Below are 70,678 nucleotides of genomic sequence, written 5' to 3'. Positions count from 1 at the left end.
AGCCCTTAGCTTGGTGACTGAAGGAGGACCTGGGGAAGCTTTCCCAAGCCTTGGTCTCCATTTTCCACCTGTCACCCCCAAAATTGGACTAGGGACTTGCTGACTTTGAGTCTTAGTGTCCCAATGCTGACCCCCCCCCCCATTCTCTTCCTGTCCATAGAGACCTGAATCAAATGCTTCCCAACAGCCACAGGAAAGAGGGATGGTCCAACCAGAGCCAGAGGGGGTGGCTTGGTGGTCTCAGGGTATGATTCTCAGTTAGGGTCAAAGAGGTTTCAGGGTCAAATCCTAGATGAGCCCTCCTTTTGAGAGCGCTTGGCACTGTGGTGTTGCTTTCCCTAGGACACGTGGTCATGGCCACCCAGCTTGTCACCCTGCCCTGGGTGGTGTCCCCACACTGAGTGATGATAAGCCCTGGAATCCCAGGTACACCCTGATCCCCAAAGGGACAACTTAGTAAAAGTTCAGTCTTTCAAGACTGCACATGGCCTCCGTCAGCAGTGACCTTTAGCTGAATAATAGTACTGCTCCTTCCCTTGACTGAACCCAAGGGAAAACTGGGATGGGTGGCTTTTCTCTCATAGCCAGGTCCCAATCTCCGCCGGACCCCTTTCTAAGGTTACTTTGCTCAAAAAGGAAGTTGAGGAATAAAGTGGCTGGAGAACCCATTGTAAGGAGGGAACACCATTGGTCACCTCCGATGGCTTAGGCAAGGTGTTGGTGCACCACCGTGACAGTGACAGGCTGCCGCTCCCCACCTGCTGTGCTGTTGAGGTTGTACCTAAACCAAACATGCAGGAATTGGGCAGCAGTCCTAGAAGTGTGTGTGAATTCTCGGTTCAAAAAGACGCCCAACGTGGGGCTTGAACCCACGACCCTGAGATTAAGAGTCTCATGCTCTACCGACTGAGCTAGCCGGGCAGTTGCCACCAGGTCGTGGCGGTTGAGTTTCAGAATGTGATTGGCTGCGCACAATCCAAAATGGCCGGGCAGGTCTGGTCCTGGAGGGGCATGGCCACTTCTGGAGTCACCAGCGGGCGCCCTGTGTGTGGGCTGCGGGAATCCGCAGGGGAGCGGTCCCGAGCGGGTGGAGGCAGAGGCGCCGCCCCGACCCACAGACAGATGGGCTCCGCGGCCGCCAGGGGGCGCTGCAGCGCCGTCGGGGCTCCTCCGACCCGCGCCCGCTGACACCCCACCACCCTTGCAGCTGCGGCCCGGAGATGGGGAAATGCAACCGGACCCATCCTCCCTTATCTAATCAAGCAAACCCGTGTACTTAAAATAAGTTTTAGACCCACCAGATTCCACGTGTTTGCATGAAAACTCCAATTACACTTCCTTTGAATGATCGGAAATCAATGTATTTTTATGTAAAATTATAAAAATATATATTTCGCCCCATGCCTTCTTGATCTGCCCTTGGGGGATCCTGAGCTGCAGGAACCTGCCGCCTGGCAGGGGATGGCGGAAGGCTCTGGAGACTCGCGGGGAACCTGCCGTCACACCTGCCTGCTGCTCTCTGCCTCTGGATCCGGTCTCCAGGGACTCAGGGGTGAGGGCTAAGGCGTCCCTGGGAGGAGAGGATCGGTCTTTGTGGGTCTGCGGGTCTGAGCCCCAGGTGGGTCTGAGCTGGAGCAGTCCCCACCGTGCGCCCCCGTCCTGGCCTGGCTCTCCAGAGCAAGAAAGAACCTCAGCTAAACAGGCTGGGAGTGGGACCTAGCAGTTCTCTGCTCCTCCCTTACCCCAAGCTCTGGAGTTGGTTTGCCTCAGTGAATCTGCTGAGGATCCCCGGAGATTTCAGACTCCCCACGCTCCGCTCCTGCCGTGGGGGCCCCTGGGCTGCATCCTGAATCCAGCCAAGCAAGTGCAGAGAGGGGTAAGGAGGGGGCAGGGAACCGGTACACAGACCAGGGAAGAGAGAATACGAAGGTATCATCCTTAATGGTGCTGGATGTGTGCACAGTACTGAGGGTGTTCAAAAACTAAAGGACTTTATTTGTAGGGGTATCTGCCACCCCTCCGCCCTCGCAAAAGTGAAAAACATTTATGGGTGAGGCAGTGCCATATGTGCTTTAAAACAAAAAAAATGGAGGAAGGTGGGTTTTAAAATTACGCAAAAATGGGGGAGGCCGTGCATGCTCGGGGCAGAGTTTTGGAGAACTCTATATTTCTGCTCAATTTTGCTGTGACCTAAAATTGTCCTAAAAAACAAAGTGTGTTTTTAAAAAATACACAGACAGGGGCACCTGGCTGGCTCAGCTGGTAGAGCGTGTGACTCCTGATCTCAGGGTTGTAAGTTCACGCCCTGTGTTGGGCATGGAGTCTATCTATTTATTTATAAAGATTTTATTTATTTATTTGAGAGAGAGAGAGAGCATGAGCAGGTGGGAGGGGCAGAGGGAGAGAGAGAAACAGACTCTCTGCTGAGCAGGGAGCCCGACACAGGGCTCAATCCCTGGACCCTGGGATCATGACCTGAACCAAAGGCAGACACCTAACCAACTGAGCTACGCAGGCGCCCCATTACAGATAATTATAAAAAATACACAGATAGGGGTGCCTGGGTGGCTCAGTGGGTTAAAGCCTCTGCCTTCGGCTCAGGTCATAATCCCAGGGTCCTGGGATCGAGCCCCACATCGGGCTCTCTGCTCCATGGAGAGCCTGCTTCCTCCTCTCTCTGCCTGCCTCTCTGCCTACTTGTGATCTCTCTCTCTGTCAAATAAATAAATAAAATCTTAAAAAAAAATACACAGGTAGACTTCCATTACTATTTCTTCCAATACATTTAGCCCTTTCTTTTCTTTTTGGGTCTCTAGCATCTAGCATCTTTGGGTCTCTGGGTATTTTGTTAAAGTCCCACAAACCCTTGAGGTTCTGTCCTTCTGTCCTTCCTTTGTCTTCCTCTTCCTCCCATTCCTCCGAAGTCCGTTCTCTGTGTTCTTCCGATTAGGTCATTTCTGCCATTCTGTCTTCACGTTCACTTATTCTTTCTTCCATCTTGCCCGTGCGTTTAGCCATTAGGCTTTTCATTTCAGTTTCTGCATTCCTCATCTCTACGTTTTTCCATGTGGTTTTTCTTGATCTTTTCTATTTCTTTGAGCCTCCCAAATTTTAAATTTGTTTCAAGTGTGTTCTTTAAAGCTTCTTACACATTTTTAGGATGGCTGCTTTCCCACCTCTCTCCTCCCTTGCAGACAGTTCCAAAATCTGTGTCCGCATCTTTCACCTTTTCTCTTTCAAGTTGAGATTTTCGTGGCTCTTAGAATGACCAGTGATTTTCAGTTGCATCTTGAACATTTCCGGTATTATGCTTTGAAAGTTTAGATCTTATTTAGTCTTTGGACTTCTGACAATGGGCCCCTGTGGTGGGAGAAGAGGACTCCCCCTTTTTGTTTGGGGAGTGGGGAGCAGGTCACAAAGGTGGGGCCTCCTGATGGGTGAACAGGAATGAGAGTTCAGGCTCCCCACTAGGCTTCTGCAGTCACCACCTGGCTGGGGGGAGGTGGGGCACCCCACCAGACAAAGAGAAGGCTGGGGCAACGTTAGACGCTGTATTGAAGCAGGGCATCAGAGCCCGCTGCTGGGCACCTGGTCACAGGCAGAAGTGGCCCTGCGGTTTTGTGCAGGTCCCAGGAAGGGAAAGAGGGGGTGAGGAGAACGTGGAGCTGAAGTCAAAGTGTCCATTTCGTGAGCGGCACGCTTAGGACAGGCCCTATGCAGTCGCCTTATTCTCCCCTTCTGCAGTGGGACTGGGGGGAAGGGTGTGTGTGTTGGGGAGTGGAGTGGGGGCTTCGGGTCGCGGGAGGCTCCCTGAACCCGCACTGGTCATTAACACAAGAGGCAATGCGGGGCGTCAGCCAGACTCTGGCTCATCCGGAACATAGCTGGGGGGCTTCCCGGCCTGGTCTGGGTTCTCTGGCGGCTCCCGCGGGAGAAGGTGGCGAGCTTCCCAGCTCAGCTGTACTGGCTCAGCGCTCCCCCTGGCGGCCAGGCAGGGAAACTACCTGGGAGTGCAGGAGCTGCGGCCGGGTACGCGAAGCCTGCGGCGCCCCATGTCTGTGTGGTGCGGCTCCCAGGAGATCTCTGTCTCTGCAGGCCTCAGCTCCCTAAACTCAATGCGGAGCTTAAATTCAGGCCTCAGGGATTAAGGAACTCTGGCTCCTTCACTCGCGGAAGCGGGCTGAGGGGGTGGTGGACCATCAGGCCGATTTTGTGGCTGCAGGTGGCCCTGGGCTGGGTGCCCAGAGCTTCAGTGAGGTTGCGGGGGAGTTTGTGAGAGGAAAAGTGTTCGGGCTCGTCCGGGATTTGAACCCGGGACCTCTCGCACCCTAAGCGAGAATCATACCCCTAGACCAACGAGCCCTGCCTAGTTTTGCTTTACTTCTGCTTATTTCTAGTTATCTTCACGCCCTGGTTAAGCGCCTCCCACTCCCGTGGGTGGCAGTGACTCCCGTGGGTGGCAGTGACGTGCGCATCACCTCTCCCTGGCGAGGATGCACCTTTGTCTCCTTTCACAGCACGTGCCTTTAGTACTTAGAGTAGCTGGGAGGTAGAGGCGGACTTTGTCCTTACCTGGCTAGCTCAGTGGGTAGAGCACGAGACTCTTAATCTCAGAGTTGTGGGTTTGAGCCCCACGTTGGGTGTATGGCTTTTTGACTGCTCAACAGGCCTTTTAAGATGACACCGGGCAAGGAAGTATTTCCTGTCGTTTACACGAGGCTGTTTAGCAATCTAGGCCGGTGGCGGATGCTTCCCGTGAGATCTCTGCCGCGGGCTGTGGCTCTTGGAAGCCTCACACCTTGCTGGTGCGGGAGGGAAGCAATGCAGATCTTAGGGGCTGCCAGCCAGCTTTTGAAAATGTGGCGGGAGAAGACACAGAGCTTAGATTATAACCGCAGGATGCCCTGCCCCGCCGCGCTTGACTCGGGAACAGGATTCAAACCCAGAGGTCAGAGTCTGTGTGTGAGTGGGGGGTGTCGCGAGGGAGCAGACTCTCTAGGTCCTGAGTGGGGCTCCCAGGAGGAGGCTCCCAAGCAGGGCCACCCCAGTGCCGGGGGAGGCACTGGTCAGAATTTCCCTCCCCCTCTCCGACCTGGAGGTCAGTGGCCTCTCACTTGGAGGGCTTCTCAGCTTTGCTCCACTGTCCCCAGTGAAAGGGAAATGGAAGCGTGGGATTTTGTTTTCCATTTGGGGGGAGGGAAAAGGAGGGCTTAGGGTTCCCATCAGCCGATTTTCTTCCGTTCTCTTGCAATGGCTTATGCTGTTAAAAAGGCCCCTCTCCATGTTTGCTAGGACCTTCTTTTTTGGTGGGAGTGGAGGCTGCTTTGGGGGAGACACCACGGAAGCCGACTGACCCTCTCCTGGACCCCTCCCTGGAGCTCCAGATCCCAGGCCTGTGGCTGGGACTCCTACCAGAAGTGTCCACATCTCTCCCTTCAGGGCACTCTTGGTGTTGGGAATCTTTCCTGGCATTTTTTGGGTAAAAGAAAGTTCAGTTTACCAGGTACTTAGGTCCATACACCTTAGTCGCTTTTTGGAAAAAATGTCTAACCACCCCAGTAGCTCTGTTCGTTTCCCGTGGCTGCCGTAATAAGTTATCACAATCTGAGCGATTTAAAGCAACAGAAACAGATATTCTCACACTTCTGGAGACCAAAGTCTAAAGCCAAGGTGCCCACTGGCCACCTTTGGTGGCTCTAACCTCCTCTCTCCCTCCCTTGTCTGACATACTAACTCGCTATCCCTTCATGGGTGAGGCAGGGCTTGGCCAGGGAGGCATGTGCCCTCATCTCTGGAGTCTGGGATGCCCACTCTGGATCTGGTTTTAAGACCAGTCCCCTGGAGATGCTCCCAGTGGCGCCCAGCAGCTTCCTTTTACCCAGAACACTGGGATCTGCTCTCAAGTTAAACATCATCTGTCTTTCCTCCCCCCTCCCCCGTGCTCCATGCCAAATGGTGGGGATGAGGGTAGGGGTGGGGAGGGGAGGACACAGGGACAGTCTAAGCAGAGGGCGGCAAGAGCAGGTCCAAGCCTGCTCTGCAGACCTGAACGTCTTTTAGTCCCCATCATGTGTAATGGTGGGTCTCTGGGTCCCCCGTTCCTTCCCGGCCTTGGGTGGACTTTGGCTCCCTTAGGTGGTAACAACCTGACCATCTGGAGAAGAAAAAGAACCAGAGACGGGGCTCATCTGGGATTTGAACCCAGGACCTCTCGCACCCAGAGTGAGACTCACACCCCTAGACCAATGAACCACACCGGCTCTAGGCTCTGTTCTTGATTCTGTCCACTTGCTTTCCCTGGGCTCAGGGGCAGCAGGGTCCCAGAAGCCCACCGCAAGGTAGGAGTATTTGCCTCATCTTCCAGAAAAGAGTGAGGTTCCATAATGCCAGGCCCAGAGTCCCAAGGGTCAGTTTCCCACAGAGGCTCTGTCACCAGGACCTCCCTCCAGGGCCAAGGCTTAGGAACTTGGGCTGCCTTGGAGCTGGGCAGGGCTCCAGGACCGTGAGGGGGTTCTGGGGGGACTCAAACCTGAGACCAGGGAGTTCCCACCCTCCCAATGGGGAAGCCCCAGCTGTGGGCCTTGGGCCAAAGCTGTCTCCTCTGCTAACAGAAAGGGGACCTAGGGTTAGGGGCAGACTCAGAGGCTCCTGTGCTCATCCAAGCCCGTCCTCTTCTGGGCTCAGCCCCCAAAGCCCCCTCACGGCTCTGGGTCCCCGAAATCCCTTTTTTTGTCCTGGTGCTAGACACAGTCCAGCAACCCTCCTTCCGCGGTGGCATCCCCGGGTACAGATATGTGGGGCCTCAAGGGACCATGCTTATTCTCCCCCGTGGATAGGTGGTCATTCTAGAAACCTACTGGAAAGGAAGGCAGTGGTCCCGACGTGACCTTGCACAGTATCCTGGGCCACAGCGGTCCGGCCCTGCAGCTGGTCCTCTAGGTCTTCCTGGTCTATGCCCCTCTGCCTGCCCCAAAGCCAGGCATGGGGTAGGGAGGAAGGTATGGGGGGTGGGGACAGGGGGTGAAGATGTTGAGAATTTGAAAGTGAGACTCCTCTGGGATTTGGACCCCGAGCTCTTGCAGGTGGTGGGGATGGAGAGATCGACTTACGTTCTAGGGACCACTATAGAGAAGGGCCCTTGTTCCCATTATGTCTAGTGACCTTGACCTCCATGACCCTGTCCTCCCAGTCTGCAGGAGGGTGCCAAGCTTCCCGTGTCTCACCGGAGGGCTGGTCTGTTGGGGGGAAGCCTGGGTTCCCACCCCAGAGCTGGGAAGGAAGAAGGCTCTCTTCTTCCTTCCTCGCCTGTGTGTTGGACCCCGGGCAGAGGGACCGTGAATTTCAGGGACTCGATGCCACCCAGGAACCGGCTTCCCAGGGTTGCCGGGCCCCTGGGCCTCTTTCTCTCTGTCCCTCTGGGTCAGCATGCCCCCTTTTCCTGCCCCTATCTCTGAACTTCAGGCCAAGTGGTCCCACCTCCTTGCGGCTTTCAATCTTGAGGTTCTTGGTTTCAGGCAGGGGAATCATATCGGAAACTGCACTGATCAGGCGGGTGTTCAGGGAGGGAGAGGTCCGCTTGCCCCCGCGTTGCCCCACTCTCCCTTTGAAGGCGGGAAAGCTGGTATGCCCAGCTAGCTCAGTGGGTAGAGCATGAGACTCTTAATCTCAGTGTCGTGGGTTCAAGCCCCATGTTGGGCGTGTGGCTTTTTACAAGCCTGGGTGCATAGAATTCATGGTTTCAGGTGATTAGGTCTAAACCTTAAGGCAAGCAATTAGCACAACTCAAGATTTCAGGAACTAACTCTCGGGGGACCCAAACACCAAGTCCCCAGGCTGGACTCGCAGCTGCGGGGGACCACAGGAGAACGTGAAGCGTTGGGGTTGCTCAGGAAGGGTCTGAATCTAGTCCCTTCCACACAGAAGGTGGACCCGAGTTGCTTTTGCATTATGAGATTTTAGTGCGTTTCTAGTCCGTGGAGGCGGGACAGGAAGAGCATAGCTCTGGAGGGTCATTCCTGCCATTCGGGGCTCTCCCACGGCACACGCATATGCCCTCCTGCCCGCCCCCCTCGCCGCTGTGGGTGAGTGTGTTTCCTACTCTTGAGAAGACTAGCACTGCCCAGTTGCCTGGTCCTCTGGGGTACCCGGATGTGGTCCTGGATCGGACTCCCTGGACTTCCCCAGAGTGGGTGTAGATATGAGTTGAATATAAAGGCGTGAAGTCCCTCGCCTCCTGATCCTGGACTTCTGAGTTCATTAGAGATGTACAGGCTGCATTTCTCTCCTCTCCCATTTCCCTCACAAGTGCAAGGAAGTCGATCCTGTGACAGTTACCTTAAGTTTCAATCACAGACTGAGGGCAGCTTACCAGTTCCCAATGCAGTCTTTCCCAGTTGGGACCCAGGATAGGGCTCGGATTTTTCCCCGGTGGCAGGATGGGATGGAGAGATGGGGAGGGGCTAGAGCTATGGAAGGATGGGGGACATACCGGTCCTCATGTGCAGGGTCATAGAACAGAATCCACGGGCATTGGCAATGGGAGTTTCTGCACCCATGAGGGTCTGTCTTCTCATCCCTAGACCGGGAGAGGAAACCTGGAGCCTTTTCTTTGGCACCAGTTTCAAAACTTCCTCCCCCATCCCAGGAGACCCAGTCCTAGGGTGGCAGGTGTCCAAGGTGGTTGGGCAGCTGGGAAGTTCAGAGGAGGGAGATGAGCTCTGATCACCCGAAGCTGGATCAACATGGAGAGGACACCTTCAGTCTGCTCCACTGTCCCTGGCTCACTCGGGGTGCAGAGCCCTGAACTCTTGATCCACTAACTTGGACAGAAAGATCAGGGCTTTAGAAGCCAAAGGGGAACTTCATGACCACCTCCTTGCTGTTGGGTGATAGCCCTTGCCATGGTACATGGGCCATGGAGAGCCAGATGTGTCCATGTGCACAAGTGCAGCCGATGCTGGTTGGACCCCCAGGGGGTCCCACAGGACCAGCCAAGAGGGTCTTGGATTTGTGCAGCACAGAAATCAAATGTGAGCAGAGAGGAAGTGAGAGCAGAAGTTGTTGAAGACATAGAGTAGGTGCGGACAGAATGGTAGACTTAGAAAGGACAGGCCCCAAGCAAAGGACAGCCCTTGCTTGGGGCCTGGAGTTTTGATGAAGATGGCCGTTCCGTGATCGTGCCTTCTCAGCCATCCAGGAACACGGAGGAGTGTTTAGGGGTTCCCCATAAGGCGCTTATGCCCTGGAGCCAGTGGTCTTGATGACATTCAGGATGACTCCCCCTGGGGCACAGTTGCATTCCTTAGATCTTATCTGTTGGGCTTGAAGACTCCTAAGAAATCATTAATTCCTTGACCTTTACGAGGTGAACATATGTTATCTGTCCTATAAGGTGTGTGTAAGGTGGGCATGTAGGTCATAGGGGAATGGAAACAGGAAAAGGAGTGAAAAAAGGAGTTTTTCATGGGGTCCCTTTGGTTTCTCTGACTCCCAGCCATCCAGGTGGCATCCCCAGTCTTCTGAAATACTAGCTGGGGCCCACCAGCCGCGGTATGACCTTGGAGCAGGATTCAAACCTGGATCTCAGGGGCTTTAGAGTGGCTCTGGGCCCATCTCCCAGGAAGGCAGGGGTGGAGGTGCAGAGCAGAGGAGGGTGGGCTGGAGGCTGGGACAGCAGGCTCTATGTCTGCACCAGCCCAACGTCCTGACGGAAAGCCTCGGGTCAGTTTGTGAAACTGCCCCATAGGGTTGATAACCTTAAAACTATCACCAGCAGGACTCCCAGTGACAGGCTAGAGCTCCAGCCAGCCTAGACCAGTTTGAGCTCTGCCGCTGCCTCACACCTGTGCACATGGACCATGGAGAGCACACCGGTGTGGGGTCCACGTGTAACTCCCCAAGGGGCAAACCCACATGACCCTGTGTCACGGGAGCACATGGGGAATGGAACTGGGGACCACTTGTGTCCTTGGCCTCTGACAGTTGCCGAGCCAGGATTGAGCTGGGGGCCAATGCATCCTTTTCTGTCTCAAATTAGCCAGCCTGGGCGTTTCCCAGGGAGAAAGGGCCATCACTCCCCCAGCCTGCATGTCCTCACTTCTTTTATTGAAGCAGTAAAATAAGGTCTGAACTGGATTTACTCCAGGAATGCAAGGTTGGTTTTATGTTCAAGAAACTCTATCAGAGTAGTCAGTTATATTGATGGACTGAAAAAGTCACATGATCTTCATAAATGTAAACACCTTTGATGCAATTCACACCTGTATTATCACACCTGGATTTTATTTTCTGTGTTCTGTGATGGCTTGACATCGGGGCGGGGGGGGGGGCTTGCTAGCTGAGGACAGCTGCCCCCTCTTCCTAGCTAGCCAATTCCTAGGGACCACTAAACCACTTGCCTGCTAATAGGCCTTTCAAATGCAAACCAACCAATTCTGGGTCTATATGCCTGCCCACCTGCTCCTTATCTGACACACCAACCCCCTATTTCTCCTGCCCTAATCATCCAAGGTCAGAATCAGACAACTAGGGACAGCCCCTATGTCCCACATCCCACTGAATTATTCAATCCAGCCAGTCCTAAACTGTTTACCCTGCCTTGACTTGCCTTTCCTATGGAAACAATTTGTTTAGAACTGTGGGAGGCTCCCAAGGGGGTCGTCTCCCACCCGGTGAGGCTTGGGGATCAACAGGGAGAACCAGAACCTGCTACGGGCACTTCCTTCCCCTGGCAGACCTGGAGATGGGTGAGTAAAGTGGAACCACCATCTCTTCCTTCCCCTTTCCTCCTCCTGAAGAGATTTGAGGGCATAGGCCTACTTGATGCCAGTCCCCTTTCTCTGGTCTGCTCCCCAGCCGCCATCCACTGTCCCCACAATCCGCACAGTCTGAATGAAGCCTCGAGATCCCCTGCAGAGTGAGTGCTTTTTCAGCTGGGGGAGTGGGAGCTGCGGCTCATCCAAGCCCCTCGTCTTCCCCTCCCCCACAATATGCTCCCCACTCCCCTGGTGGCAGGAATCGATCTTGGTCCGGCTCTGCGGATCCATCATCCTGGGACTGGGCCACTCTGCCTCTGGCCACCTAGGCCCACAAGGTCTCCCCATGGCCACCCCACCGCTCAGCCCCATTCCTGGCTTCCAGAAACAGCTCAGCCTATCCAGGAATGAACTGGAGGTCATGCGTGATACAAACAGTTGTGGGGGAAATGTTAGTAAGTGCTGTTGGGTGTGAGGCTCGTTGGTCTAGGGGTATGATTCTCGCTTCGGGTGCGAGAGGTCCCGGGTTCAAATCCCGGACGAGCCCAAGCCATGCATCCTTGCTCTCTACTATTTTATGTGGGAATATGGAGTTTAGGGAGCGGACCCTGGGTTTTCATCCATCCAGCCTGGCTGTTGTGCTCTGCTTCGTTCCCATTCCGGGGACCAGATGGGTCCAGACAGCTGGGTGCGTGCGGGCTCTGGGGGACAGCAGTGGGGCTTCTGGGTACAGGCTGGCTCCTTTGGGTAGGGAGGAGTGACTGTCACCTTCACGGTCAGCCCCCCTGCATGACACAGGAGCATCCAGTCCCACCTCCTCTCCACTCCGTGGCCCTGACGCCCCCTTCGCTAGACACCTGTTTCCTCCCACCCTCCCAACTGAGATGTGCTGCTCTAAGTGTAAAATGCAAGTCAGGTTTTGAAGACGTGTTACCAGAAAAGTAAGGTGTCTTACTACGTGTTGAAATGATATTTTGGATATACTGGGTTACGTAAAATATATTACCATTAATTTTACCTGTTTCTTTTGACTTATTGTTATTATTTTTAACGTGCTACTAGATAATTTTAAGTGGCAGATGTGGCTCGTATTTGTGGCCTCTAATAATGGACTGAGCTGGGCCAGTGGCATGACTCTCACTGTGCGGATAGAGTTCCTGGGTCCAAATGTTGACTGAGCTCATGACTGTTCCTTCCGGTTTAGGGACCACAGGACAGGGGTAGGGGGGTGCGGGAGGGTGCTCTGGACAAGAAGCTTAGCCATGCAGGCCTTTCTTTCACCAACTGTTAAATGGGGACTGTTCTGATACAGAACGATTTATTTGAAAGATTGTCCTTTCTGCCACTTGATGTGTAGTACAAACTTCTTCACAAATCAAGAGTCTGTGTTGTTCTAATACTTTTTCCATGGTCCGTTTAGCCTTGCGCCCAAACCGGTTTAGCTTTGTGGGTAAGTCTTGATACCCAGGAGTGTTAGTCTCTCAAATTTGTTTTGGTTCTTATTGGCCCTTCGCACATTCATGTAAGTGGGAGAATCAACTTGTCAGTTTACACAAAAATAGTGATCGGGATTTCGGTTGGTATAGCATTGCTTCTGTAGGTCAGTTCTGGGTGGTTTGACATCATTACAATACTGAGTCTTTCAGGTCATAAACATGATGTATCTCTTCTTTATTAAGGTCTTCTTTAACTTATAATAGTGTTTTATAGTTTTCTGAGATAGGGTTTGTACATCTTTCCCTAGAATTTTTGGTAGGTGTTTGATGTTGTTGATACCATTGTAAATTATATCACTTTGGATATACTTTTCTATTTTTTTGCAGATATATGAAATTATAATCAATTTTGATGTATTAATCTGGGATTCAGTGATACTGTGAAACTCACATGTTATTTCTAATCTGTAGAATTTTCTATATATTCAGGCATGTCATCTGTGAATCAAGGCAGTATTACTTACCTCCCATCCTTATCTATGCATTTTAATTACTTTTCTTGTCTTATTGCACTAACTAGAACCTCCAATAAAATAGAAATGTGATGGAAGTCATTCTTGTTTTGTTGCAGAATTTGCAGAGAGAAGTTTTCAAAATTCTACTATTATATATGTTTGCTGCCTTTTGTTTTAATAGTTACCATGCGACAGTTGTTGCTGTATAACACTGCCGGACTTCGAGGTAGAAAACAGTACGTTTGGGGGCACTTGGCTGGCTCGGTCGCCGAGCATCAGACCCTTGCTTTGCTTAAGCGGTGATCTTAGGGTCCTAGGATGGAGCCCCACTTCTGGCTCTGCGCTCCGCAGGGTCTCTGCTGGATTGTTCCCCTCTCCCGCCCCCTCCGCGGCTCCCCCTGCTCTCTCTTAGTAGAGAGGGTAAAATCCTTAAATTCAATTAAATAAAACGATATGTTTTTATGCTTATGGATTCTTTGGGTCAGGAATCCAAAAGGGGATAGCAGGTACAAGCTGCACCTGTTAAACAGAGTTTGGGAGAACTTGAATTCTAATCGCCTCCATGGACCCCTCTGCTCCCATGTCTGTCATATGAACAGCTCAGCGGGGCCTGTGGAATGGAGCATCTACACAGGTCTTCTACATGTGGCTTGGACTTCCTCATAGACAAGAAAAGCGACGTGAAAGATTGTTTATTTTCTCCTGACTATGGGTTTATTTTCCTGCTTCTTTTCATGTATGCCCATTTTTCATTGAATGCCACATGTTTGTGATCTTACTTTGTTGGGTGCTGGACTTTTTTTTTTTTTTTTAAGCAATCTATACACCCAGCATGGGACTGGAACTCATGACCCTGAGGTCAAGAGTCACATGCTCCCTAGACTGAGGCCGCCAGGTTCTCCTAGGGTCTTGCTTTTAAACTTAGGTCGATGGAACCAGGAGAAGGTTTCTCTTTGCTTCATAGACTGCCCAGGGATGAAAACCACAGCAAGCAGGGGCCCAGACACTCAGTACCGGGGTCCATAAAGGGTGCATGTCCTTAACACCCATAAACACAATTGGTCCCTGGTCAGGCTTTGCTCAGGGCCAAGCAACAGATCTGAGTAGGACTCTGGGGCTTTTCTTTTCTAGAGAGATCAGGTGAGGCTGAGGCTCCCCCTTGACGTAAAGAAAAAACCACAGAAAATTTCCCAGTGTCTGGCTAGCTCACTCAGTAGACCGAAAAGCTCTCTCCCAGCCTGGGTTTGGAGCTCCACGCTGGCCTTCTCCCCCAACCTCAGAAAGGGTTCTCGGTTCCAAGGCACCCACATAAAGATCAGCATCGGCAATGCTTGGCCCATTTATTGCTCAGAGTGCTAGAGAATCGCTGAGAAAATCAGCTAACGGAAGAAGCCGGCGCCCCTCCCCCCAGTTCCTTTCCGGGTTCATGCACCCCCTGGAACTAGAGGACCTCACTGAGAACCAGCAAGAGTGCTGCTGCCTGTGTTATATTCGGGAGAGTGCAACCCCCTGCCCATTCTCTCGTGGCGCTCCTGCAGCTGGTGCTGTCCCGAGAAGGATGGATCGGGCACCCTCCCCTGGGTCAGCTTTCTCAAAATGTAGGCTTTGTTCAGGGTAAAACCAACCAAGGGCAGAGGCCCGTGTCCCAGCTTCGGGGGTCCTAGGAGGTGGAGAACTGAGTCGTGGCTGACAACAGAAACCACCCAGGAGTGCCAAAACATTGCCATCCTACCCCAGGTGGGACTCGAACCCACAATCCCTGGCTTAGGAGGCCAGTGCCTTCTCCATTAGGCCACCGGGGCGCGCCTCTGAGGCGCAGGCTCCCGGGTCAGGACCCGGCCCTATCCACGCTCAGGCGAGGAGCGGGTGGGTAGCGCCGAGGGTGTCGCGCGCCCTTGCTTGTTGGCGACGTCCGTTCTGGCGTCTGGCTGTGCAGCTGCTTCGTTTAGGGCGTCGGGCAGGTGCGGAGTCCTGGCACCTCTCCCCCTACCCCGCGCCCCATCCCGTCAGGTCCCGGGGCCGCCCCAGCAGCTCAGCTGCCCGAGTCCCCGCCGCACCCTCTTCCGTTCCTCGATGGTTGGAAGCCTCCGGCGTGTGCATCTCCGGGAATGGCCCCGGGGACACCTGGGCATCGCGCCGACTCCCACCCTCCCCTTTGTGGTATCAGGGGAAACTGCCCACAGGTCCCCTACCCTGCGCCGAGGTGGGCGAGGCATGGTCACCAAGGACCCAACCCGTCGTCTTCGTTCTGGCTCCTTGGTTTAAGGTACGGTGCTTGTTTTGGGGGCTTATCGTCCCTGCCCCGAGTCTCGGCCGTCCCCAAGTGTCCAGATTCTGTTGGCGTCAGGTGGGGGCGAGCCGGGAAGGTGTTTCCCCCTTTTAGCACTGGAGAGGGGGTCGATGCGGCTTTTTCCTGCTGGAGAGCTGTCCTTCACTCGGCGTCTTGGGGAGGGGGCAGAAGGACCCCGGTGGGAAGGAACGAGGTCTGGGGAGAACTGGGAACCTCCGCCTGTGCCCTCGGACCGACGTGGCCCCTTGTCCCACCACAGTGTGGGGACTCGGCGAGCCCAGACCCCAAACCACGCGTCTGAGGTCAGAGGGGGTGGCTGGGTTCCTCCGCGGCGGCGGCGTGGGCGAGTTGTCTACGGTTCAAGGATTGGAACCCAGTTCCCGGTCCTGGGCTGGGGGTGCAGGTCCTCCGTGTCCTCGGATCGCACACCCAGAAACTCTGCAGCCAACTCACCTGAGTTCTCAGAACAAAGGACAGAGCGCCCAGAACGCTTACCTGTCGCCCGGCTAGCTCAGTCGGTAGAGCATGAGACTCTTAATCTCAGGGTCGTGGGTTCGAGCCCCACGCTGGGCGGGCTCAGCATTTTGGACGTCAGCAGGCTTCCAACAAGTCCTACTCCTGTTGAGAGAGATCTTCCTGGGGAAACAAATCCCGAGGTTGCCCATTGAATCAGAAAGCACCATACTTGGGTGTAACTTTTACCTTCAAGGGAGACAGTCTGAGGTACTTCCTCTGCCTTGGGAGTTTTAATTTTTAGGGACGGTGGTGCTTCAGCACAGATAGGCAGAACCAAGGTTGGAGGGGCAGGTCTGTATAGGTGAGTCTAAGCTTTCCCCCTATGGACTGAGTCTCCCTGGCTCACTTGTAGGCACCAGGTCACTCTGGGTCAGTCAGGATCAGTCGTAGGGCCTCCGGCACCTCATACTAAAGGAGACTCATATCCTACACCTTGTCTACATGTGGGTGCTCTGGTTGTCAGACTGCACCTGGGAACCCAGAGAAACAGACAGTCTGTCTCCAGATGAGAAAGGGAGTGGGCAGAGGGTCAGGCAGGAAGGGACCACGACCCAGGAGACAGTGTCCCATTGTCCCACTAACTGAGGGTCTACTGTCACGCCCTGCTTCTGCCAGGAGAATAGACTTAGGTTTCCAGCGTCCCCAAGTCTCCTCCACGGCCACCATCTTCTCTGTGAGCAAAGGGCCTTAGGGCAGTCCAGACTCCAGAGCCCCAGTGGAGGGACAGTGGCCGATCTTCTCCTCCCAGCATGGACTCACACCTGACCCCTGACCCTAGAGGCTCCCACAGGGCGGGAAGCAGGTGGAGAGGGAACTAGGACCAGGGCCGGTCCACCTGCTTCTAGGCCAAGTTCTGCTTCCTTTTGAGACTGCCGTACTCTTATTCCCACTAAGGCTGCTGCCCTTGGAGGCAGTTGAGGCTCTTATTTGAGGGACATGGCCCAAAGTCCACCTTGGACCCACCTTTTAGGGCCCTGGACCTGGGGGTTTAACTGAGACCTTCACCTAGACACTCTGGGCTCCCAGCTTGAAAAAATCTTATCATCTGTTGTGAGGCCTGGACCAACCTGGAAACCATACAAGAAAATAATCCAGAAGATACCCCAAGACGGGGCCTCCTGGCATTTTCCAGACATATTCTATTCAGACCCACAGAGTGAGCTGCCTCTCCTACCCCCAGTAGCCCTGTGCAACCGCCTGGCCCTGCCAGGAGGGATGGGCGAGAAGAAGGGACGGAGAGAGAAGGCCGGGGGCCTAGGTATGGGGAGGACAGTTCAGGAAATAAGGGACAGATGCGTTTAACATGAAACCTGACCCCAGTGACAAGGGCCAATTTCTGGGGCCCTCTGCTCTCCCCACCCACGTGCAGGTGGCCCTACTCTCCCTGTGCCCGCCTTCCTTACTCCAACCTGGCAGTGCCTCTCTCCAGAGACCCTCTCCAGCATCCAGGAGATGTCCCTGTCCATAGCCCTAATGTTGTACTCGTTGTCCTCGAAGCCTCAGCCTGAGCCTGGCCCAGCCAGTGATTCCCAGAAGAGTGGATGGCTCCAGGTCTCACAGAACCGGGGTCAAGACCACTTTCTTCCATGGAGAGATGAGTGGCAGATGAAGTAGCTGACCTTGAGGGATTTGTTAATCTGGGGGTGCACAACTTGCTTTGGGAGTGAGAAGTCCTGGATTCAAATCCCTGACAAGCCCTTCTCTTGCACACAGACACTTTTGGGGGGTGGGTGGAATGGTGGGTCCTGATTACAGGTCCCTTAATTTTACAATGGAAAGCAAAGGGATTGAAAGTAGAGAGGGTGGGGGAGGGAGTTGCTGGTGCTCCCCCACAACCATTGTCGAGATCTCATGTGTCACCGTGGATCCACAGAGCTGACCCTTGTCCCTAAACCCTGCATCCACACTTCGCTGCACACACTCCATCCCTGAACCTCAGCCTCAGGGGGACTCTACTTCCTGGAGAAAGCCTGCACTGGGAATTTTCCATGGCTAGCCATCTGGGGTCTTGAGCCTTCCCTGAGATGTGCAAGGGGTGCAGAACACAAATCTTGGGCAGTTCTTTTAGGACTACAGGAGGGTTACAGGACTAGACTACACTCTTTTCCAGCTGTGCTCCACAGATCTGGACCCCAAAACCCAGCCTCTCAGGGGTATCAGTTTATCTGTCTGTTAAGTGGGGATAATCACAGCTCATGACTCAGATTTGTTTGGCATATTCAATTACTTATATTTTATGTAAAGCACTTAGAACAGACCCTTGAGACGGAAGCTTTGAGCCTCTCATTAGTCAGTTAGAACTTGCATTGCCCGGTGCGGTCCACTGAAGGCATTGAGGATTCCCGCCCACGCGGGTTATTTCTCTGCTCCCAGCTATCCACTCCTGCCCGAAAAGTACCCTGTTGTGTGCACAGTGTGTGAGGTTCCTGCTCCCCCAGGAAGCCATGCTTGGTTCCTGCCCTCAGAGCATCTGCCCCTTGTACCAGGACTGGCCTCCCATGGGTGCTTCCGGACTCCCGTTCCTGAGAGCAGGGAGAGTAGCCATCCCAGAACCCACGCCCAGGACAGGGCAAGGACCAGTGTCCTTTAAGGCCGACACCAAGGGCTTCCTCGCTCCTTGTTACCAAGATCCCTGGGGTGGAATTCCACAGGGGTTTTCCTCCCCTGGGAACACAGCAGGCTGTCCCTAATTAACAGACTAGAGAATCTAAAAACCTGGGCTCCTCCGGCTGGGATTTGATCCTCTTGCATTCTAAAGGAGGATTATACCCCAAACCTCCTGTTGCTGCCAGCCTCTCCCCTCTGCTCAGCAACACTATTGTCGCTCCAGTCCTAGTATCAGTCAAGTAGAGGGACTTAACGGGGTCCCAATTCCTAATGTTCAGTAGTTTGGAAAGTCCGTATTTGTTGTCCTCCGGTTCCAGGCCAGTTTAGAGAGCTTCAGCCCAGGACGATAGGCGCTGGCGATTGGGGGCAGAGCAACGTTCCCGGTTTGCGACCCACTGCGGGCGAGCTATGCCCCCCGCAGTTCACTCTGAGATTCTCTTTCCTTCACTGGATCCCAGCTAGGGCTGGAGACCAGCCCTCCCCCGCGCGCTGCCGCGATCCAGATGAGTAACTGGGAAGCGGTGGTTTGGAAAGCTGCCCTGTGTGGCCTTCCTGCGGCTGGGCCAGCTCGCGGCCGCACATGCAGCCGTTGGTGAGCTTGTTGATTTAGGTGGCAGAACGAACCCTTGGTCTGAAACCTGACAGTAGCTGCGAACCCGCGGACGCGTAGTGCCGGCTTCGCAGGTGCACACGTTAACAATTGAGCTCTCAGGGTGAGATCGGCGTTTCCGAGTGCGTCGGCCACAGAAGGGGAAGGACGCACAGCGGGGCGGCTCGTTGGTCTAGGGGTATGATTCTCGCTTTGGGTGCGAGAGGTCCCGGGTTCAAATCCCGGACGAGCCCTTTTTCCCTGCCGCGTCTTCGCGGAGAACAGCACCCGCCAGGCGGAGGCTCCAGGCAGAGAGACTCAGGATTCTCCGCTCCAGGGAGAGAGACTCAGGATTCCGCTGGTAGAACTTCAGTTCCCCGGGGCCTTCCTAGATGAGAGCGCTAGGAAATTCGCGCCAGGCGTCGGGAGGGAGGGTGGTCAGACAGTACGAAGCGAACCTGCTAGCCCAGATCTCGGGTTGGGTCACTCCTGGACACCGGGAAGGACACTGAGACAGCAGAGTGCCTAGAACCCGACCCCTGGACGCAGTCCCTCTGCCCCGAGGGGGGGGTCCTTGTCCTCGCCACTTCACGAGGAGCAGAAGACCCGCCTCTTGGTCCTGCTGAGCCGGGGAGGGCAACCCTGAGCCGTCCTGGGGCGGAGTCCTCCCGTCAGAGGGCACGTAGGGCGGGACGGCTGGCTTAGTCAGCCTCCCGGGATGTAGGCCCCACGTCGGAAACTGAACTTCTTGGTTTGATCTTGCCAGTGGCGGGAGAGGGGAGCGCAGCCTGGAGCTCCGGGGACAAGGGGCGGAGGCAGATGGTGGTGGCTGTTTCTTTCATGCCCTTCGCATGCGTTTAGTAAGCACCACTGGGTGCCACACGGGGGGGGGGGTGCGGCGTTCTCCAAAGTGGGCTTCCTAGTGACCTTGGTTCAGGGACCCTCCACGCGCCGCTTCCCGGCTCTTGAGCCGTGCAGTTGCCCCATCCGACCGGGAGCTCCTCACCTGCTTCCGCTCCAGCGCGCCCGCAGCCGGGAGGAGCGCCTGCAGAGTGACCGAAGGACGAAGGGCGGCGCGGGGACGCCCTGACCGCCTGCCTCAGCGCCGCGAGGAAACGGCGGAGGCCACCTTATGGCCGGCATGCAGGAACCGCTCCCCACTTTGTGGGCTCGGGTAGCGCTGGGTTCCCTCCACGCCCAGGAATTCTGGAATTTAGTGGTTCTCCATTAGTCTGAGGCCGGAGTCCCCTCCCTGCGCTGCTCTGCGGGTCCCGCCCGGATGCCACAACGGTCATAAAGAGGAGTCTGGAGGCCGCTCACATCGAGGCTCGTTGGTCTAGGGGTATGATTCTCGCTTAGGGTGCGAGAGGTCCCGGGTTCAAATCCCGGACGAGCCCTTCTTTTTGCTCTCCCCGGTGCGGGTGAGAGATCTCTGCGCCAGACCGCGAAGCTTGACCCCGGGAAAGGTAGTTTTTGAGAAAGCCTAGAGCTGGCAGAGTGCCGCCCACCGCAGCTTTCAAAATTTAACTGGGGCCTTGTCGCCAGAGCCCTGTCTCCCTACTACTTTGTCAGTCGGAGTTCGAGGCAACGAGGTGGGAGAAAGAGGTCTTTCCCTCCTGTGCACTAGGATCCCGTTCTTCTCCAGACCGAGGCCTTTGGCATGGCCTGTCTGGGCCGCACCTCCCCACCGCCCCACCCCAGCCCGGGCTCAGGAGTGCAGGAGCTTGAAGAGAGGCTGTGGGCTTTGGCCGTTTGCAGCCTGGCAGGAGGGGCCTTCAGACGCCAAGCCCCGCACTCCTTACTGGGCGAGGCCTCCGGGGGCCCTCCCCCGCCCCTGCCAGGTCCCTGACCCCCAGTGCCTGCCCTAGTGAGGTCCCCACTGCCCTTTTCTGCGGCTCCGGGTGTGTGTGGACTGGGGTCACCTTGGCCGAGAGAGGAGCAGACCGGGTCCCGCCAACACGGGGAGGTTTGAAAATCTAAGCTTTTGAACAATAGTGGACTCGTTGTTGATCGAGGCTATGATAGCATGTAGTTATATCCCCACTCCTTGTCGCATCAGCCCTGACGTCAAACACATGTTAACACTTTAGAGCTGTGTTCGACAATCTCTCATACCTGTGACTAAAGCCCTAGCAAACCAGGTTCAAGAACTCTGCCAGGGGGGACATCTGTTCTGCAGAACCTTGAGGCTGCGATGCCTCCAGGCACCCAGTTCCTATAAAACTCTCCCTCAGAACTGGGGGCTGAGAGGAAAGTGGGACTCAGGGGAATGGGATTGAGTTCTCCAGCCTTTCCCCCTTTGTCAGCCCCAGGGGTCCAGGGAAAGTCCATCTGTGGAGTCCCAAGTGTTTTCCAGCAGATGCCTTCAGCATGTGTGCAAAGAAGAGTGCCAAGGTGTGCCAAGAGCATCTGCCCCCTACAGGACCTGAAGGATGGTGACACTGGAGAGATGGAATCAGAAGAATGCAGTGGTCAGAGGACCATGGTGTTGGGTAACTGTTAGTGGCATGGTCTTCCTTTTTGTTTAGGGTGGTAAGTCTGAGGTGTGCCATGAACCAAGGATCACGAATAATCCAATTCTGTGTACGTGAGGACCAACTGGAAGAAAAAAAAACAAACTCAAGTAGAAGATTTAATTTAAGTGCTAAATTAATTAATGGTATTTGAGTCCTTGAGCCCCTGGCAGAAGCAAACAATTGTCTGTGGAGAAATACACTTTTATTCTAGATCTCTAGAATAGATCTCTAGACTCTTCTAGAATTCCCCTACATGGAGAAATTTATAAGGAAAATGGGCAACTCACAAAACAAACAAAACAACAAGGAAATTAGGCACCATGAGCAATAACCAAGGAACAGCAAGCAATGGAAAAAAAATTACAAAGATTATAGATGCTAAGATTATTAGACACAGGCTATAATACAACTATTCTTACTATGCATAATAAATGAAGACTAAAATATCTTTGAGAACAGAAGCTATGTAAAATGATCTAAAATTATGAAAGAACTAAATTCTTCTAAAAATAAAAATACACAAAAAATGAAACAAAATGCAATAGATGTATATAACTGTTAAAAAATATGGAGAAAAAGTAAACTAAGAATAGGTCAGAATAAATAATACAAAAATAAATAAAACCCTAAAATATCCCAATATGATTGCAAATTAAGTAACACACTTCTAAAAATTCCATGAGTTAAGGAAGAAATTACACTGGGATTTAAAAATACTTTGAAATAAATGATGATGAAACGACTGCATACCAAAACCTGTAAGATATAGCTAAAGCCATACTTAGAGGGAAATTGATAGCCTTAGATGCATATAATAGAAAGACTGAAAAACTAATGGCAAGAACTTCCAAAAATAAACCCAAAGAAGTTAGAACAGGCAAAAAATAATAAGATGTGGGCACCTGGGTGGCTCAGTGGGTTAAAGCCTCTGCCTTCGGCCCAGGTCACGGTCTCAGGGTCCTGGGATCAAGTCCCGCATTGGGTTCTCTGCTCGGCAGAGAGCCTGCTTCCTCCTCTCTCTCTGCCTGCCTTTCTGCCTACTTGTGATCTCTGTCTGTCAAATAAACAAATAAAATCTTTAAAAAATAATAAGACGTGAAAATGATGAGACAGAAAACAAGCATACTATAGAGAGTAATGACACATCCTGAAGGCAAATCTTGGAAAAACTAGGATTATTGATAAAACTCTGCAAATACTGATTAAGAAATAAAGGAAGAGACACACAACACAAGGCAGGGATAAGAATGACTTCACAGTCATGGCATAACTTAAAAAAAAATAAAAGCATATCCTAAACCCCTTTGTGAACATTTAGAGAAATACACAATGTTTTTTTTTTTTTAAAGATTTTATTTATTTATTTGACAGTCAGAAATCACAAGTAGGCAGAGAAGCAGGCAGAGAGAGAGAGGAGGAAGCAGGCTCCCTGCTGAGCAGAGAGCCCGACATGGGGCTCGATCCCAAGACCCTGGGATCATGACCTGAGCCGAAGGCAGAGGCCTTAACCCGCTGAGCCACCCAGGCGCCCCAGAAATACACAATGTTTTAAATTAAAAAACATGCCTTACTGGGATCAAAATGAAATAAAAATATAAATGATCTTAAAACTAATAAAGAAAGTGAATCAATATCAAAAACTATCCTCCAAGGAAGATTCTTGACTCAGATGGCTTCAGTGGTGCATGCTACCAAACATTCAAGAAACAAAATTTTTATCTCACACAAAATCTTTCACAGAAAAGAACACCGAACCCCACAACACATTTGAGGAGGCCAGCACAACTCTGATATCAAAACTTAACACAGGGACCCCTGGGTGGTTCAGTAGGTTGGGCATCTGACACTTGCTCTCAGAGTTTTGAGCTCAGGCATCCTATCGGCCTCTGTGCTAGGCATGAAGCATACATTAAAAAACAAAACAAAACAAAACAAAAAAACCCACAACAGGGTGCCTGGGTGGCTCAGTGGGTTAAGCCTCTGCCTTTGGCTCAGGTTGTGATCTCAGGGTCCTGGGACTGAGTCCCGCATTGGACTCTCTGCTGGCCGGGGAGCCTGCTCCCCCGCACTTCCCCTGCCTCTCTGCCTGCCTCTCTGCCTACTTGTGATCTCTCTCTGTGTGTCAAATAAATAAATAAAATCTTAAAAAAAATAGACGATATGAAAAATAATTTAAAAACCACTTAGTGTATAATCTCACTCATGAAAATGGATATAAAATCATAAAATGTTAGCAAACCAAATCTTATGACATATAAGAAGAATAATGTACCATGTCCAAGTTGATTTTATCCTAGGGAGTGCAAAGTTGATTTGACATTGGAGTCTATTGCTCTGCAACAAATTCAAGGAAAAGTATTCAGTATAATCCAACTTCCATTCATGACTTTTAAAAATGCTTAGTAAACCCCATAGCTTGCCAAAATTATCTACAAAATACTACAGCAAGCTTCATACTTGCTAGTGAAACCTTGACATTGCCTTTAAGGTTGGAGATGCAACAAGGGTACTGATGCTGTCTCTCTCTCTCTTTTTAAGAGCCTATTTACTCATTTGACAGAGAGAGATCACAAACAGGCAGAGAGAGGGAAGCAGACTCCCTGCCAAGCAAAGAGCACAATGGGGGACTCGATCCCAGCACCCTGAGATCATGACCTGAGATGAAGGTAGAGGCTTAACCCACTGAGCCACTCAGGCACCCCTAATGCTGTCTCTTTTTATTGAACATCTTATCAGACAAACTGGGTTACTCATGCATTGTTGATGGGAATGTAAAAGGGTCCAGCCATTCTGGAAAACACTGTGGAGGTTTCTTTAAAAATTGAACACATACCATCTGACCCAGCAGTTACACCTTTTGGTATCTATCCCAGAAAAATGAAGACTTATGTTTACACAAAAACCTGTACTCCGATGTTTATAGCTGTTACATATTTCTAACAACCAAAAACAAAACAAAACCTAGAAATAATCCAGATGTCCGTCAAGGGTAACCTAACAGGTACATCTTGCCCTAGGGGTTCTCCCCTGCCCAGATCGCTCTGTCCCCCCTGCACCTAGCTGCTGGGGCTGCTCGTCCTATGCCTGATGCCAGGTCTGCCTCTGCGGGACCAGCGCGCAGGCCGGTTCCCCAGCTAGAGGCTATGGGGAGGGGGGTGAGGGAAGTCCTGGGTTAGCAGCATTCTCGCTGCAGTGGGGAACTCCTGTGGGACCCTAATGACCCATCCTGGGTTCTTGGATCCAATTCATACCTTAACCTATTTTCCATCACCTTTCACCATCTACAGAATGGGTTAAGGGGTGCCCGACTAGCTCAGTCGGTAGAGCATGAGACTCTTAATCTCAGGGTCGTGGGTTCGAGCCCCACGTTGGGCGGCTTGTTTTCTTGGTTTGGAGCGCGAAACTCGACAGGGGACGGTTGGGGAGCAGTGTGGATGCACCACAGGGGGGGCAGCCTTTCCACGCCAGGCGTCCCAGTGACCTAGAATCGGAAGACAGGCAACGTTGCTGGGGGACTGGGGGCCTCGCGCTGGCTTTTGCCCCAGAGTGTGACGAGCGTGCTCGCGGCAGTGAGGAGTGCCTGCGAAGTGACCCCGCGGCGGCGCGTCTGCCTGGCTGGGGACTCGTAGCGTGAGTGCTGGGGTCACCAGACGGGGGGGCATGCGGCGCCGCTCTCCACTCTGTGGGCTCCTTCCGCACCCACTGGCTCCTGAGTTCACCCCTTCCCTGCGGGTCTGAAATCCGAATCTTATCCTTGCGTCACTTCCTTAACCCCGCTCGCTGCCACTCTTGGGTCGCCACGAAGTCATAAGGAGAGCCGGAGAAGGTTTGTCCCGTGGCTCGTTGGTCTAGGGGTATGATTCTCGCTTAGGGTGCGAGAGGTCCCGGGTTCAAATCCCGGACGAGCCCTCCTGATCTTTTTTGGCACAAAATCGTCCTTTTAGAGGGTTGAGCAACTGTCGGCAGACCTCAGCCTTCGGGCGAGGACGAAATGGGACCGGGCAAGAGAAGATTAGAAGAAAAGCTTTAAAATCCTCCAGCTCATTCCGGGCGCCTTAAAAATCTTTAAATTGGAGTCCTAGGCTCCAGAGGTGCAGCATCTCGGGTCAGGAAGCTCCTCCCCGGGCTGCGTCAGGTGTAGTCCAAGGCCGGCTTGGACTACAGAGAGAAGCATCGCTCCCCCCCTTTACCCCTTTGAAGATTCCAGTCCCGCCATCCCCCGGAGGCACTCAGCGGCCCCCGCTGAGCACCCGGGAATTTGTACGCCAGCACTACTGAGGGGGGAAGGAAGGGTGACGCGCTTTGAGGAGGCGCCTGGGCCCTCCTCACCTCTTCCCTTTTCTTTCCCCACCTCCTCCCTGCGTTTTCTCGTCTCCCTCACCTGGGCGCTCCCAGGCCTGCCCTGCTCCTGCCTGGGGACTGAGTGCGGTCAGGACTGGGGTCCTGTGCCCCTCTTCCAGCGTCAGGCTGTGAGGTCCAGGAGATTGGAGGTCCAGGTAGGGTTTGACTTTGACCCCTAAAGAGTTTCAGTCCTTGAGAGCTGCTTTCCATAAAGGGCGCAGGGTCCCCACTTTCCGGGCAACCATGCGCCAGGGCCCAACGTCCTCGGGGGAGATTCCCCCGGGCCACCATCTCGGTCCTAAAGTTTTTCTTTTCTTTTTAAAACTTTATTTATTGGTTTGAAAAAATTGTTAACAGCTGTAAGGGAATTACTACCAAGGAAAACATTCCAGGAGAGACTCGCGGTTTCCAGTAACACGAATGGGCAGGATTTGGGGGATCAAACTTTTAGCTAAAAACAACGGAAAATGTTGGCTGTTTAAAACAAACAAGCGCACTTCAAAGTGGCGAAGCGCTTTCGGGAGAGGAAAAAAAATTCCTGGCCGCATTTAAACGAAGGTGGAAAGGCAAAGGGCTGCGTGGATCCCCAGGCTGCCAAGATGCGGCAACACCGAGGGCATTTGCCAATTTCCGCAAGAGGGCGAGATGAAGGCAGATCCCAGGACCTGCTCCCCAGTTCCCCCTTGAATCCGGAAAGCTGCACAGAAATACACCAGTCCCACCCCCATGGGCCGCCCGCTCCTCTGGAAAGCTTGTTGCATCCCGGCTCCTCCTTATCCCATATTCTGCTAAAATGCAAATAATTTTAAGTAAGAGGCAAGCCTGTTCAGAGACCTCTGCACCGGAAGGGTGAGCCCCCACCCACCCACCCAAGGACCCCATGTCTACAGCGTCCTAGTTTCTCTCAGTGGCTGTCCCCTCCCTCCCAGGCCCTGCCCTCTGAAGTCTCAGGGCCCTTGCCTGCCGCTTCCTCTTCTGGGCCTGTGGTCAGATTGCCAGGACAGGCGACACAAAGGACATTAGAAGACACCTCAACTAATGCGGTGTGCTCTCCGATTTGGCTCCGGCCTTTTAAATTTAATTAAATTTAATTTTTTTTTTGGCCATAAAGGGCGTTATTGGAGGAAATTCGAATATGGACTGTACGTTAGGTAATCCTGTTGCATGAATGATAAAGGATGAATTTGGAGATGTGGCAAGCGGAGGCTCTGAGGTCCCAGGAATTCTTAGGGGAATGGGGAGAGAATCTTAAGAGGCTTCCGATTTTGCTAATTGGTTGGTTGGTTGATTGATTTTATTTTATTTTATTTTATTTATTTATTTTTTTACCATTGGATAAATTACAAACCCCAGCGAATACCGTGAATTTCAAGGAAAATTGCAGGGGGTGTGTCCTGGATACTCCAGCCTTTGGCTTCAGACCGCCCCGAGGGAAGGGGTTTGGTCTGGGGCTCTGGAAAGGCGAGGTCCAGGGTAGAATCCTCCAGGCTCCCTCCGTCTCCTGGACATTGGCCAAGGCTGGAGTTGGGGCATCCCGCCCCGGGCCGCGCGGCTCAGGAGGCTCCGACTTTGACCTGAGGGTGAGCCTCGGAAGGTCTGGAGGGGTCGTCTCCCCACTGCGCGCTGTGGCGGTGCCGCACCGTCTTCCTCCCAGCCCGGCGCTCTGCAGGGTCATTGGTCAAGCTGGGCCTGGAGAGGGCTGGATGCTTTTCAACCACACAGCCGGGTGGCCAGGCTGGATGCCCTACCGCCCGATCCAGCCCGAGTCCCCTACTGCTCTCTGAATCCATTCATTCAAGGGAGAATCCAGTGCATTTCTGAGCGTGGGACTCCTTCTGGAGGAAACAGAAGAGCCAAGCCAGGCTCCGCCAAGCTGGTGTGCGAGGAGCCGCAGGAACGCAGGCAGGGGAGGGCGACTGCGCCATCCGCACCCGAGCTCCGTGGGGGAGGGGGCGTCAGTTTCGACTGTTCTTGAAGGCCTGAATGCACGTTGGAACACGTCGGAAACTCAGACAGGTTTTGAGTAATTGCCCAAACCAATCTCTGGAACTCTTTCTAGTCAGAGCAAGTGGTTTGGCAGGTGCCCCAGTGGCCTAATGGATAAGGCACTGGCCTCCTAAGCCAGGGATTGTGGGTTCGAGTCCCACCTGGGGTAGTAGGGCTGCCCTATCCTTTAGGTGTGTGTTGCAAGTTTTACATTACAAGAAGTACAGCCTAAGCGCGTGTGGAACTCAAGCTTCCACCAACCTTGAAGTAACAGTGTGAGGTTTTACTCTTCTATCCAGTCACAAGGCAAAGAGAATTGTCTTGTATCTAATGGCAAGGGAAAGAACAATGTACGCCTACATCCACTCCACGCCTGTGTGAGTGTGTCTTAGTACTGATGTGTGTGCAAGCTTAATTGGCTAAGTATTGTGTTGTTCAACCTCGAAAAGAACCTCGGTCTGTCTCTATTAACCTGGAATACGCCACGGTGAGAGGCATGTGATCCACTTTTTCTAAAACAAACCGTAGGGCGCCTGGGTGGCTCAGTGGGTTGAGCCTCTGCCTTCGGCTCAGATCATGATCTCAGGGTCCTGGGATGGAGACCCACATGGGGCTCTCCACTCAGCGGGGAGCCTGCCTCCTCCTCTTTCTCTCTGCCTGCCTCTCTGCCTACTTGTGATTTCTCTCTGTCAAATAAATAAATAAAATCTTAAAAAGAAAAAAAAAGAAAAAGAAAACAAACAGTAACTCCCAAACCCCAGCTGATTTTGCACAAGTGCCCAGAAAAGAAACGGGTGTAAAACGCTGTGAATGCTCAGGGCCACGCAGGGAAGGGGAGAAGATGGAGACTAGCAAAATGCCAAGTGTGCAGCTCAAGAGGTAAACAGAGAATGTGGAGGGCAGACGTACCTGGGAGAGGTGAAGGTCAGAGCTGAATGGGTGCCTGGAGAGAATCGAGGTGTCATGGGCCAGTGATAATGTTGACTTGATCTGGCTTAGGACTGTGAGTAATTTTCTGCCTGGAGTTCTGTTGTTTCTGTTTTGAAAAATGAATTTTGTTAACTGCTGTGTCGTCAGTAGATACTTACCGTAGGTGTCCAATGAGTGAATGGATGACTCTGAGGCCAGTGGCTTTGGGTATGCTGGAACACCTTTGGGACCTACAACTTATGGGAGGACAGGAGTTCTTGGCTTGGGGGGAGGGCGGGTGCATTACTGCTGGGTGGGTTTTGTGGTTGAGCCCCTGCCTCAGGACCCTGGCTGGCACAGTCCCGGAGCCACCTGCTGGCCAGGAGACCTGGGGCAAATCCTGCTCCACTGTGTGTGTTTCTTCTTTGACCAAGACTCCTGGTGCCCCAGCTCGATCCCGGTGGTCGTACCCACGGTATTTACACTCTTCTGTGAGTAGAAATGGCAGAGTCATGTGCCCAGCTAGCGCAGTCAGTAGAGCATGAGACTCTTAATCCCAGAGTCATGGGTTCTGGTCCTGTGGTGGGCATAGGCGTCCCCTTCTGCTTGCGTACTAGGCAACAGAGAAGGGTGGGAAAGCCAACTTTCCTTAAGTCCATGCTCCGTAGATGTCCTCGAATGAAACTTCTTAAGTCAGCAAGACTTGGAAAGATGATGTGCGTAGTACTGTATCATCTTAATCTGATGTATTCCGTTCTCAGTCTTGGCGCTTTTGACTTTGTGAGCCAGACCACCCCTGTTGCACAGCTGTGTCCTGTGCACTCTGGAATGTTCAACAGCACCCTTGGCCTTTATTGTCCAGATGCCAGTAGTCTCCCCATAGTTGTGACAACTAAAAGTGTCTCCATATGTCCAGTGTCTCATGGTAGTGAGCCACTGGTCTAGAGACTCAAGCCCATAAATATTAGTGCGAATGGTTCTCATCTGGATCTGACTGGAAAGCTAGCTTGGCACAGGTCCAGGTGGCAGGACAGGGCAGCCTGCCACGGCCAACCGAGAAGGCAGCCTGGTGGGGTCAGGAAGTGGGCTGCATACTGAGGGCTGAACAAATATAAGTTAATATTCTGAGGCTAGTGGGAACCAGTTTTCTCACTGGTGGAACTGGAAAAAGAGAAGGCTTCAGTAAATCCTATGGTATTGGCATTGGAGGTATTAGTGATGTTATTTGATAACTTGGTAAAGGTTGTGTCACTGGGAAAGATAGTTGGTCATAGTGACTTTATTATAGCAATTCTAATAATGGTATATTTTCCCCTTGAAATTAATAAGTGACCTGTAAAGTGACATAATCTGGTACTATGTGAATATCCTGGCCCCTAACAACTTTTAACATATATTTTTTAAAGATTTTACTTATTTATTCGAGAGAGAGTGCGTGAGAGAGAGCATGACAGGGAAGAAGGTCAGAAGGAGAAGCAGACTCCTTGTGGAGCTGGGAGCCCGATGTGGGACCCCATCCGGGGACTCCGGGATCATGACCCAAAGCAAAGCCAGTGGCCCAACCAACTGAGCCACCTAGGCACCCCTACATATTGTTTTAACATTCTTTCATAATCATTGTCGCAAAGGTTTATTTCACTGGGAGTTAAAAAAATGAAGATTTCCTAGTTATATCATTTTTCTATATTTTAAAAATTTGAATTCAATTAGCCAACATATAGTACATCATTAGTTTCAGATGTAGGATTCAGTAATTCCAAAGTTGTGTATAACACCCAGTGCTCATCACATCCCATGCCCTCCTTCATGCCCATCACCCAGTTACTGTGTCCCCCCACCTCCCCTCCCGCAACCCTCAACTTTGTTTCCTATAGTTAAGAGTCTGTCATGGTTTTCCTCCCTCTCTGATGACTTCCCATTCAGTTTTCCCTCCTTTTCCCTCTGATCTTCTGTGCTCTTTCTTATATTCCACATACGAGTGGAACCATATGATAATTGTCTTCCTCTGGGTGACTTATTTCACTTGGCACAATACCCTCCAGTTCATCTACACTGATGTACATGTAAGTATCCATCCTCTCTGATGGCTGAGTAATAGTCCACTGCGTGCGTGCGAGCGTGCGTGCGCGCGCCTCTCACATCTTCTTTATCTATTCATCTGTCAATAGACATCTCGGCTCTTTCCACATTGCTGTTGTGGACGTTGCTGCTATGAACATTGGGGTGCATGTGCCTCTTCAGATCCCTACATTTGTATGTTTGGGGTGAATACCTGGTAGTGTGATCGCTGGGTCGTAGGGTAGCTCTATTTTCAGCTTCTCGAGGAACCTCCGTACTGTTTTCCAGAGTGGCTGCGCCAGCTTGCGTTCCCACCAACAGTGTAAGAGTGTTCCTCTTTCTCTGTATTCTCCCCAGCATTTGCTGTTTCTTGTCTTATTAATTTTAGCCATTCTGACTGGTGTAAGGTGTTAGCTCCTTGTGGTTTTGATTTGCAGTTCTCTGATGACAAGTGACGTGGAGCATTTTTTCATGTGTCTGGTGGACGTTTCTATGTCTTTTTTGAAGAATTGTCTGTTCATGTCTTCGGCCCATTTCCTTTTCTTTTTTTTTTTTTTATTTGACAGAGATCACAAATAGGCAGAGAGGCAGGCAGAGAGAGAGGAGGAAGCAGGCTCCCCGCTAAGTGGAGAGCCTGATGCAGGGCTCGATCCCAGGACCCTGGGATGACCTGAGCCGAAGGCAGAGGCTTTAACCCACTGAGCCACCCAGGCACCCCATCTTCTGCCCATTTCTTGGCTGGATTATTTGTTCTTTGGATATTGAGTTCTTTATAGATCTTGGATATTAGCCCTTTGTTTGATATGTCATTTGCAAATATCTTCTCTCATTTTGTAGGTTGCCTTTTAGTTTTGTTGACTGTTTCCTTTGTTGTGCAGCAGTTTTTATCTTTTTTTTAAAGGCTTTGTTTATTTATTTGATGCAGGGAGAGAGAGAAAGAGAGAGCACAAGCACAGAGAGAGGCAGGGGGAGAAGCAGAGGGAGAGGGAGAGGCAGACTCCCTACTGAGCAAGGGGCTCGATGGGGGGCTTGGTGTGGGGCTTGATCCCAGGACCCTGGGATCATGAGCTGAGCTGAAGGCAGACACTTAGTCGACTGAGCCACCCAGGCATCCTTCACCTTAACTTTTAAAACAGCTTACTAATTTACCCTTTTGTCTTAAGTGTTCCTTTTTCAATGCTTTGTTCAACTCAGCTGATGGAAGAAGTAGTGGATCACAGTAACTAGATTTTTTTTTCAGGGACATTCCTTCCCATTTCCATTCTTTGGATCTGTTTGGAAACTCCCCCCCTCTTCCGTTTAGTCCTTCTGATAATATACGTCCCTGAATTCTCACATGGTGGGCACTGGGCTGATGACCCAGGGTGACTAGAACATCCCACTTTCCCATCCACAGCGGTTGGCTCAGATGCGGGGGTGGGTCCAAGAAGAAATGAGCACAGCCTTGCCTGGAATTAATAAGTAAACACGGCAAGAGGTGCCTGGCTGGCTCAGGAAATAAAGCATGCGACTCTTGATCTTGGGGTCCCGAATTTGAACCCCATATCATGGTAGGGCTTATTTTTTAAGATTTTATTTATTTATTTAACAGAGAGACAGCAAGAACAGGAACGCAAGCAGAGGGAGTGGGAGAGGGAGGAGCATGCTTCCCGCTGAGCAGGGAGCCTGATGTTGGGCTCCATCCCAGGACTCTAGGGGTAGGGTTTACTTAAAAGATTGCAAAGCCTCATTCCAAGTCTCTGTACTCTGTGCCATCCCACAGTGCCTACACCCAAAAGGGAATAAATCTTTTTTAAAGTTTAAAAAGAAGGGTGCCTGGGTAGCTCAGTCATTAAGCATATGCCTTCGGCTCAGATCATGATCCCAGGGTCCTGGGACCGAGCCCCACGTCTGGCTCCCTGCTCAGTGGGAGGCCTGCTTCTCCCTCTTCCACTCCCCCTCCTTGTGTTCCCTCTTTCTCTGTGTCTCTTTCTGTCAAATAAATAAATAAAATCTTTTAAAAAATTTTTTTGAAAAAAAAATTTAAAAAGAAATCACTGGTAGAGAGAAGTTCTCTGTGCCCAGTAATTGCTAGTCTAGGATGATGTGAGTTTGGAGCTACTGGTGGACATCTTGTCTGCTACGTGGAGAGAGGCAGTCTGTAGAATGAAGTCAAACAGAAAAAACAAAATAGATAGGAAATACAGGTCCTAAAAAAAAAAAATACAGGTCCTGATGTCATTATTTGGGTCCCTTCATCTAGCCCTGCCTGAAATTTGCAAGAACTTTGGACTCTGCAATTACATTCACCAATAGATTCTACTTCTCCTTAAGCTGATAGGAATTAGTTTCTTATCACTCGCAAACGGTGTCTTCAGTAACCCAGTGACCATGTTTCCCTTCTCCCACAGATGCTTGGTAATTAACATTATGCGGTTTTTTCGGGTGTGTTTGTGGAGACAGAATGTACAGAACTTGATATCGGATAACATGTGTCTGATGGATACATGAGGACTCATTATGACCCTGAAGTTCTTATGTTGAGTTACTAGGCGTAGGTGAATATTTATTAAGGCATCATAACCAGCACGAAGAACACATTGTTCACAAATGACCCAAAGCAGAAGATGTTAGAGAAGCACTCTGGTTTCCAGAATACAGGTTTTTAAAAAAAAAATGATTCAACTGCCACTTCTGATGGAAGTGTATATTTTTCATGAGTAACTCTTTAATATTATCACCTCAGGAAAGTAAACTTTACAGTGCATAAGACCAAAAACCTTATGGGCACCTTGACGTGAGATCTTGCCGGCAGTAGGGTGGAGTGACAGCTATCGGACTCAGAAATTCTGTCTTCCTTACTGGCATCCATGTCATATTAACTGACAAATGGACTCAACAATGGTTCCTATTCTTCCTCATTTATCCCCCAAATTAAAATATAGACTAAAAAACGTGTGAACTGGCCCCTTATAAAATGACTATTGCTATATGAAGATAAACACAAGACACGGTTTCCAAATGGCATTTATCCAGACCATAGATGACTGAGCAGAGAGGGAAGGATGTAAATATCACTTCATCCCTTCAGCCTCCATGTAGTGGACATGGTCTAAGCCCAATGCATTGATGAGATTAGGAGTCACGAGATGTTAAACATAAATTACCTCATTTAATCTGCACAGCTGTACAAGATGAGTATTATTTTGTGATTCTATACAGGTTGATAGATTTCTCAAGGTCACACAACTGGTAATGTTGGGTCTGGGAATTAGCTGCACATCTGTGTGAATCCAAAGTTTGTTCTCTTAATTCATATACAGCATCATGTATATTTCCTAACAAGGACACCATCACAGCTTGGGTGGGAGATAAAATAGAGGATTGTGAGTTTTTTCTAGCAGAAAACTTGTTGCCAGTGATTTCCCCCAAGATGGCTTCATTTCCAATGTTGCCAAGCTCTAAAGCAGCAATAACATGACTCCGATGGCAGGCCTTTGTTAATCGATGCTGGATCCAAAAGAGCCCAAGGAGAAGAAGGGAGAATTGCTTGCTGTTTATCTCTAACGAGGCTCTTAGGGAATATGGCCCTAGTGGCCATGGAAGCTCTTGTAAAGGGCTGGCCCTCTGATTCCCCTAGACATCCTTCCTGCACCAAGGGTTGTATACGGCAGACATCCTTTCTTGTACTTGTACACAGTACAAGTCTGTGTACTCCAGCCCTTATTCAAGCAGACTGAGCCTGAAAACCCCAATGACAAGTCCCTTTTCCTCAAACCAGTAATCTCTGGCCAGGTCTGGAAAAGTGAAGCAAGCCTGGGACTTCTGGTGACGGTGATGACTGCCGTTCTTTTTGGGGTAAGAGTCAGATCAGCGGGACTTTATCAATAACTGATTGCTAAGGTGTAGGCCTTTTGGGGGGCACTCCTCACTACATCTTTCTTTAAAGTGGAGCCAAAGAAACAGTTCTGAGCTCATCATCATCCCTTGCAGTCACCTAGTCATGACCATGTATATCTTTTATGTCCATGAGACCTCAACTGTGGAGAAAACCAATTGGCCGAGTGTCTGCCCCTAACTCGGGGTCATTTCCATTTCCATTTTACAAGTTAGACTGAGGGCTGGCTCAAAGCTCTGTAAAGTGCTCGGAAAATGTTAGCCCAGGAAGCAGCAGCAGCAGTATGACCGTAGTGATCGATCACTGGTATGATCCTCAGAGCAAACATGTTAGGAATGTGTAGTGTCTGTCTTAGAGACAATGGAACTGAAAAATGTCCTCTAAGGCAACACCCTCATGATAATCATGACACCAATATCCACATATTAGGATGTATGTCTACTATATGTCAGTCTCTATGGTAACCCCTTACCTGTGTTCTCCAGTACTCATTCTAAATATTAATATGTCCATTAATATTCTTCTATCTATAGTGATTTGTGACACTATTTGAAGACACATGGTCATGACAGAAAGTTCAGACATACAAAGAGTGTATGGATAAGACCACTGTCACAATCTTTCAATGGCTTTCCAGAAGCACTGCCCTCATTTTGCTAATGAAAGGCTGGCGGCACAGGAAAGGCCATCCCTGGCCAAACACACCGAGAGCAAGGTTCTAATGCCTCACCTCTACCACACAGCCTTTCTCTTTGCGGTCTTCTTAGTTGTTCCACTGTAGCCAACATTTCCCAGGCTCGTGAATTTTTCCTGCTTTACCTGCCTCTGGGCTCAGGCGTCCAGCCCCATGAGAGGGGCCAACCAGTCGAGCGTCTCTGAGTTCCTCCTCCTTGGGCTCTCCAGGCAGCCCCAGCAGCAGCAGTTCCTCTTCGTGCTCTTCCTGACCACGTACCTGGCCACGGTCCTGGGAAACCTGCTCATCCTCCTGGCCGTCGGCCTGGACTCCCGCCTGCACATCCCCATGTACTTCTTCCTCACCAACCTGTCCTTCGTGGACGTCTGCTTCGCCTCCACCACTGTCCCCAAGATGCTGGCCAACCACATACTCGGGACTCAGACCATCTCCTTTTCTGGGTGTCTCACACAGATGTATTTTGTATTCATGTTCGTGGACATGGACAATTTCCTCCTGGCTGCGATGGCCTATGACCGCTTTGTAGCCATATGCCACCCCTTACACTACTCGACAAAGATGACCCCCCAGCTCTGTGGCCTGCTGGTCGCTGGGTCGTGGGTCATCGCCAACCTGAATGTTCTGCTGCATACCCTGCTGATGGCTCGACTCTCCTTCTGTGCAGACAATGCCATCCCCCACTATTTCTGTGATGTGACGCCCCTCCTGAAACTCTCCTGCTCTGACACATACCTCAATGAGATGATGATTCTGTCTGAGGGTTCCCTGATCATGATCACTCCATTTATTTGCATCCTGGCTTCTTATATCCGTATTACCTGTGCTGTCCTGAGAGTCCCATCCACAAAGGGGAGATGGAAAGCTTTCTCCACCTGTGGCTCCCACCTGGCTGTGGTTTCTCTCTTCTATGGCACCATCATTGCTGTGTATTTCAACCCTTTGTCCTCCCACTCCTCTGAGAAGGACACCGCAGCCACTGTCATGTACACAGTGGTGACCCCCATGCTGAATCCCTTCATCTACAGCTTGAGGAACAGGGACTTGAAAAGGGCTCTTGGAAAAGTGGTTGGTAGGAAGACGTTTTCCTTCTGAGGAGAGGATCAAAGCTGAGTTTTATTTCCATGCTTATTGTTTTTATCAGTTAACTTAAGATAGCAGCTGTTTTGTCAAAGACAGTCTGGAAACAAACACATTGATGTTTGTGCTAGGAGCATGTCGAAGGCCGTCACTACTTATTTACTTGTGGACTGAATTCATCCATAACCCGCTGCATCTACCAAGTAATGAGACTTCTTTTTATTGACTAACTTTTGAATTACTTTACACCCAAGTCAAGTATTTCCTTTTTTTAAAATTTTTTTTGCAGGGGAGGGGATAGAGGGAGAGAGAGAGAGAGAGAGAGAGAGAATGTTAAGCAGGCTCCATGCCCAGTGCAGAGCCCAACATGTGGCTTGATTTCACAACCATGAGATCCTGACCAGAGCCAAAAATCTAGAGTTGACACTTAACTGACTGAGCCACACAGGTGCCCCTCGAGTGTTTCCTTTTTAGGTGGTCTCTCTAGAAGGATACATGCTACACATGTTTTTTAATATTAGAATTACCTGGAAGCCCTTACAATCCACTGATCTCCGGGCCCCAACAATGACCGGATAGATCAGAATCTCTTGGGGTTGGGGGGGAGCCACAACACAGGTTGTAAAAATCTCAGATGACTCTCATGTGTGGTCAGGGTGGGAATCATTGGTCTAGCTCATATTCCTTACATATCTTCTGTTGGTCAGTCATAAAATTGGGTGACAAAAATGGTCAGAAAAATTAGTGTTGAGGGGTGCCTGGCTGGCTCAGTCAAGATGAGCACACTACTCTTGATCTTGGGTTATGAGTTCAAGTCGCATGTTGGGTATAGAGATAACTTTAAAAAAATTGTTTTGAGACCCAGGCAAAAGAACAGAGTAAAATATGAGGACTAAAGTGGGTGATAAAATTTCAAGTGAGACTCAGTGGCCCAGGGGGTCACATGGCCCAGAGCTTCCAGAGGTAAAGCAGCACAGAATGGGGAGACATTCTGGTTGTAGGGATCCCAGCTGGCTATCAGACCATGGTACATGGTCTTTGATACCAGGAAAGCAAATTGACACTTGCTGTTCCCTCTGCCTGGACCAATTCCCCCTACTTTCTTCTTTGTGGCATTAAGGACACAACCCTCCCCCAACATCAACACCCTCCCGCACTTTCAAGAGCCAAGTCCAATGTCACCTCCATGGGTGCCTCCCGATTCCCGAGCTCTATTTTTATCTTAGGTTTATTCTTCTACTCCAGCAAGGGCTTTCCACAAATTATAAGCTCTTCCATCCCCAAATTCACACACTATTCACCTTGTAACCCAGTGCACTCCACTGCTTCTAGACCAAGGGCCTTGCTGAAAAAAAAAAAAGGTGGATGAATGAATACTGCCTTAGCTTTTTATTTGGACACTATTACTTTTAAAAAATTTCCTCATTTAAAAAATACCCTTTGAATTAGACAAGTGGTACCTACACATGATGGGACACCAAACATCAAAAAGAATAAAGTTAAAATAACCTGCAATCTTGCTACTCCAGGATAACTGCTGGTGGGTACAATTTTAGAAAAGTTGGCTGCAGTATTTCCATATTATTTGGTGTTCGAATCTTCTACCTCCTTCTTCCCCTGTCAGTAAAGGTCTCAGAAATGTGATTTTAATGGCTGTGTAATGTCTTATCCATTCGTGGATTCATTCCCTGGCCCTGAACAATTTCAAGTGTTTCTGTGCGATAAATCATGCTGCTGCATATGTCTGGTGTATAATTCTTTGCTCGTGTCCCTTAATCCCACATATAGCTTAGATGACCAATTTCTCCAGCTTATAGTAAAATTAAAGTCATCATTTATTCTATTTTCATTATTTCTGCCCCACGTTATTTGTAATGTATAACCGGGCTGTCCAGTACCTGCCTCTTGGCGTCGGAGTACTCAGAAGCTCATTCGGAAGAGTCAGCTAGTCCTCCTTCCCCCAGCCAGGCGGAGAGAGAACCAGAAGTTGGGTCCACCCATCGGCGTGACTGTGCAAATGACTAGCACACAGTGTAGCTCCTGAATCTTGATTTTGTTTGGTCTGCAGGAGACCTGTCTGCTGCAGCAATGATGCTCGTGGCTCACATGCCTTTGGGGACCGCACTGGGACCCTCCTATGGCCTCAAGCTGTAGCTAGCTGAGTTCAGTTTTACTTTATCCTCCACTAAAGCCTGACTGTGGGCCATGGTGGCTACAATCACAGGGGCCTCCAGCTCCACGGCGTCAACCAAGAACACCCGGCTCATATTTGCGCTTCTACCTTTGACATCCTCTCTGAATCCTTGGGGTCTTTTTATATGGCATAGACTTCAATTGGGCTTTTTCTAAGATATGGTTATATCTGTAAAACAGAATTCACAAAAGTGTATATGAAAATTATAACAGGGGCACCTGGGTGGCTCAGTGGGTCTTTTGGCTTTTGGGTTTTGGCTCGGGTCATGGTCTCAGGGTCCTGGGATCGAGCCCCGCATGGGGCTCTCTGCTCAGCGGGGAGCCTACTTCCCTCTCTCTCTGCCTGCCTCTCTGCCTACTTGTGCTATCTCTCTCTCTGTCAAATAAATAAATAAATGGAAATTATAATATTCTTATAATGTTTTTATTGATCTGTAAAATCTTATAATTAGTATTTCAACATTTTTTTCTATTTATTAATAGCTTTAACTTTTTAACTTGATGTTAGATTTTGGGGGGCACAGAGGTTCACAAAGATTGTACATTCATTATGGATTGTATCTTTTAGTAACAGAAAGACCTTTGTTCTCTTTAATTTTTCTAATATTAACCGACGTATTTCCTAAGGAATTCCTTAAGGAATACTTTGGTTAATACTGAATCACCAGCTCTACTTTTTCTTGGCCTGTGTTGGCTCATTCTTATGGACTTTCTGAAGTAGTCGGCTTGGATGAAGGATTCTTTCCCTGTTTTTTAGGATATTTTTCTAAAGCTTCTAGTACCTGAGAAAAAAATAAACTACAGTCCTTTGCCTGGAAAGAATTAGTCAACAATGAATATCTCCATCTCCTGTTTACTATGAAAAAAAAAAACCAAACAAATGCAATTTTATGAGAATAAAGTAAATACATGCTTGGTGGGAGATAGTACTCCATGGGTCTCTAGCTTTTCTGTACATTAGTGAGCAGAGATAGTCTCTGCTTCTGTTCTAGACCATCTTCTTCAAAGATGTTTCTATAGGTAATAGCCTTGGAAGACGAAAATGGTCCTTCCAGAGCAAAGTGTGGGTTTTTCACCATCCAGTATAATAAATACAATGTTTCCTTCTGGAGCAAATGTCAGGAAGGCTTATTCTCACTTTAATTTGATTTCCTAAGCTTGGGGATTCTCTCCTCTAGATCATCTACTGTGTACACAGGTGCTGCCTGGCTTTATTCACGTCATGCTATGGGAATTGGGGCTTAAGGAACTGGTATAAAGGCTGCCTTTCTGGTTTCAGTTACTGGTGTAACAAAGTCCTTTCTCTCTGGCCCAAGAGTTTTGTGTCTTCTGCCTCCATCCATGAAATTCCCAGACTAGCTTGTTAACTAGGAAGCAGCGTAAAATCTCAGACTCTCTGTAGTTCTTGACATTGTTTATTGTTGTTTTAAAAACGATTTATTTATTTATTTAAGAGAGAGGCAGATAGAGCATCAGTGGGGCAGGAGGAACAGAGGGAGAGAGACAAGCAGACTTCATGCCGAGTGCCGAGCCCAACGCAGGGCTTGATCCCATGACCCTGTGACCATGACCTCAGCTGAAATCAGGAGGTGGACACTGTAAGAACTGAGCCACTCATGTGTTCCTTGACACTAATTGTTGAAGAAAGGTTTTGGAAAATGCAGAAAATTATCAAGAAGAAAAAAATATCAGAAAAACCCTGAAATCTGAATAGTTTGGTTTCCCGTGTTCTTTTAGCATTTTAATTATAATGGCTCTCTGGAAACAATAAGGATGGCTAAGCCATGTTGGCTGACTGAAACACACATGCTCAACTTCGAGGCCTTATTGCATTTAGCATATTTTTTATTTTATTGTATTTTTTAAAAAGTCTTTATTTATTTATTTGACAGAGAGATAGAGAGAGAGCACAAGTAGGCAGAGCAGCAGGCAGAGGGAGAGGGAGAAGCAGGCTCTCTACTGAGCAGGGAGACCAGTATGGGGGTTGATCCTGTCCTGGGATCATGACCTGAGCCAAAGGCAGCCGCTTAATGGACTGAGCCACCCAGGCATCCCTAGCATATTTAAAAATACGCTTTGAGAATGTCATTTAGTGTTTTCTTTAAGCATATAATTTTACAAAATATAATCGATGCCATCTAGTTCTTTACTTAAGTTCTTTGTCTCTTTGGCATTCTTTACAATGAGGTTCTTAGGATAGAATGAATTGTGGATCTCAATCATTCGCTTCTGTGTAATACAATTACATGTATGCATGCCCTTTTCATGGCCTCATGGAGATGGAGTGCCCTTCCCTGACTCTTGACTTGGTGTTTGGCCGCATGAGTTGCTTTGGCCAAGGCAATGTCTATGAAGATGATCTAAGGAGAGGCTTCAGATGGGCTTGCACAGTTGGATTTGCTCCTGTTCTCCATGTTCTACCAGAACATACTCTGTGTCACGGTTGCCCCTCCAACCCAGGACCCAGGAGGAAAGAAAAACAGAGAACATGAGCCCAACCCACAGTGTGGTGCCAAGCCCCCATGATCCGCAGTATGAAGCTCAGCTGGCCTGTACCCCAGTGAATAGGTTATTGATTTTCTAAGCCACTGACATTGTGGAGTTTGTTGCAAAGCATCACTGTGATAATACATGACCGATACAAGGCTTTGGGTTTTTTTTTTTTAAAGATTTTATTTATTTATTTGACAGACAGTGATCACAAGTAGGCAGACAGAGAGAGAGGAGGAAGCAGGCTCCCTGCCGAGCAGAGAGCCCGATGCGGGGCTCGATCCCAGGACCCTGGGATCATGACCTGAGCTGAAGGCAGAGGCTTTAACCCACTGAGCCACTCAGGCGCCCCTGCTTTGGGTTTTTTGTTTTGTTTTGAAACTTAGGTCTTGGCTTCTGAGACACCGATTTTTATATGTTCCCTCACTGTTTCCTGGTTCCTGTCTTTACAGATCACATTTGCTGGCCTGTCTTCTGCTGTCACCTCATTGTATGTTACTGTCCTCATGGGTTTTACCCTTGGATTTTTTTTTCCTTCACATTTTATTCTTTCTCTCTGGACAATCACATCCACTTTCATAGCATCAAATAAACGTATGTGCTGATGACTTCTGAACAATGCGAAGCCAGACCCTGCCCTGAACTGTAGGCCCCAAACATCTGATTCTTGGATGTCCTATCGGACAATGTATGATCTTTCCTGTCTGTCTTCTTTCACTTAGCATAATGATTTTGGTTCATCCCTGTTCTAACATGTATCAGGACTTCATTCCTTTTTATGGCTGAATAATATTCCAATATATATTCCAATATATATGCAGATTATTGTACATTCCATTGTTTAGCCACTCATTGATGAAATCAATATTCTTTTTTTTTTAAAGATTTACTTATTTATTTGAAAGAGAGAGAGAGAGAGAGCCAGAGAGAGAGAGCATGAGTGGGGGGTAGTGGCAGAAGGAGAGGGAGAGTGAATCTCAAGCAGACTCCAAGCCCGGTGTAGAGCTTGATGCAGTGCCTGACATCACAACCCTGAGATCATGGCCTGAACCAAAGTCAAGAGTCAGACACTTCTTTTAATGAAATCCTTTTCTGCTAAAATTCCACAATTGCAACTAAGGACCCAGAGTGAAACATGCCAGAATGTAACCAAGCATCAGGAAAGGACTTGCATCCAGAATTGGAACACCGTGAAGATTTTATCCAACTGATATCTTCTCCCTCTGTGTTTATTCCTCAACCCTCCTCTACTTCTCAGTCCGTCAGATAGTAATGCACAGGTAGAATGTTGAACTTACACATTCCAGGCAAGCCACACAATGATATGGACTGGCTCTCCATAAATCCTAGTTCCAATTACCCTGGTCCAACCAGGTATGGTGAAGGAAAGAGAATGTGGCACAAACATGGTGGCTGGTACCCTGCTGCTACTACTGTTTGGATTCAGGGCTTCCATTCAGAAAAGAGCCAAACAATGTCCGTTAGACTCAAATCCCAAAAAAACACCAGCCCTCACGGCCTGGAGTTTATAAATCACAGCATGCTGGGTTCTCCTGGAGACAACCTCCCTTAGAATCAGGCTATCCTTTTCCCCACACGCCCATGCTTTACTCTCATCTCTGTAATGTGCTCTCAACATTCCCACTAGTAAAATGGAGATTAGGAATCACTAATCTTCTTGGAAGATAACTAGGCACAAGAAAGCCAAAGTGACACAGAAAACACAGGAACAGCCCAGTGTCTGAAAAAAGGAAATGAGAACAAGGACTTAATACTGAATTTTCACATCTATGGGCACACGCCCAGATCACTCAGTTCCAAAGGCATTTTGTCTTGGATTTCTATCACGGCAGCTTCATTTCTAATATCTTCCAAGCTCTGACACAAGAGTTACATCTAAACCTTAGGTAATATTCTTTGTCTTCATTGTTTGGTCCAAAAGGCCAAATGTAGGCAAGACAATTATTCTTTTCTCATCTCTAATGAGGCTCTCAGGGAATTTTGTCCCAGTGGTTGTGAAGCTCCTGTAAGTGCTTGCGCTGTGATTGGCCCATACACCTTCCCTGAACAGATGTCTGAGACCATGAACCCCCACTCTTCAGTCACTCCTTACCTGCCTATATTTCCAAGACCCTCCAGTCTCTACAGTGAAGAGAAGCAATGGTCAGTTATGCAGAAGTGGAGAACACTTGGTAGCAACAGCCCCAACCTCCCTTCAGGTAAGATGGTGGGAGTAGCGACATCAGTATCTACTGAGACACAGAAATTTTTTAGGAACCTCCTCCGTTACATCTTCCAGATACGGGAAGTTAATAATAGAAGCCCTAAATCCATTGGACGACACTCTAGAACCCAGTAATAATCAACTGGTTTCTCTCATCTCTTATGAATTACACAGGAATTGGATAGGTTGGGGCAGGGGCCAGGATTGGGAAAGGTAAGCAGAGCCACGTAGAGTCAGGCCATGTGTTAATCTGTCTCTTTTAAAAGGTTCATGTGTGTGTTTTCAATACAAATTAAGAATCAGTGAATCCAGTGGGGAAAAACATCAGAACTGTGTGTTGGAAGTTGGAAGAACCGGTTGGGTGGACACATCCTCTTAGTAATTTTATGAACTGATGCATGCATGTGATCCTGTATGAGTCTGTTTTGCTACACCCTAAACATCCCTGTATAGGGATCTGCCCTCACTGTTGTCTGTTAATCTGCGTCCAGCCCCATGAGAGGGGCCAACCAGTCGAGCGTCTCCGAGTTCCTCCTCCTCGGGCTCTCCAGGCAGCCCCAGCAGCAGCAGCTCCTCTTCGTGCTCTTCCTGACCACGTACCTGGCCACGGTCCTGGGAAACCTGCTCATCCTCCTGGCCGTCGGCCTGGACTCCCGCCTGCACATCCCCATGTACTTCTTCCTCAGCAACCTGTCCTTCGTGGACATCTGCTTCGCCTCCACCACTGTCCCCAAGATGCTGGCCAACCACATACTCGGGACTCAGACCATCTCCTTTTCTGGGTGTCTCACACAGATGTATTTTCTCTTTGAGCTTGCTGACATGGACAATTTCCTCCTGGCTGTGATGGCCTATGACCGCTTTGTAGCCATATGCCACCCCTTACACTACTCGACAAAGATGACCCCCCAGCTCTGTGGCCTGCTGGTCGCTGGGTCGTGGGTCATCGCCAACCTGAATGCTCTGTTGCATACCCTGCTGATGGCTCGACTCTCCTTCTGTGCAGACAATGCCATCCCCCACTATTTCTGTGATGTGACGCCCCTCCTGAAACTCTCCTGCTCTGACACATACCTCAATGAGATGATGATTCTGACCGAGGGTTCCCTGATCATGATCACTCCATTTATTTGCATCCTGGCTTCTTATGTCCGTATTACCTGTGCTGTCCTGAGAGTTCCATCCACAGAGGGGAGATGGAAAGCCTTCTCCACCTGTGGCTCCCACCTGGCTGTGGTTTCTCTCTTCTATGGCACCATCATTGCTGTGTATTTCAACCCTTTGTCCTCCCACTCTTCTGAGAAGGACACCGCAGCCACTGTCATGTACACAGTGGTGACCCCTATGCTGAACCCCTTCATCTACAGCCTGAGGAACAGGGACTTGAAAGCAGCCTTACGAAAAATGATGGGCAGGAAGACATGCTCTTAGTGATGCAAGTATAATGGACCTATTATTCCCAGGCATATTAATCTTTGTCAGCTCACTGAAATGTAGCTATCAAAGTGTTTGCAAGGAACTTAGAATAAACACTTCCAATAGACATTTATGAATGAACTTGGACTTAAACACAACCCTGCTTCTTTAAGTAGGTAATTTATTTGTTTCTAATTACTATATTTAAACCTTCTTTGCATAACTGGTCAAGTTTTTTCTTTCTAGGTGATCACTCTAAAAATTTACATGTAACAAAACTAGTTTCCACTTTCTTTTTGAAAATGCTCTAAGAATCTAAGCCAGTGTTTTTCAATCTTGGATGCATGACAGTATCACCTGGGAAGCTTTGACACCATATATATGGTTGCTGGACCAAGCTTTGACCAGTTAAACCAGAATTTTTGGAATGAGATCCAGGCGTTGGCCTCTCCCCCTTTAAGGTCCCTAGGGGGTTCTAATGTAATTTCTGAACTGACAATCACACTGCTTTGAATGTACTTTCTGATTGCTCATTATGAAGAGCAAGGCTAGAAATCCTAGGGGGAAATCTGATGTCTAATGAGGGTAATAACAATAGAGGTGAAAAAGTCACTGAAGTTTTCTGTGGGCTCAAGTGTTCCTGTGCTGGGAGGGCTGGTCTTTTGGCTGAACTCACATCCCTAGCCACACATGGAGCCCAGAGGACACTTCATAATTTCTAGTGCTCTTATTAGTCTGTTTAGGCTGCTCTAATGAAACCACTGTACACTGTGCAGCTTAGACAATGAGCATTTCCTTCTCGCAGCTCTGGAGACTGGAAGTCCAAGATGAAGGTGTCCGCAGATTCAGTGTCAGATGACAGGCTGCTTCTTGGTTCTTCTTTCTGTGTCTTCAGGTGGTAGAAGGCATGAGGAAGCTCTTTGGGGTCTATCTTATGAGGACACTAATCCCTTCATGGGGGTCCCCCACTCATGATTTAGTCACCTCCCAAAGGTCCCACCTTCAAATACTACAGATTGGGGGTTAGGTTTCAACATTTCAATATTCTGGAGGGGCTCACGAACATTCTGTGGCAGTGTCTCATCATCCAATTCGATTGTCTTGCTTTATGGGGGTGTATTTAGCAATAAGATGTTCCTTTGATTTTGGAGAAACAGATGAACATTTGCTTTTTCATCTGTTCAGGACACCTAGTCCTTCTTCCTGAGGAGCAAACCTTCTCTGAACTTTCAAGATCCAAGTCAATATTTCCCCTATGAGGCTTTTGATGATTCTTCTAGGCTGAGATTCTCAGTCCCTCTCCTGAGTTCCCACGGAAAGCTCCTCTTTGAGTTATTATATATGTGATACTGTGTGGTCTTTTTATTGCTGCTCCCTCCCCTCTTCCTCTTTGCCCTTAGGCACCCCAAAGACTGTGAGATGCTCAGGGGTCACACTCATAAACTATTCATCTTAGACACCCATAAAAAACTTGGCTCCTGACACTTATTACACATGCAAACCATTAATACTGGGTAGAGGAACAAAAAGCACATGTTCTGGAGAACCCCAGCTGAGAGATCTTTTAGCTTTAAAAAAAATACTTTGCTTATTTGACTGAGAGAGTGCATGGGGGCATGATTTGGGGGAGGGAGAGGGGCCATGGGAAAGGGAGAAGCAGACACCCCACTGAGCAGGGAGGTCAATTCAGGACTCGGACCTAGGATCCGAGACCATGACCTGAGCTTAACCTACTGAGCCACCGAGGTGAGTGGTTAGAGGTCTTTTAATAATAGTAACAACAGAATGACAACAAAGGAAAAGAACAGATATGTCATGTTGCATAATCAAAGGTTAAGTATTAGGGTCTAGTCCACTTGCCGCATTAGTGACTGTTCATTGAAACAACATTTAGTATTTTATTTTGTTGCTATTCAGTCATTTTGCTTGATTTTGGATGACCCTAGGTGCCCTTACTGCCTGCCTCAGAAAAATCAAGGCTGCCAAAAGAATGTACCATTTGTTCCAGAAACACCTGAAGATAGGGACCCTGTCTGTATGGTAGGGTAGGAGCCTAGCTTCCATAACCGCCAATTAGCAAACCCAGAGAGGTTTCACGAGGACCAACCCTCTCATCCAGCTCTTTTTAAATTTCCCACTTCCCTGACTGCTGAACTTCTGCCACTCCCTCTCCCTACGTCCTCATTCTCCCTTTAAAATGCCCAATCACCTCTGAAGAAAATGGAATGGAGCTTAGCTCCTTCCCCTACCATCAGTAGGTACTGAATAAAATCAATTTTCACTGCTTTACCTAATGTCTGTTTATATTTATCTTTGGCGCTAGCTTAGCAAAAGTAAACTCATCAGTAATGTTTTCAGAATCTTCTTTGCCTGTTTCCACTGAGAGAACTGCCATATTTGACAATTTCTCTTGACTAAGTGAAGGTCTTAAATAATGTTAACTTTCAGCTTACTGATCTTGTCTTTAAAAATTCTTATATTTTGTTAAAAGAATTTTTGGATTAACTTTGCTTTTTAAAAAACACTGCACTGAAGTATTACTTGATTACTATAATATTTATAAGTAATACTATAATATCATAGTATTATTAGTAATTAATAATAATTATAATTAATAATATTATAGTAATTGTAATTAATGACATTATAATTAATTATAATAATACAATAGTAATACTATATATTACTTATAAGTATAAGTAATACTATAATATTACTTACTTTGATTACTTTGAGATCCTACACGTTTCGTACTTCCATCCCCGGCCCCCGGGCGTCTGGAGTCGCGGGCCAGCTGGAAGACCTCCCTTAGAAAGGTCTGATCTCCCTTAGAACGGTCGGCTACGCGCAGGCGCAACGCGGGAGAGGCGGATCAGACGGAGTCACTTCCCGGAAGCGCTGTTCGCGCCCTCTGACGGAACCAATCAGAGGCTGTGTCTCCCCCGCCCCCTCGTACTCTTGCCCAATTAGATAGCATGAGCGGAATCTCCTCTCTGCTTGGTCTCCCCGAGGAGGTGAGGCTTAGTCCTTCTCTGAAGAGCGGCGGGCTGGGAACTCCAGCCTGGAGTGGGGGTTCGGCGTTGCCGTAAGTGACTCTGAATCTTTTCCCCCCGAAACGACGTAAACAGGCACTCTGGAGTTCGTGCCCACAAAACCTGGGCAGCTGGCGGGTCCCATGACCCTTCCTTTGCACGTGCCCTGGTCCTTTAGGGCTCTGCCCCTTCGTCTTCCCTTCCTGTTTAGGATGGGTCGCAGTTATTCAGGATTCCTGTCTCCGACTTCCGCAGGCCGGGACTTCCAAAGGCTGAAGTCAAGGTCTGACTTCCAATTTGGATATCCTTTCAAAAGGTGAGGTTGGTGGAGGAGCCAGCAGCGCAAAAGCGGGTGTAGGTGCTCAGGGTAAGGGCCCCTCTGTTCTCTGAGGACCAGGCATTGCCTCGGGGATTATTAGAAATGTATCATTTCAGGCTGCATCCCAGACTTCCTGATTCAGATTCTTTGCTTTAACATGCCTAGGTGATTTCTGTGCACGTTAATGTTTGAGAATTGCTGCTTTAAGCCTCCCGAGATTTGTGGCGTAGGAGGCAATGCTGATGTACGCATTTGGTTCTGGAGACAGTGGCCTATACTGCAAACGTAAGAGAGGTTAAGCTTGGTCCTCAGACTTAGGATCTTTATGGCATTCCATGTATCACTTGTCACGTAATCAAGGTGATATAATGAAAGTGGTGTGAAAACCTTTGTGAGCATAGGTATCTAGGAATGTTCGGAAGCACATAGGAAAAAGAAACTAATATGCACAAAAAGGCACTCATCAACCTGAGGTTTAAAGACTGATAGGCTGTGTGTTGTGGATGAATGGATCTGTCCCATCTGCATCCCACAAATACCGTTTCAAGGCAAGGAACTCACTTTGTAATAAAGGGAACGTGAGGGGAACCTGGATGGCTCAGTCTATTAAGCATCTGACTCTGGATTCGGCTCAAGTCCTGATCACAGTGTCCTGGGATTGAGCCTGGACTGGGCTCCATGCTCAGTGGAGAGTGCCTGGATTCTCTCCCTCCTCCCACTGCTCCTCCCCCTGCTCTTCTGCACGTGGGCTCTGTCTCTCAAACAAATAAACCCTTAATAAAGGGAATGTGATGACCAGTTGTGAAACCAGCTCCCAGTGATCCTGGTATTGTGTAATCCCTTCCCACATTGACTTGGGCTGACTTTGTGTTTTGATCCATTTAGGCGACTGTAACAAAATACCATAGACTGGCTAGATTATAAACAGCAGAAATGTATTTTCTCACAGTTTTGGAGGCTGGGAAATCCAGGATCAAGATGCTGGCACATTTGGTGTCTGGTGAAAGCCTATTTCCTGGTTCATAGATGGCAATCTATGTAACCTCACATAGTGGAAGGGACAAGGGAGCCTAACAGTTATGTTAGGCCAGATAATGTCTCTCCTACTGAAGCATAAATTGGTAAGAGGGTGACATGTGTTAATGTTGTGTGCAACTAGAGGAGTGGATTCTAGCGGCCATTTATCATGATTTTTTGGCTTCCCAACTTCTGTAACCCTTCTGAAGCCTAGGTAACTTTCTACCTCATAATTTTGGTGAGGAAAAAAAGCCAACTTCTCCCTCCATAACAGGAAACCCTGAATACTTTATTTCCGAGCCCCTCTTGCATCTGAGTTGTGGGTATATGACTCTCCATCAGATACCCTGACTCCACTTCAGAAGGGGAGACCAGGAGGACCTTTTCCAGCACTGATAATCATTGCATTAAGGTGGACATCCAAGTACTGCTGGTGGCATCCCATGTCCAGCAATAGTTACATGGCCATGAACTGTAACATTTAGGCTTGACAGTACAAGAGCTATAACATTTGATGGTAGCAGAAATATTGATAAGTTAATCAAACCTGTTCTGTAGCATGATTTGGGCCATTATAGTTGGTGTGTGACCTTCTGAGAGTGGTTCTACACTTGCTCAATGATTTTGAAGGTCATCCATCATAATTTTCAAGAAATCCTTTTCTGCTTAACTTAGTAAGACTTTTATTTTTGTTGTTTTCAACAAAGAACTGTGAGTGAGGCCATGATGTAGCCGATCACCAGAAAAGTACTTGAGCCATGAACTGAACAGCCTTCAGTACTCCGTCCGGCTCATTTCTTTTTTTTTTTAAATTTTATTTATTTATTTGAGAGAGAATGAATGAGAGAGAGCATGAGAGAGGAGAAGATCAGAGAGAGAAGCAGACTCCCCAAAGAGCTGGGAGCCCAATGAGGGACTCGATCCTGGAAGTCCGGGATCATGACCTAGCCGAAGGCAGTCGCTCAACCAGCTGAGCCACCCAGGTGCCCCATCCAGCTCATTTCTGCTTCTCTCTCTGTTTTTGTATTTTTTGCTCTTCTCTTTAGATTTTGCTTCTCTATCTGTGAGGCAGTCAGGAAGAAAGTTGCAAGCTTTTGAATTTACATATTCAGGTCAAGTCTTCCCTCCCGCAGCTACTTCAGGGGTGAAAGAGGGAGAGGGAGAGAGGGAAGGAGGGAAGGAAAGAAGAGAAAAGGAAAAACTGAAAATCGTCCATAGGTCCTCAGCCTCAGTTCCAGGTTCCCTAATCCAATCATGAGTCCTCACTGGGCAGGAGGTGTTGGAGTACAAATTGGGCTGCTGGATTCCACACCCCGTGACTCTGTAGATTAGGGGACCGTTCTCAGAAAACGGGGATCTGCTGTGAACTGGGAAGACCTCACAAAAGAATCTTCTCTAGGAGCCTGGAGTTTTGCAATCATGGCATCCTATGCTGTCCTTGATAGGTCTCTTCCCCACTCCCACCCCCAGTTACAAACAGGTTATCTTCTATACCGACTGTTTTAAAGGGTTTAGTACAAGTCTACAATGTACCCCACATCCAGCATCCCTATCTATAAATGCATCACTAACTCTATAGAGTAAGTGACCATATATGAAAGAAAAAAAGGGGGTTCACTCAGCTGACACTGCAATAACTTGTCTCTGAGTTAAGAAAATAAGAAGAATCTTTTAACAATTGAATTTTCAAATCTATAAGCATAAGCCCAGATCAGCAAGGTGATGCAATTTGAGGGGTCAGGGACTTTTCTCTGGAACTCGTCTCTACCCAGATTGCTCTGTCTCCCAAGTTCTGACCCAGGGCTTAGATCCTTATACTTTGTCATCATTGTTGCATCCACGGGGACCAGGAAATAGATGGGACAATAACTTTCTGCTTGTCTCTAATGAGGCTCTCAGGGAATCTGGTCCCACTGGCCATGGGAGCCACTGTAAATACCTGTTTCTAATTTCCCAAAACATCCTCTGCACAGAGAGCTGAGGCAATGAATTCTGCTTCTCACTCATTCAGGATCTACCCATATTTCCAATACTTTCCAAACCTTTTAATAAAGAAGAGCATTGGTTGGTTCCTCAAAGGTAAAGAAGCCTTGCTATCAACAGTACCAACTTCTTCCAGGTAAGATAATAACAGGCTATATATATATATGTATATATACATATGTGTGTATATATATGTATATATATATTTACTAATGAGTGAAGTTATTTATATGTATAATTACTAATGAGGGAAGTTCTTTGAAGAGCCTCCTTTGTGAAATCTACCAGATCCTGGGATTGATAGAGGCCTAAATCCATTAGTTGGAGCTTGAGATACACTCAGTAGTGGTCACTGTTTCACTTTTCTCTGTGAGCTACTGAGAAGTGGGAGAAAGCCTGCGAATTTTAAAAGAGACATATGTAATGGCAGAGAAGGGCTTTGTTTGTGTCTGTGTTTGTTTTTGTATATGATAAAATTTTAAAATTGAGTCCGGTGGGACCAGCATCATCTAGGACTGGGGATTGGAAGTTGAAGGTGTAGAGACTAGGGGTGGATCCTGACTGAGCAATTCTGATACAGGTTTCATGAACATGACCATGGGGGTGGAACTTGAATTGTTATATCCAAAGCCCAAGCTTCTAGGTTTTTGAGCTCTGCTTTGGTTCTCTGCATCTGCGTCCAGCCCCATGAGAGGGGCCAATCAGTCAAGCGTCTCCGAGTTCCTCCTCCTCGGGCTCTCCAGGCAGCCCCAGCAGCAGCAGCTCCTCTTCGTGCTCTTCCTGACCACGTACCTGGCCACGGTCCTGGGAAACCTGCTCATCGTCCTGGCCGTCGGCCTGGACTCCCGCCTGCACATCCCTATGTACTTCTTCCTCAGCAATCTGTCCTTCGTGGACGTCTGCTTCGCCTCCACCACTGTCCCCAAGATGCTGGCCAACCACATACTCGGGACTCAGACCATCTCCTTTTCTGGGTGTCTCACACAGATGTATTTTGTATTCACGTTCGTGAACATGGACAATTTCCTCTTGGCTGTGATGGCCTATGACCGCTTTGTAGCCATATGCCACCCCTTACACTACTCGACAAAGATGACCCCCCAGCTCTGTGGCCTGCTGGTCGCTGGGTCGTGGGTCATCGCCAACCTGAATGTTCTGCTGCATACCCTGCTGATGGCTCGACTCTCCTTCTGTGCAGACAATGCCATCCCCCACTATTTCTGTGATGTGACGCCCCTCCTGAAACTCTCCTGCTCTGACACATACCTCAATGAGATGATGATTCTGACTGAGAGTTCCCTGATCATGATCACTCCATTTATTTGCATCCTGGCTTCTTATGTCCGTATTACATGTGCTGTCCTGAGAGTCCCATCCACAAAGGGGAGATGGAAAGCCTTCTCCACCTGTGGCTCCCACCTGGCTGTGGTTTCTCTCTTCTATGGCACCATCATTGCTGTGTATTTCAACCCTTTGTCCTCCCACTCTTCTGAGAAGGACACCGCAGCCACTGTCATGTACACAGTGGTGACCCCCATGCTGAACCCCTTCATCTACAGCCTGAGGAACAGAGACATAAAAGGGGCTCTTGGAAAGGTGGTTACTATGACATTTTTTTCTACTTCGTAATGAAATGGGCTAAGAAAATCTTGGAAGGAACTAATTTCTAAGAAGATCATATTTGTTTTTTCTATTGTGCAAAACTTAGCTGTTGTCATTTTTATGAAAATCATTCTAATTTCTGTCTTGGGAGCGATCAAACTTGATATCGCAGCTTCGGATTAAAGATGAAGAGAAAGATGCTTTTACCGAAGAACCTGTTAGAACCGTCAGTGCCCTCCAGCCAAAACCCACTGACATATATGTCTTGTTGAGTAATTATGGTTTATTAGGCTCACAAGGGAGGATACATACCATGGGGAGTAGTGAGGCATCTTAGTCGACAGGACGTACTAAAAGACTTGAGGTTGTGTGAGGTGAGTTTAGTGAGGATTTAAGGAATTGTGTCTGTGCTCTGGATTACAGGTGTCACATAGCGGCGATGATGCCAGTTGAGTATCTAAAAATATTTTATTTAGGAGGGGGCCCTGGGTGGCTTAGTTGGTGAAGCGTCTGACTCTTGATTTCCACTCAGGTCATGATCTCGAGGCTATGAGTCGGAGCCTCGCGTTGGCCTCTGCGCTCCATGGAGAATCTGCTTGGGAGTCTCTCTCCCTCTGCACCTTCCTCTGCCCCGCCCCCTCCCCCTGGCCCACACTCTCAATCTCTCTCTAAAAAATAAATAAAAATTAAAAATCTTTATCTAGGGGGAGGGAAGACTAGACTAAGGCCAAAGCTGTGATTGGCGAAGAAGTAGCAGTGACTTTGGTCATTTTTGTGGCTTGGACTGTGTTCATGTTTTTGTGTTCAGACACGATTACAGAATAGTCCCTTTTTGTCTCTGCGGTAACAGTCATAGGGTGGCCTCGTGCCGTATGGACATTCGCTCTGTTCATCCGGAGAGCACCGACACCGAGCTGTGAGTGCCAGGAATGTCAGGGCTTTCTGGGCTGATTTCTCTTTCTCACAACAGAGACGCAGAAATAAGAACACATCGTGCTGCCTCCAGCAAGTTGGTGTTGGGGCTGGAAGCGGGAGGGTTCATTTAGGGCTCCAGGAAGACCCAAGTTTGCCATGCATTCAAGCTAATTATTTTTTATCTTCTTATCCGAGCTTTCTGAGTCACACGCCATTACAACAGGAATATGGGTAAGTTAAACAAAAAATATCTTCCGAAATCTCAGCCATGTCAATCAGCTGCACCTTTTTTCCCCACGTGCCTTCAGTTTATCTCAGCGCAGAGATATTTTACATAGTTACTAATTTATATCCTGATTTTTCACTATAATTTTATAGTAAACCTTTTCTAAATTGCTATAGCGTCTCCACAATTTTATTTTACTGTACTTATATATTTCCATCAAGTTGTTCTAGGAAAATATGCTGCCTAATAATTCTGTTTCTAAAATAAAACATAAGAGAAATATACTATTTAACGGTATAACAGGGGCGCCTGGGTGGCTCAGTGGGTTAAGCCTCTGCCTTCCTCTCAGGTCATGATCTCGGGGTCCGGGGATCGAGTCCCGTATCGGGCTCTCTGCTCAGCAGGGAGCCTGCTTCCCCCCTCTCTCTCTGCCTGCCTCTCTGCCTGCTTGTGATCTCTCTCTCTGTCAAATAAACAAATAAAATATTTTTTAAAAACAGTATAACAAATTTATTTTGAAAATGATTGCTGAACATAAAAATCTGACCAATATTTGAAACTGGTTAAAATATCACTGGACAGGATGCTCTGGGTTATAAGGAACATAGAGCAAAATAGTGCAGTTTCCCTTAATTTCAGAGAGATAGGTAAAATGACATCTTGTAGAAAACTGAGAGAATTCAGAATCAGAGGATGTTTGAGTTTAACGTGTGATTTTTATATTTGTCATGTTTGTGTTTTGATATGCTTGCCTAATGGACAAAATGGTAACATTTCAATTTTTCATCTGTATATCCAAGAACTCTTCATAATACGGTAGAAAGTACCTGTTCCTTGAAAATTTGAAAGAAACCACCAGCTTTTGTGTCACGTATTTTGATGCTTTCTTGTTAGATGCATATATGTTTATAATTGTATTTATTCCTGTTTTATCCTTTGATCGATACAAAATTTATGGGTATAGAATTGTTGATCATGTTAACCTTAAAAGTAAAACTGTCAGTCATTTTTCTAGCCAAAACGGGTTTATTTGGGAATAGGAGAGAATTGCAATTTGCCACACGCAAGCAATGGCAAAACCAGAGGCAGTCCGGGAAGACAAAGCAGAGGACTGCTCTTTTATAGAGAAAGGCGGGGAGTTGAGGGGGGCTGTTGTAAGGAAAAAGTCCATTGGAGTAAACTGGGAGTTCCAAAGGGTAGTGCCTCCTCATGGCTAAATTGTGACTGTCTGTTATTGTCTGGGTTTTTGCTGAGCAAGGAGAAAACCTTCCTTCCTCCTGCCAAGGCAGTCAATAGTATCTACTCACAAGGCTTCTTTTCCTGCTGGGTCTCTAATGAATGAGTGCTGGGGTGTGAGAGCTCCTCCTTCTGGCCTCCCTACTCCATTTAAAGTGACATTTCCTGGGGTGCCTGGGTGGCAAAGTCATTTGCGTGTTGGACTCTGGATCTCAGCTCAGGTCTTGATCTCAGAGTCCTGAGTTCAAGCCCCGTGTTTTGCTCCGTGCTGGGTGTGGAGCCTACTTAATAAAAAAATAAAGTGAGGTTTCCTTCATTAATTTTCACAGTAATATTCCTTTAGTGTCCTTTTCATGTCCGCAGCGTTCATAGTGATGACCCCGTTTTCATTTCTGTCGGTAGTATTTGTAGTATTTTCTCTTTTGTTTGTTAGCTTCACTAAGGGTTTATCAATTGTATTGAACTTTTCAAAGAACCAGCTTTTGATTTTGTTGGTTTTCTCTGTTGACTTCTTGTTCTTAATTTCATTTATTCCTATCGTGTTTTATTATGGATTTTCTTCTGTTCACTTTGTGTATTTCATTTCCTGTTCTTTTTTTTAAGATTTCATTTATCCATTCGAGAGAGAGAGAGCATGAGGGAGAGCACAAGCAGCAGGCTCCCCAGTGAACAGGGAACCTAATGCAGGGTTCTATCCCAGGAACTGGGATCACCACCTGAGCAGAAGGCAGATGCCCAACCGACTAAGCTATCCAGGTGCCCTCAATGTCCTGTTCTTTTACAGATCTCAAGGTAGAAACTTAGACTATTTAGATCTTTCTTTTCTAATATATGCATCCAGTGTTATAAATTTCCCTCTAAGCATTGCTTCCACTGCGTGCCACAAGTTTTGGTAAGTTGTATTTCCATTTTCATTTGGTCAAAATATTTTTTTTCTTGAGGTTTATTCTTTGATCTGTTACTTAAAAGTGGGTTGTGGGGCACCTGGGTGGCTCAGTGGGTTAAGCATCTGCCTCTGGCTCAGGTCATGATCTCAGGGTCCTGGGATCGAGCCCCGCCTTGGGCTCTCTCTGCTCAGCAGGGAGACTGTTTCCCCTCTCTCTCTGCCTGCCTTCCTCTCTGCCTACTTGTGATCTCTGTCAAATAAATAAAATCTTAAAAAAAAAAAGCGTGTTGTTAAATCTCCACAAATATTTTGGTGTTTTCCAGTTATCTGTTAATTTCTAGTTTAGTTTCACTGTGATCTGAGAGCATATTCTGTATGATTTCTGTTTTTTAAAATTTGCTAAGGTGTGCTTCATGGCCCGGAAATGGCCCATCTTGGTGATATTTCACAGGTACTTAAATGTGTGTTTCTGCTGGTGTTGGATGAAATATTCTATAAATGCCCGGTGAAGTGTTGGAATTGAAGGTGAAACTGGAGTGAGCCCAAAAGAGAGAATGGAAACAAGAGGGGCACCTGGGTGGTTCAGTCAGTTAAGCACTTGCTTTTGGCTTGGTTCTTGATCCTGGGGTCCTGGGATTGCGTCCTGTATCAGGCTCCCTGCTCAGCAGAGTCTGCTTCTCCCCCCCCCCCATGTTCTCTCTCTCTCAAATAAATAACAGCTTTTTAAGAAAGAATGGCAAGAGAGGATGAGACCCACCCTGCCGACTAAGAGCCTTGTTTTTTATTAGCTATATAATATTCTATGTAGTTATCCATTTAGGTTGGATTTTTCAGTATTAAAATGTTCTATTTTTCCTTGTATTGAGAACATAAATTGATGGGACACATAGTGATAATTTTTTTTTAACATTGTCACACTAGATGGATGCTATTATTCCCCTTTGGCCAAGCCAAACATTTACACACATACACACACTGCTCATTTAATACACCTACAATGACATTTTTATTCTTTAAATTTATAATTCTTAGATTACTAGTAAGCCTGAAGATTCTTTCATACTTCTTGTAGCCATTCAAGTTTATCTAAAAGTTGTGTTCATGTCTCATTGGAATAGCCCCTTGCTGCCCCCATTCCTTCCCTATCTCACCCATCCGGTCTCAGTTTAAAGGCCACTTGCCCAGAGTCCTCTCTGGAAAATCCACCTGTAACACTCTCCTAGAATCCTTCCCTTCCTAGCACTCGTCAACGTGGAGCTGCAATAGGTAGTTTTTTTTTGTTGTTGTTGTTGTTGTTTTTTGTCAAGCAAAGCTTTATTTCGCGCCAAGCATCAAGAATCAGACCGACCGTCAAACAGACCGGTCGGGGACGCCCCTACAGAGAGGACGACCTGCATAGGTAGTTTTGATTTTAATTAATTTCTATCCCCCCTCCCCCACCTCCCACCTCCCACCCTAAGAAACTCCACGAGTATGTGGCTTCCTTTTATAGCTCGGGGCCCTGTGCTGCATCTTTGGGGGATGCACGTTTTCTATTTGTAGTTGCGACTGGACTTGGTTATCGGGTCCCTCAGCTGTTCTAAGCAAGACTCGATGCTCTATTGGAAAAGCATTCATTGCTGTGTGCTTACTGTTTTTCGTTAATTGGTCGTCGGCTCCGTATTGAGCACTTACTCATCTAACACCTTCCCAGTGCACTCCTGTTTGGGGATGCTGACCCTGGGCATCGTGCTCTGAGCTCAAGGGCAGAAGTGAGGAACATTCTGTTCCAGATCCTCTGGGATCCGAGGGGTAGGTGCAGGGAAGTCAGGTGGCCCAGGCCCCACCCTGGGGACAATATTTGCCAGTGCTTTTGACTGCACGGGTCCTCATCTGCACCACAGCCCAGGGCACTGAGGGCACTTCCTGGTGTGGGGAAGGAGTTTGCATTATCAGAGTATCACACACCCACAGGCCTCGAGGACTGTGTGGTCAGACCATTTCACAGGGGACAGAAGACTCTTCCGCACGGACCCCACCCTCTCCAGTCTCTGCCTGACAGCCAATTAGCCTTCGTTTTCCAGGTGTGATAACCAGCCAAACCCCAGCTAGTCTTCTCAAGACATAGAATAACACAGCTGGCAGCCAGTTTTGTCCCTGGTTTTAAAGGGTTTTGTAGGCTCGAAATACAACATTAATAAAGCATAGTTTTATGTGTAGCCTTTAAGTGTCTGAATTAGGACTCAGGACTGAAATGTACCATCAAAGATCCTCTTTTAGTATGCTTTGAACCAAAACAAAGCTTAGACCTACATGTTTAAAAAAATAACAAAAAAGAACAAAACTATTACTTGTGGGTGGTATAATTTTGAACCACAAATTGAGAAACTGAGAAATTACTGAAAATTAACAACATTCATCAATGAGGTGGCTAGTTGCACAAATATATAATTAAAAATAACTCCTACGTAAGAACAATAATCAACTAGAAAAATACAATGAAAAAACTATTTACAATAACAAAATTGTATAGAACTTACATGAAGAAAATTAGAAAAATGTACTCAGGAATATAATACTTGAGTAAATGGAAAGGTATGTTTCTGGATGGGAAACAAAATTTATAAAGCTAACAAGTTTCCCCAAACAGTTTATAGGATTAACCTATTTCCATCAAAATACCAATGTAAAACTTTAGGAAACCTAAAAGAAAAGCAAAAACTGATCAAGAATCCTTAAAGTAACACACCACAGGATCGGTCCCGTGAAGGCACCGCTGGCCTTGCCTCTGGGCGGACAAGTCAGGAAAGTCTAGGTATCAGGCCAAAGAGAACAAGTGTCCACTACAGTGGAGACACTGGAGTCTTGTCTCCTTGAGGGGCAGTGTGAGCTAGCCACTGGAGACCCCTGCTAAAAATAAAACACTCTGCTTATGAGGTAGTGACCACCCATTGCCAAGGGTCTGATGACTGCCTAGAGGGGAATTAAGCACACAGTAAGGTTATTGACCAGTCATGGGTCTAAGCCAATGTCTTCCTCTTCCTCTTCAGGCTCTTGGATTTCCTTTGTAGGCTGGTTTTCTTCTTGGCTCATCAGAGAGACAAGATTCTGAAGAGCTTTTCCAGTAGTGGGGCTGTGGGTGGGCCTAAGTGATCCGAACTTCTCTTGGCAATGGAAAGGCATGAGAGAGCTGTCTGAGCAAGAGCTGGACAGAACACAGAACAGTAGACATTTTAAAAGTATGTTGTGAAAAGTATTCCTGTAAAAGTCACTTTTCACTACAAAATGCAAATGTTACTGAGATCAATTGTTTAGATCACGTAAAAATGACAGTAAGTCTTTGACATTCAATTGCTGTATTTTCCTATATTCCAAAGTAAACAATCCCTTTCAACACTCAAGCCTTAACAGGGTATTCTGAGAAGGTTATGTGAATTGCTAATAGAAGCTATTGGCTTAACAAATCAGTAGTTTGGTTCTTTCAGGGGAACACAGTTCCAGATAAGGACCTTTGCATTAATTTTTTTCCTGTAGCATGAATTCCTATGGGGGGGGGGGATGATACACTTCCATACGCATTGAGTCGCTCTGTTCACCTTGCTGGTGAGTGGCCTTCAGACTCATATTCAAAGCCATTGTGGGAAAGGGATCTGTGGCCTATACAATGTTGTGTAAGTTCACAAAAGAAAGCTCCTTTATCCAAAAAGTGTGGATGCTAACTGAGGTATAGCCCTTGAGGATGTTTTCTTCCCTGTGAATTTTCTAAAAATTGGAGGTTTTAGCCAAGATGGGTATTTATCCAATTTTGGCTTTAATGAGGTTTTCCCATTTCTGCATCTTTTCTGACAGCCAGAGAATTCAGAGTTCCTAATGAAACATTTCAGGTTGAGGCAGGATCATCAGACCTTTCTTGATCCCATTTCTGCTTTCGGGTCTTACATGCTGAGTGGGTTTTTTCATGCCGGGTGCAGTTGGACAGCCGACCAAATCTTCTCCCACATTTTTTGCAACTGTATGGCCTTTCAGCCTCATGACTCTGCAGATGAAGCACAAATTCTTTGTTCTCTGGGAAGGTTTTCCCACATTCTGGACACTTAAATATCTTCTCCCTTATATGGATTCCTTCATGGCGACTCCGATGAGAGTTTTGACGAAAGTTTTTCCCACACTGAGAACATGAATAAGGTTTCTCTCCTGTATGGATTCGCTCATGTTTATTAAGGTTTGTTTTATGATTGAAGCTTTTCCCACAGTGACTACAATCGTAGGGTTTTTCTCCAGTGTGAGTCCTCTGGTGGGAAATAAGGTAAGAACTTTCATTAAACTGTTTCCCACACAGTGGACAAGTGTACCATCTTCTTGTTCTCCGATTTCTGGTAAGTGCAATCACATTGATATCCACATATTTTGAGAGTTCCTCTAGTGGAGTATCATTTTCAATGGTAACTAGAAGATTTCTCATTTTCCTTTGCTTGGGAATAGATGTATTCAGTCTTTCTTTATGGCAATGTGGAGATTCCTCAGAAACCACAGAACGATCTACTTCATCACAATCTGAAATTTCTTCTCTATGATCTTCATTCTCTATAGTTTCTTTCTGAAGATCTTCACTCTCAGGATGAACATCATTGACTGTGGAAACAAAGAGAATTTAGTAACTTTTGAGGGATGTGACACCAGGCAGGGAAAAACAATTTAGATTTCTCATCAAAAAATAATCTTGAGGGCTGCCTGGGTGGCTCAGTTGCTTAGGCCTCTGCCTTTGGCTTGGGTCGTGATCCCAGGGTCCTGGGACCGAGTCCCACATCGGGCTCCTTGCTCAGCAGGGAGCCTGCTTCTCTCTCCACCTCTGCCTGCCTGTGCTCTCTCTCTCTCTCTGACAAATAAATAAATAAGATCTTAAAAAAAATAATCTTGAGTGTCAGAAATCTGAGGACTAGCAAATAATCATTATCAATACTCCTTTTCCGCTCTTATTGTGGATGGAATATATGACTGATAAATCTTACTATGCAATGTGAGCACACAGCGCCCCCCCTTTTTAAAATGAAATGAGGGGGACTACACCGAAAGATTTCATGTTTGCTTTCTGAATAGGCAGCAATTACTCAACAAGTGCATATTGATCTTATTATATTCTATGTAGAGCAGTGAGCTAAGGACCAAGGGATGAAGGACATAAATACCAAAGGGCACCACTCATACTCTTTTGGAGGCTAGTAAGTGAACAGTGAGGTGAGTTATTTCTAGGTTTTCACTACCTTTAATACTATCATATTACAGGATTAGATAATACTGTATGTAATATCCTATATTGTGAAAAACTGGGAACATTTCAAATGACCAGAAATAATTAAGGCATATCACATTCACTTGGTTGGTGATTATTTGGGCATTACAGTGATGACCACAAATAATAAAACTAAAGTATGATGGGAATCAATGTGGTCTCTTTAGGGGAGCAGGGGGATAGTAATTAGGCAATGGGCACAAGAGGGACTTCTGAGGTGCTAGGAATAGTCATTTTGAATGGTGATTAGACAAATGTATACATTTTGTGAAAATCAAAGGTGAACACTTATGATTTGTAGACTTTCTGTATTTATATCTCCAAAAGAAGCCTGTGTAGAATAACAGATTATAAAGACTCAATAACAAAGTAAAAGAAAAAAAAAGTATGCCATGAAAAGGTGGGGTGAAAAGGGACCCCCAAACTCCGGGCAACGTGCTGAAAATAAAGGGTTAAATCAACCACTTTGATATGTGGCTGACCACAGCATGGAATACACGTCTTTGTTGGACTTGACAGTTTCACACTAAAAGGCGTTTTCTTTTTCATTCACTCCCTTAGGTAATGAAATGCTGGGTCACGGGTGCCTGGGTGGCTCAGTGGGTTAGGGCCTCCGCTTTCAAGTCAGGTCGTGGTCCTGGGGTCCTGGGATCGAGCCCCACATCAGGCTCTCTGCTCAGCAGGGAGCCTGCCTCCCCCACTTTTCTCTGCCTGCCTCTCTGCCCACTTGTGATCTCCATCTGTCAAATAAATAAATAAATAAATCTTTAAAAAAAAAAAAAGAAAGAAAGAAATGCTGGGTCGAAGTAAATGGCAATACTTATCACAGCTCTTGACAGAGATTCCCACACTTCTTTCAAAAGCAGCTTACCAATTTTAATACTACCATCAACATGTGGGTATCAATTTTACCTAATATTGCCAGCATTAGATTGAACTTAAAATCATGTAATGGGTATAAAATGGTTTCTCAGTGTAGCTTTTATTGTACTTTAGTATTATAATCTACTAATTTATTGGGCTGAGACTTTTAGAAATTTAAATAAATTTTACATATTCCAAATCTTAATCTGTGTCAATCACTACTGATACAAATATTTAACTGAAGTCTTCCTCTGTAACTCCACAACTTAAAACCATAAAAAAGTATCAAAATCTGATAAATTTTCTATTTTCTAGGTAGTCCTTTATGACTTATATTTATACTTAACTCTTAATACATTTGGAGCTTAATATCACACTGTAAGTTATGGTTTGTAATGTGCAATATTTGTAAAAATCAGCAAGAATATCCCTTTTAAAAGTTTGACTCTTAATGTATTTAGTATAAATAAATTTGGGGCACTGATATCTTTACATGATTTTAGTTTTCGCATTTAGATTTGCATTTCTCCAATTTTTAAAAATCTTTATTTACCAGTAAAACATCTGTGGTTTACTTTTTTATTTTTTTAAAGATTTTACTGTATTACAGAAAGAGAGACAAGCAAGAGAGGGAACACAAGCAGGGGGATCAGGAGAGGGAGAAGCAGACTTCCCACTGAGCAGGGAGCCTGACTCGATCCCAGGACCCTGGGATCATGACCTGAGCTGAAAGCAGATGCCTAACAACTGAGCCACCCAGGTGCCCTTGTGGTTTACTATTTTATAGCCATTCTGAATGACAGCTTCCATCATTTTGTGTTAAGAATGCTATTGTTATATATTCCTATCTACCTACTTTAAAACTATTAAAGAAGTTTTTGTTGATCCTTTTAGATTTTCTAAGTATAAGCATTCTTTTTTTTTTAATATTTTATTTATTTATTTGACAGAGAAAGATCACAAGTAGGCAGAAAGGCAGGCAGAGAGAGAGAGAGAGAGAGAGAGAAGCAGACTCCCTGCTGAGCAAAGAGCCCGATGTGGGGCTCAATCCCAGGACCTGAGATCATGACCTGAGCTGAAGGCAGCGGCTTAACCCACTGAGCCACCCAGGTGCCCCTAGATTTTCTAAGTATAAACCATATTTTGGGTCCCTCCCTTCCCAATATTTATTCTTATTCTTTTTTTTTTAAAAGATATTACTTATTTATTTGAGAAAGAGAGAGAGAGAGCGACAGAGATAACGAGAGAGAGCACAAGCAGGGAGGAGGGGGAGAAGCAGGCTCCCCGCAGAGCAGGAAGCCTGATGTGGGGTTCCATCCCCAGACCCTGGGACCATGAACCGAGCCAAAGGCAGACGCTCAACCCAAATATGTCCCTCAGGCACCCAAAGATTTACTCTTCTTAACCTTTTATCTTTCTGCTTTATCCAGTTGATATTAATAGTGATAGCAGTTTTCCCTATTTTGTTCTTTTTTTATTTTCAAGATTTTATTCATTTATTTGAGAGAATGCACGTGTGAGAGAGCATGAGCAGGGATGGGGGGGATGGGAGGGAAAGGAGCAGAGAGGGAGGGAGAATCAGCAACCTCCATGCCTAGCATGGAGCCCAAAGTGGGGCTTGATCTCGCACAACATTGAGATCATGACTTGAGCTGAAATCAAGAGCTGGATGCTCAACTGACTGAGCCACCCAGGAGCCCCAGTGGACTAATTTTTTAAGTTAAAAAAAATTTTTTAGTAGCTAATACATGGTTCATATGGTTAAAAAAAATCTAAATATGAAAAGATATATGCTAAGAAGTCTTACTCTAGTCCCTGTCCGCATCCATTCTACTCATCGCCCAGATAGGCAGCAGTTTTTATTAGTTTCTTTTTATTCTTCCATAGATGATAGATTTTCCTTTCTCCCCTTTTCTTATAAAGGATAGTAAACTATGTAATGTCTGCTACTTGCTTTATTTTGATCATTACATTCCAGTGCATGGCGATTACCATGGTTTGCTGTGTGGACACATCATATTCAACTAGCCCCCTGCAGACACTTGGATTGTTTTCAAAAACAATACTACAATGAATACCCTCATTTGCATATTATTTTGAATGTGCGCTGTTACCTGTAGGCGAGATTCACAGAACTGGAACTGCTGGATCAAAGGCAAATGCATCTTTAATACTGGTCATCGGATTCCCATATATAGGGAGCGTCCCATTCTACATGTCCACCAGGATTACACCTTTCTCCCAGCAACCTCACTACCAATGTGTTAAGTTTCTGATTTCTAGAAATCTGATAGATGAAAAAAGGTGGTAACCTGGTAGAAGTTTAATCTGCATTTCTAATTATGAGTAAGGCTGGACATCTTTTCATGTGTTTATGGGTCATTTGTATTCCTAACTGTATCTGCTGGGGCTTTTCCTTGGTGTGCAAAGTAGGGTATGATTCGCCAAAAGGCTGAGTTGTCCCAACACCTTTAAGAGCCCCTTCCTTTCCATTGCTTTTCTTTTCAATTTTCCTGGTTATTCGTGTTTATTTTTCCAATTGAATTAGAGATCAGATTATCTACTTCCAAGGGGGAAAAATCCTACTGGTATTTTTAAAGGGATTACATTCACTTCATAAACCGACTTGGGGAGAACTGATGTTTTAATGTTAAATTTTCCTAGTCAACATGGTATTTCTTTACATTTGTACAAATCTACTTCTGTGTTGTACTATAGATTCTGAAACAAGGTATATTCTAGGAGAATTATGTAATTTTTTAAAATTTATTTTTCTTTACAGGTTTTATTTATTTATTTGACACAGAGAGAGAGGGAGGGAGAGACAGCAAGCAAGCACAATCAGGGGGAGAGGGAGAGGGAGAAGCACGCTCCCCACTGAGCTGGGCGCCCAATGCGGGGCTCAAGCCCAGGACCCTGGGACCAGGACCTGAGCTGAAGGCAGACTCTTAACTGACTGAGCCACCCAGGCACCCCTAGAAAAATTGTGTAATTTTAATTTGTATTTTTCCTGTGGCCCAAGGTTCTTAATAATCATTTCTCAGTGAAGGGAACTTTTTTTTTCCAGTTTCAGTATTACTTTCTCGTTGTACTGCACTGTGATAGATCCTGTTGTGTTATTTCCACTTTCTGGAATCTATTGAGTCTGTCTTTGTTGTGCAGTATGTAGTCAATGTGCATTAATCTTGAAAAGGCTTATATTCTCTTACCATAGTAGAGGGCATATCTGACCAAAGGAACTCTCTCTTTGGAAATTTAAGTGTTCTACATTTTCAGCTGTTTTATGTGATTCACTTGAACTGAGACACACATTCTTTCCTCCGCCAAGGATTCTTCTGTGATTCCTGTACCTACAAGGTTCATTCCCTCACACTTTTCCCTTTTCACACTACTTAATGTTACTATTTCAAATGTCAGCTATATACCGATGACTCCCAAATCTCTACATCTTTACATGTGACCTCCAATTCCTAACGTCCAAGTGCCTGGAGAATAATCTCACTTTATTTTCTATCATGGATTCAATCTCATCTAAAATCAATTCTATCTTCTTTAAAACTCTGCTCCTGGGTCCAAATCCTATCTTGACCTTGTCATAGCTCTTTATAGCTATAATGGTTTCATAATGGTTATATTTTTATGTGAATGACTTATCTTTTAAAAACAAATTGGAAGCTTGAGTGGGCAGGAGTGGAGCACTATGTATCATTTTAACCCACTGATAATCAACTCCAGAATCCAACTCTGCCTAAGTACACAGCAAGTAGCATTTATTAAATGTTGGTTTAAATCATCAGCTTTGGGGTATGGTTGACGATTGGGCCTGAGAGCCTCAAGGTCTATGACCAAAGTGTTCCTGGAATTAGCAACATACCCACCAATCAGTCACCTAAAATAAATGCTAATTTTACCAAAGACTGAGAAAAACTCAGTGTAATAAATGTGATCTGTTTATGCTTCTCTCTAAAATAAGAAAACATTAGGGTTGCTTGTTAGTTAGTAGCTCAGTTAGTAGAACATGCTTGTTCTCAGGTCATAAGCTAGAGCCCCACATTGGGCATAGAGTTTACAATCAATTACTCAATCAGTCACTAAGTGTGTATACACACACACACACACACAAAATACATAAAATCTTAAAAAATATTACATAGACTAACTTGTGGGAAATTAACCAGGCTCTCCATGTACACTACCCTGACCACACAATGTAAGACAACTACAGAATTCAACAGTCATGGATATGATTTTGTTACCCCAGGCAACTCACAAAACCCACTTTCTGCTCCACTTCAGCCTCAGAAGCAAACAGCCCTGAAGGCAAAGTAAAAAGTATTAAGGCACTCGGCAAAATGATTTCTGAGGGCCCCTGACTCTAGGTTAGCAGTGTATTTGTAGAAAAAGGCTGAATCATCTCTTAGCAGCTTACAGAGAAGCTGCTGCCAGATGAGTTTGTATGTAGTATAAGAATAGTTTTTAACCATTACTGGCAAATAAGGACAAATGAAAGAGCGCCCCATTCGCCAACCACACAGGCAATTCACTAAAAAAATGATAAGAAATGCAGCAAGAAGGCAGTGTAATTCTGAGCTAAGACCTAAGATTGCAAGCTCTAATATTAGAATTCCTGAGTCCAAATCCCTGCTCTGCTACCTACTGCTGTGTGACCTTTAGCAATTTCTTTTCTGTTGTTTTGTTTTGTTTTGTTGGGAAGGAAAGCAAAGTTTATTGAGCAATAGTATGAAGCTCCTCAAGAGGGTTGCCCAACCTTTAGCAATTTCTTAACATTTTTCTGCTTTAGTTCCATCATCTGTAAAATAGTAATCATTTGTATATTCTACAGTACTTTTGGGATAATAAAGGCATGCAAAGCACTTAGACTAGTGCCTCGTCCATAATGGCACATGGGTGCTCAGTAAGTGTTATATAGTATTCCCATCAACATGGGATGTATTTGCACTCACACTAGTAGACTTCATAGCTACTAGACATCAAGGGGGGAAAAAAGGACTTAAAAGAGTCATGGGTCCAATGAAAACACTAATTTAAAATACACCTGTTGAGGGACTAGCACTAAATCCAGAAAATGGCCTCAAACAATCAGCCTGCATTTTCTATCTGTTTGAATATTTGATGTCAGGACATCAGCTGCAGGTCTTGCTGACCAAAACAAGTCTCCTCCACCCCTGCTGCCCTAAAGATACAGGAAAAATGGCCACCACAGCTGGTACAGGCTCTGCCACATGGGATAGAACAAAAATGAAACGTGTGTGACCGTGTACTTAGCTAGTGTCAGTCAGGTCTTTAAAAACTCTGACAAAACAGAACATGCTTTTTCCACAGCATTCAGTATGAACACACAAGATCTCTTACCCAGTAACATCATCTCCCCGACATTGTCTTCCTTCTCTGAGGTGGGCTGTTGAGCATCCAGGCTCACACATTCTTCTTGGGAGTGAAATACATTCAAGTCCTCAAGGACCACCAGTTCCTGAAACAGCAAGAGGCCCCCTTCCTCTTAATAACAGAGGTTCTTTGGTTCTTTGACAGCTCTGCTGGCAAAAAAGACTGAAGCCCAGCGATCAGGGAAGGGAAGGTGAAAGGGGTCTATAAATTCCACACAGCTGCAGCACGGACCAGAGAGCCAGGCTGAGACAGGAGCCAAAGGACAAGCAGAAGAGAAATATCCAAGGAGGCAGTGAAAAACGAGCCCACTCTCCTTACTGACTCCCAAGAATGTATTTTTGTACATGGGTTGGCTGAGCAGGGACTGCTGAAAGAGCAGAGAAGGCGAGGTACTCAAAACAGGAACGGGAAAACCAAACCCACCTCAGGCTCAGTCTTCAAATACAGAGACACGGTGTCCTGTTTCTGCTGGATTCCTTCTCTGGGCAGAAGCTTCACCATGGGATGAGGTTGCACTGGGTAAAGAGGAAGCTGTAGTTAATGGAAAAATCAGTGATTCTAATATGGGAACCCCTAACCACACCTTAAGGCCACACTGTCCTCACTCCTTCCGAAGGCAACTCATGGATTTTTTTTTGCTTCTGTGAGCCCAGGAAGAGTTCAAGCCATAAACCACAGGGTCTTGAACCTATATAGGGTCTCCTCATTTATGAAAAGAATGATTCTCTTAAGAACTTTTAAAATTCCCATTACTACTAAAGGGAAGGCTAGAGGAGGGTAATGTCCAAAGATGCCCACAACAAGCACAAAATTTCCAAAATTCCGCATAAACTGCAGTCAATTCAACAATTCATCCACATTTCTTTATCCTAAAATGATAAACACCCTCCCAATGTTTGGGTAAAACTGACACTACGTTTATTCTATGGGTTTACACACACCCAGCAAGCCACTCATATTCCAGCTTGAGAACAAACACTCCCTCTCCCCAACATGCTGATATTCGAATCAACTTTTTTCAATACCCACTATCCTAACCTGAATTCATCACTAACATAAAAACCTATGTCTGCCCCTACTACCAGTCCCTTCTCTTCTAGTGAAACAGCGTGTGCTTCTTACGTCTGTTCTGAAAGTTTGAGCTCACATCCTTCATAATAACCAAGGTCTCCTTGACTTTCTGATTGGGCTGGACCAGGCTTGGCTTGGGCAAGAAGGTGAGGAAGTGCTCCAGAACCAGCTGGTGGATGGTCTTGGGCCCACTAGTAGCATCCCGAAGTAGGTCTTGGCCCAGCTTGGAGTCCGGAGGAACTCTCAGTATAAAGGACCGCTTAGGCTTTAGGGGCATTGGAACCACTTTTGCAGCCATCGCGCCTTGCAATCACACACCACACTCGCTTCGCAGGGCTTCAGGAGTCACCTCTTACTGAAGAAAATCTGTCAGAGAGCCGAGCTGCAGACGAGAGAAACCATGGTTTACACACAAAAACCAGGTCCAATACACGGCCTGCACAGTGGGGCCACGTGAGGTTTAAAGCAGAAGGAAAGACAAGCTGGGGTGAGGAACTCCGAACGCAAACGGAGGTCCCTGAACTAGACACTCCGAGCCAGGCCCGGGAGGAACCTCTGAGAGCGAAAGCCGGAGGATGTCCAAACCCCAGGGGTCACCTTCCCGAGAACATACATGAAGGGCAAATTCCACTGGGAAGAGCGGTTTCACTCCTGCTGGTAGGAAGGGCAATGGGCTAGAAGACAGGAAACCTGGGGTCCAGTACCGAGGGCGTCAGCTTAGAAGCTTGACCATTAAATGAAGCCGAACTGCGCACCTTGGACCGCGGGTCCCTCGGGTGCCCTTGCGGGGCGGGGGGCAGTGGATGGCTCAAGGAGCAAACGCAAGACCGCACGAGAAGCCCATACACGGCCTGCGGACCCCTTTCCGCCGTGGAAGCCCTGCTGAGAGCGGCGAGGGACATCCCAGGGGTCCCGGCCGGCCAGGCCCGTTCCGGAGCCTCTCCCACCGGCCAAGGGGTACCTTTGTCACAAAGCCCAGACGGCAGCATTGCCCGGAGCGAGTTTCCGGCTCCCTAGCTGGCCCGGCTCCCCTAGCAACAGACCAAGCTCTGCTCCCCAGAGGCCACCTCAGCCTGCTTCCCGCCCTCGCGGAGCCCCTCACCTCTCAGGGGCTCCGCCGCCCCCGGGTGCTCGCAGGGGACGGCTCAGGGGACGGCCCAGAGAGCCCGGCGCCGAGAGACCGGGAAACGGGGCGCGAGACGCCGAGCCCTCCCCTCGCCCTTCGGAGTGTCCTCACCGGCCGCCGGCGACTATTGGCTTGAGGCGCCGTCAGTTGGGGAGGACGGCCTGGACACGGTGCCTTCTGGGAGGCCGGACGCCCCCGCAGCCGTGACGTCACAACCGGTGCCTCGTTTCCAGCGCGGAAGCCTGGTCTCCCCGCTCGGAGCGGGTGGGCTGTGCTCGAGAAGGCGACGCTCGAGGACGGCAGGCAGGGCTCTCGGCGCCGGAGGGAGCGCGGGCCGGCGGCAGCCGCTGTTTGCGTGGCTCTCCTCTGGACGAGGAAAGCAGAAGGTAGGCTCCAATCCTCCGTGACGGGCTGGCTCCCCTCCAGGTACCGGCCGTGTCGCTCCATCGCCCGCTGGGAAATGTAGTTCGGCTCCCAGCAGCCACTGGGAGGCCGCCCGGCGCGGCGGTTGGGGCGGGACAGCCCCACCCCGACTCCACCCCGCTGTCCCGCGGCTCGACAGGAAGTGGGCTGCGTCTCGGACCGGAAGATGTGAGAGAGGCTGCGGCCGTTTCCGCCGCCGCATCCTGGGTCTGTGGAGGGACCGCTGAGGCGGTGAGCGGGTGGCGTGTCAGGGTCTGTGCCCGGTTCTGGGTCCCGTCACAGCTGGCCCTTCCGGTAAGGGCGGCCCACGGTTCAGAAGCTGGCGACCTTCGCCTCCCCCGCTTGCCAGCGTCTCCCTTGCGGTCTGAATGGGCCGTCTTGTTTTCTGGGAAATCCTAGTGATCATTCTCCCGTCGCCTTCGTTTCCGTCCTCAGCCTCTCCGGGAGGCCTAACCGCCCTTTGTCCCTGCGTTGTTTCCATACTCGGTTCATTCCCCTGTGAAGCCCTGATCGGGGTTGTGACAGCCCCGGGGCAGGGAGCGCCTTCTTCTTCTACGTAACGCCAGCCTCCAGCTGGACGACCAAAGTAAAGGTATAGATGGATGGGTTTTTTTCCTGAACGCTAACTATAGGTGACACATTTAGCCGTGTTTTAAAATATGTTGCAGACTAGTGTCAAAACTGTGGTGCCAAAAGTTTTTCTAAAAACAAAGGATACTTGCTTTTCCGGACATCAAAAGCCAAAAACGAACAGTAACAAAAACTTGAATCAAAGCAGTGTGGTTTGAACCAGACGTCAATAAGTAGATCAGAAA

At 47.7% G+C, this 70,678-nt stretch overlaps 4 protein-coding genes across 4 annotated transcripts; 3 read left to right on the top strand and 1 right to left on the bottom strand.

Moving 5' to 3' along the window:
• Positions 1–35,241: 35,241 nt before the first annotated feature.
• On the top strand, positions 35,242–36,180 carry LOC308359650 (olfactory receptor 1F1-like; the record flags this gene model as incomplete). Its single annotated transcript, XM_080830859.1, has 1 exon — positions 35,242–36,180. One exon carries the CDS (start codon positions 35,242–35,244, stop codon positions 36,178–36,180), a length of 939 nt encoding a protein of 312 aa, XP_080686985.1.
• A 7,387-nt stretch (positions 36,181–43,567) lies between these two features.
• On the top strand, positions 43,568–44,503 carry LOC308359649 (olfactory receptor 1F1-like; the record flags this gene model as incomplete). Its single annotated transcript, XM_080830858.1, has 1 exon — positions 43,568–44,503. One exon carries the CDS (start codon positions 43,568–43,570, stop codon positions 44,501–44,503), a length of 936 nt encoding a protein of 311 aa, XP_080686984.1.
• Positions 44,504–51,526: 7,023 nt separating this feature from the next.
• On the top strand, positions 51,527–52,468 carry LOC308359327 (olfactory receptor 1F1-like; the record flags this gene model as incomplete). Its single annotated transcript, XM_080830326.1, has 1 exon — positions 51,527–52,468. The coding sequence occupies one exon, from the start codon at positions 51,527–51,529 to the stop codon at positions 52,466–52,468; it is 942 nt and encodes a 313-aa protein (XP_080686452.1).
• Positions 52,469–57,947: 5,479 nt separating this feature from the next.
• Positions 57,948–69,539, bottom strand: ZNF200 (zinc finger protein 200). Its single transcript, XM_080830328.1, has 5 exons — positions 69,417–69,539; positions 68,366–68,696; positions 67,667–67,758; positions 67,211–67,328; positions 57,948–60,315 (listed from the first exon to the last, which is right to left on the bottom strand). The coding sequence occupies exons 2-5, from the start codon at positions 68,610–68,612 to the stop codon at positions 59,564–59,566; spliced, it is 1,209 nt and encodes a 402-aa protein (XP_080686454.1). The 5' UTR covers positions 68,613–68,696; positions 69,417–69,539; the 3' UTR covers positions 57,948–59,563.
• Positions 69,540–70,678: the final 1,139 nt, after the last annotated feature.

Source organism: Martes martes (genome assembly GCF_963455335.1).
Source record: "Martes martes genome assembly, chromosome: 18".
Lineage (NCBI taxonomy): Eukaryota > Metazoa > Chordata > Mammalia > Carnivora > Mustelidae > Martes > Martes martes.
Note: the sequence above shows the minus strand (reverse complement) of the source record. Positions and strands in the feature narration are given on the sequence as shown.

Bases quoted from the DNA above. Each gene is read 5' to 3' on its own strand.
- ZNF200 (XM_080830328.1), bottom strand. From the start codon at position 68,612: ATGGCTGCAAAAGTGGTTCCAATGCCCCTAAAGCCTAAGCGGTCCTTT. The intron at 67,329-67,666 runs GTGGGTTTGGTT...TTGCTGTTTCAG, and splicing joins ATTTGAAGACTGAGCCTGAG to GAACTGGTGGTCCTTGAGGA. The intron at 60,316-67,210 runs GTAAGAGATCTT...TTGTTTCCACAG, and splicing joins CGGGGAGATGATGTTACTGG to TCAATGATGTTCATCCTGAG.